We start from the raw sequence: 72,089 nt of genomic DNA, 5'->3' as shown, positions 1-72,089 counted from the left end.
AGAGCAAGACTAACAATATATTTGTATTCTCTTTGTGTACAAAATGTAACTGAAAAGACATAAAATCCATCCTGCCATTGTCTTTCTCTTCCTGTGGTTGTGATGGAAAGGAGATGAATGGATTTAAGAGTGGTTTCCTATACAGGGGTAGTCTTGTACAGTATCCCATTAACATTACAGAATAGGATTGGTACTGCAATGAATTATCTAGACAAGAAGCTCTATACGTACTTCTCTATCACTCATGCAGAGTATGTGACTAGACTTTTATACAAATTCACCAACTTTCCACAGAAATAAAGTGTAAAATATGGCTACTCCCGTAAATTCTTTCTCTAGGAAAGCTGGAATCCTGAAGGTTTTAAAAATACCCATTTCGAGGAAAGTCAAGTAATTTTTCATTAAGGCCTTTTATGCATTTATTTTGAAACATTTAGTTCGTAATGTTACATTGCACTAAATCTCTCACTTTATACTAGATTGTTGGGATGCATGCTGACAGCTGATTTTAGAGCAAATTGCTGCTGGAAAGGCAGGTTGCCTTCTCCCCGCAGCCCCAGCTGCGTGCTTCTTTCCTCTTTTCATACTGGCGCATCCTTTGGTGCGGTCAGCTGGGTTCAGTTAGCAACTTATTTATTTTTCTGGCATTCCGGTCGACCCTGGTCTGAGTGACAATTTGTGTCGCATCTGAGTAGATGGGTGCAAACCAAGTCAAGTTTGCTTTATTCATGTTCGGAGGTAGGTTATTAGCTCTGGCATATGTAGTTACCCTGTTTCCAAGCCTGAGTTGTATTCCAGCACAGATATATATCTGTTTGTACATACCTTGAATGGTTCGCTCCCAAGCAAGTTTTAAAGTTGTTTTAGAGCAACAAACATTAACTCTAGGGGGTTTGCCAAAATAAACACAAAATCAAACAGAAGCAGACCTTCCTGATAGCCGGTCTGTACAGTACTGTTCAAACAGCTGGAGCACCTGCTGCTGCGAGTCCCAGCGCTGAAAGTCCGGCTGGGAAAGCATAAATGGACTGCAATATGCATCACAAGGTAAAACATTTTGGGTACAGGTGGCAAAAGAGTTGCAACAGTCGCTCTATGCCTCGGTGTTTCAAGGACTTTAGTGTCTAATTCCCTCTTTACTGAAAAGACAGCTAAAAGAAGATAAAAACTATAGAGTGAAAAAATATTGGAATACATAAACAAAGCCATTCTGAGCTGCTCTGAGCAGCTTTATTGAATTTGGTCTGATGCATTGAACATTCCTTTGTCTATATTCCACGTTTATTATTTCAGAAATGTTGTCAAATGCCGTTTACATTCAAGGATGCACTTTTTTGGTCTGTGAAGAAACACAAAACTTTGGAAGAAAAAAACCCCTAAGCTCAGGGAGAAATCAGGTCCTTGAGCAAAAGAAATTGCCAAGAAAAAAGTGCTACAAGTGGCCCAGCCACAGATTATAAGAGGACCTGTTCAATAAACACCAAGTTTTCCCCATACAAATACTTGCTCAATCTTCCTTCAAGTTCTTTTCTGTGTTATTCCCACTTCCCATAAACTACATTTCACATGCTTTAAAGGTGATGACAAAGAAAAGAAAATCATATTTTAGAATCTCTCGGAGGCAGGATTAATGAGTGTCTTAACCTCAGTCCCTTTGAATGGGCATTTATTGATCCTCACAATAACATAAAGAAGTGAATGATGGAGAATTCACTTACTTTGTCTAGCTCACTTCTCTGGTGTGGTGGACTAAAAAGGATTGAAGCTAATGGTAGTGAGACTGTGAAAGTAATATATGGACCTAAGAAACTTGTGTCATTTAACATACCAGGCATTCTTAGTTTCCTCTTACATTCTTACTTTTACAGTTTGCAACTTTAGGTGTACATATGCTATTTTAAAATATAGAATTTGAATAAATTCGCTCAAGAAAATTATGTGCTCACTTTACAAGGTCAAAAGCAATTTTTTTTCACTGACAACTCAGCTTGACTGTGTTGGACATTAAAAATTCAATTTGTGTTCTTTCTGCCAAATCTAGTACATAAGCATCAGCAATAATGATTTGGAAGCCGCATATCTGTACAGTTTTAGCTGCTATTCCTAATGTGACCATAACTATAGCATCTAGGTGGAGTACTGATAGCCTTGTTAAAGATTCATGCAGTGCCTGGGACACAGCTCTGTTCTATAGCTACATCAGTGCTGTCGGGCTGACAAATATAGCATTGTTTTTCTCACTGCGGTGTGACTCACAAGCACATCTCACAGTAACAAGATAATACTTTTACAAAATTAGTTTCTGTGCACTGCAGGATGCAACAATAATTTGTGAAATAAAAATCACAATAAATGAAAATTTAACATTTAAACAAACCCTCTGTAAATTTCATTCTCATCTAGCTTGGCTTACTGTGGAGTTAGTAGCAATTACAATATCTAAGATCAAACTGCTTTGAAAGCAGTGATGCAAACTTCAATTTATGCTGTTATGTCTTAGTGTAAACTGTAATAATTCAAGAATTTTACAATCGCTATTCACTACATGATCTTATTTGTCCTAATTTTATACAAGTCAACATCCTAGCTGTTGGAAAGGATCTCGATTTACACAGGTGTGGGAACAGCAGTGGACCTTTCTGTGCAAACACTGCAGGTGCAAATTCTGTGCTATGTCACGACTCACAGTGCCCTGTTGTCTACGACGTGACTACATCGTGTGTGAGATCCAAAAGCAACTCCTGTGGCCATCAAAGACGCCTGGCCCATATTCTGTTTCAGCCGAGCACCCAAAATCACAAGGCACCTTCACAAATGTGCCAAATGTTATGCCTCTTTCCTGACATTTCACTTGCAAGCTCCCCTATCATTTTTTCCCACTGGTCAGCTTCAAGTCACATCTTGACCCGACAGCTTGCTGGAAAGGCTTGTGCTGCAGCGCATCTAAGCTGCCACAGGAGTTTAAGAAACTAAAGAAATACATCCGACCAAGTAGATTTTTGTTTCCCATTCTGCTGGTTGTTACTCTGCTACCTCTTGAGCAACTGCAAGGAAAGAGGTGAGCAGTACAAACTATATTTAGTCCAAACTGCATGTCCTATTGTCCTAGTTTCAGCTGGGATAGAGTTAACTGTCTTCCTAGTAGCTGGTACGGTGCCATGTTTTGAGTTCAGTATGTGAAGAATGTTGATAACACTGATGTTTTCAGTTGTTTCTAAGTAGTGTTTAGACTAATGTCAAGGATTTTTCAGCTTCTCATGCCCAGCCAGCAAGAAAGCTGGAGGGGCACAAGAAGTTGGCACAGGACACAGCCAGGGCACCTGACCCAAACTGGCCAGCAGGGTATTCCATACCATGTGATGTCCCATCCAGTATAGGAACTGGGAAGTGGCGGGGAGGAATCGCCTCTCGGGGACTAGCTGGGTGCTGGTCGGCGGGTGGTGAGCAATTGCACTGCGCATCATTTGTACATTCCAATCCTTTCATTATTGCTGTTGTCATTTTATTAGTGTTATCATTATCATTATTTGTTTCTTCTTTTCTGTTCTATTAAACTGTTCTTATCTCAACCCGTGGGTTTTGCTTCTTTTTCCCGATTTTATCCCCCATCCCACTGGGGGGGGGGGGAGTGAGTGAGCGGCTGCGTGGTGCTTAGTTGCTGGCTGGGGTTAAACCATGACACCTATATGTCCAGAACTGGTTTTAATCCAGAAAGGAAGATTCTGCTACATTCACAGAGTTCCGCTCTGCTCCGAGCTGCTGCAACTCTCATTGCTAATAATGCACGTGAAGAGCAAAGGAAATACACACAGACCTTTTATGTGAGCTACGCTTGAGGACGTAAGGCTGGGCTTTGGTGAGAGAAGCCATAATAATCAGGGCATCAAACAGCACACCGAACCTCAGCATCTCCCCAGCTGCAGCCTGCGGAAGGCAGCGGCCGATGCCGTAGCGCTGCCCTCCCGTGCCACGCCACTGCCGGCAGATGTGTTTCCCGTCACACGTTGCTCCAGCCGTGTCCAGGCTCTAGCCTGAACCACCACCCTCGCCGCCGCACGCGGCTGACCTTCACGCCTGCTTCTGACCCTCTAGCAGATAGTGTCCCCATCAGCCGCTGCCTGCCCCAGAGCTGGGTGCAGCCGCATGCGGTGCCGCAGCCCACGTGTGGTGCGCGCTGGCAGGCAGCAGCATCGCTGCCGAGGGCTGGCGGAGCACGCTCTCAGATGGCCCGAAATGCGCTGTACGATCACGGGTGTGGGGAAAGGGTATCGTGGGCCATAGAGAGGTGGGTCAGGCACATACCGTGACCCCGGACTCAGTGCAGCAACAGCACACGGGTCTTAACTTGTTATAGCTTCATTGTTTTCCCCATTTTATTCTTTGAGAAGTGAGACTCTGAGACTAGCTTTATTTTGGGGCTGGCTCAGAATGGTTTATCTCACACTTAGTGCAGTCCCATTTCGATGGGCAAAACCTGTGGCCTTATAACTGTTAAGCTGGTAATAAACAACTAACTTAAAGTGTTTTTCCCAATTAAAATAAAATCTACATTTGTTTTACAGAAGTAAAAATGTCTTACAACTTTGCTTCCTAATTATAGCTTTAAAGTGCCAAATTCTTTCAAAAATCATTACAAGCCAGGGAAAGGGAGAGGTGGAAACCAGTTTTTTCATAATTATATAATTGCAAAGTTTTATAATAAATAACTATTTCAGAATTTCCATTTGTCTAAAGTGCCTTGTAGATTTCTCCACAGTGTTTTAATTGCACAATGAAAACCAAACACCTGTTTGAAATTAGCATACATCCAAACAAAAAAAAAGACATGCATTTTTGACAGTGAGAATAATTAACCGCTGGAACAGACTATCAAAGGATACAATACGTTCTCATTCACCCTCTTTAAATCGAGAGTAGGTCCATTTTTAAAAGACACCGTGTCTTATCCTGGATTTGTTATTTGAAGTTCCACGATCTGTGCTATGCAGGAGATCATAATAATGATGGTCATTTTTTGCCAGAGCTGTCAAAGAATATTTTGGCTCCTGGGACACTCACATACCACATCCCTAAGCTCTGGCTCCTGTCAGCTGCCATCAGCCTGCAATCCCCCTTTTCTGCAGATGAAACAGCCAGCAAGTTTTAGAGATATTTGTCACCACTTGGTCTGCATCTCTCACATTGGCCTCATTACACCTCTCCACCTAGCCTTGAAATCTCTTTACTTGTTAGAATAAAAATTATATAGTAACTGCTCTGAAAATGTTTTACAAAAGAAAAAGTTATCCCGCGTCTTTTATTAAGATGTAAGAGCCCAATTAAGAGGTGTTTTAGCCATCTTTCATTGATTTCACTAACCTAATACCTTTAAAAACACAGCTGTTACGTCTTAGAGTTAAATATTTGGACCTTGTTGTGCCAAGAGGTGTTCAAACACTGAACTAACTGCTGTCCCAGGCATGAATAGCTTATATACCTGCTCCAAAGCAGTGAGCCAAATTCCACTCCAGCGCAAACTTTCTCATTTCTACCCTCAGTATTTCCCAGCCCGCTGCACTAACACTGCTTTCCACTAACACTTTGAGTGAATTAATTCTAAGTATCAATGTGAAATTTTCATCAGTTTCTCGAAACTGCAACTGTGTCATTGCAAAATGACACAATGAAACTTACAATTTATACTTTCTTCATATGAAGTCGATAAGATTTTATGAGCAAAACTAGGTGAAGAATTTGTCTAAAATTCATATATTTCAGACTGGGATCTGTGGAATAATTTGCTTGCGTTGACTTTAAGCTTCTCCAGCCACATTCAGTTCCTCAGCAACTTCAACATTACCCAGTCAATATATGAGCTATTTCTTCCTTTCCTCCAAGCAGATGTGGGCTCATTGTGCCATACTTTGCGCCAACCAAAGCCCACTTTCCCATCTCAGGAGTTCAGAGTGGTTCATCCCAGGGAGGGCTCAGTGGTCACACTTAGCAGTGTGTTTAACCCTTTTCTCCCAGCAGGAGAGCAGCCCTATGCTGACCCAGGGTATGAGCTGACCGAGGCTCCACCCGCCTGCAACGCACCATTTGGACATACCTACAGTCACAGCACAGCTTCTGCACGGGCCTTCATGCCAAGAGAGGGAATTATAGCGTGATTAATAAACGGGAAAAATATTGGAAAGGCATCAAGGTGGGTATTTGAAGGGGGATTGCAATTTTTAATGATGCAGTTAGAGACGGTCTCCTTGAAGTCTTCAGCATCCGTAGTACTGGAAGAGGTCCTGTCCTTTTAGAAAAGAAGCTGTTCAATAGTCATTGCAGGGTCAGGAGTTTGACTTCTCTGCTTTTGCAGTCACTGCCCTCTAGACTCGCCATAGCAGCGCTCTATCTGCTTGACTGCCAGCCTATCTGGCATCAGTCTGGTTTGGGCCATGATTTGCTTACCACTAGTGTAATGGTAATAAGTTAAATAATCCTGCAATTTTTATTTGCATATGAGTAAAATATCTGCTCTATCTTTGCATAAATATGCCTTTGTGCTGAAAGGAAGTATAAAAAGCCAAACGCAGTCTGCGTAATGTTGAATTGAATGGGAAAGCTTGTGGAATATGAACATTTGAAAGGACATAAGTGTTAAAGAACTGGGCACCTGAAAAGGAAGTTCTCTTAATTATAGCTATGATGCCAGACAGGAGGCAAAATACTGTCAAGAAAGAAACAAGGTAGGTATTGAAGGAGAACGGCAAGTTTTTATTACTAATTTAATTAAGAGTAACATTAAATTCTATTCCAAAATACTGTCTCTTCTCATGCACTGAAGAGGCTGGATAATGTTAGCCTATATTCAATAAAGGTCTCAGGTGCTTAAAACAAGAATTAGGCAGAGCTGAGTTATGTGAAGTGAAAATTTTAATCCAGTGACTCATGATGGTTTTTCATGGTAAGGCAGGGTCCACAGCATGCCCCGAGTTATGGTCTCCTGGTCATCCCCATCAGGAGACCTGGCATATACCTGATGCCCCTTCCTCTCAGTGACACCGGAGAAAGAAATGCAGATGTGCAGAGGAGTGGTGGGGCAGCCCAGTGTTCCCAAACCTGGAGTTCGGAGCGGGAAGCTCTCTGGGGATAAGACTCTCAAGGGTATTGACACCTCTTCCCCACTGTGTATACTTGGCTGCGGCTTCTACCTAATTCTGGATTTATTTAGACTCACCAGGTGCCTTTCTGTTCAAAAGAGAGATGAGACCGTATTCAGTGGGTTTCTGAGATGTCATTCTGAAATAGCTCATTCTCCATTGCATTGGATAGCGAGCGCAGAGGCCTTACTCAGGGCTCTGGGTTGCATTCCCAGCTGATGGGCACCTGAGCCCCACACTGGGTCAGGCCCTATGGGCTGTAAAGAAAACTTGCCCACAACAGTATGACTAGCTTAAATATCCCACAGAACAAATAAACATGAAAATCGTGATGCCTAGTGTATAGCAAAAAAACGTAGCTTTGTATCCACACATTGTTTAGTACTGGTTTATTAAAAATACAATTAATGAGATTACAGTTGTCAAGAATCTAATTTATAATCAATGTTTACTGAATGTGCAAGTTCTTGACTTTTGTAGAATTAAAAGGAAAGTGCATGGCAAGTCATGCTATTGGCTTATGCAGTATCAGACAACGCACTTTAGAAAAATCACAATGTTTGCTTCTCGCTTGATATGTCTACACTAAAAGATGATGTACAGCTACAGGTGTCAGTCTGCCCAGATCAGCTAGTCTAAAAGGTCGCAGCCGCAGTTACTAGTGTTGAGTTTCTTGCACTGTATGTCTTGCAATGTTTGATAATTTCAAGATAATAACAGCTTATTTAAACATTTCTTTATACCAAATCATATACCATGTAATGAATAAAAGAGTGCATTACTGTACGTGCAGTCTGCCATGCACGCTAGCATAAGACTGAGGGCAAGTGTCCGTGCTCCAGGACATAAGTGGCTGAAGTGATTGATAATGGTCACATGAGTGGGTGTACGTGAAACGTGGAAGCAGAGTCCCAGCAAAGCAGACTGTTAGCACGTCCCAGCCACACCATCCAAACACTCTGCATTTACAGCAGCCTGCCCACCTCACCTGCAAGGCTAACAGAGGCATTGCCTTTGCCCCCAGGAACAAAACCTTCATTAACTGGCTTTCTATTACTGATGATTTTGTCGTTACTAATATACAAGGCGGGGAAATGAAAAGGTTTGTCTGAGTTTGTGCCCTTTCCTGGAGTGAAGCGTGTCTTAGACAGCGGTGATGTGTTGATCACAAGCTCAAACTGAACTTAGAAGAAGATAATTCTCCTGTTGCTAAATCTCTTGCATACTATGGAACAATGCAGATACATGCTTGCTTGCTTGCTTTTTCTCTCTCTTTTCCAGCTCGCTCTCTCTGCCTTTCTTCCCTCTGTTTTGTAAGTTTTATTAGTAATTCTGCCATAATTCTACAAAAATACTGCATTATATAAAAGGATTATACACTAAAATTACATCACAAAATTGTTCTAGTTCTAGAAGGTCCTTTTATTAGGCAAATACTTTGCTATGGGTAAACCAGTAGTTTATCAACCAGTATTTCTCTTTCACACATAATCTCTTACAAAAGAGATTTGACTTATAAAAGAGATTGACTCTTATAAAAGAGATTAGGATTTCTGTCCCCCATAACATGAAATTATGATGGGTACAAGCCAAGTGGCCCTGTGATTGCTGACTCATTTCCCATAGGTTTGCCTAATTCTGAGGCTGGTCAAGGCATTGCTTAGCAAGTCTAATTGCCCCAAGCCATTCAACAGCCTACATCATTCAAAGAGGTAAGAAACCTGCACAAGAGGCCTCCTACCCTTGTCATCTATCAGTCATGGATCTTGGCTCATCCATAACACAGAGGGGCAGACAGGCATGTAGCGTGTATGAAGAAATAAGGAGTTTCTGAAGAGCTTAATCAGGACTTTCCCCCAAACAGGTCACTGTTGTTGTATTTAAAGAGTTCATTCAGGCTGCTCCTAATTGTCCCTGATTTCCCTGGGAGTAGAAAGTATTCCTCCCTAATAAAGGGGCCTTAATCAGTAAGCTAGCTTTTTCACTGTCTATCCCTTGGCAGTTCTCATTCCCCCTTCAGAGTCACCAGGGAAGTATGGAGCTGTCCTCCGTCCTCCCCGGGAGAAGGCAGTGCCAGGAGCACGCTCAGCCCCAGAAGGATCCAGTGGTGGAGAGGAGAAGAAATTTCCCCATAAATACAACCAGTATAGAGGCTCATATGTGTCTGTATGTCCTATGATCTCCCTGTCATCACACATATGTGAGGCACGCTCATGCCCTGTGGTCCCTGGGAATTTGAATGTCCTCCTGCAGCCATGTACACTAAAAAGAAATTAAAGAAGCTCCTAGGTGGCTCTGAACTAAACTAGACAACACAGGGATTGCAGGAGTTTTATACTACAGTTTTCTACTTCTACACTAATAACCACAGGTGGATATGTACTCTTGTCTTCTGATGCACATAGCTTCATGTCATTGGGGACTGACCTGCGTAAATGTCCGCAAGGCAGGTTTGTGGCTCCAGCTGGAGGCTGTCCCTCCCTGGAGGGCTACAGCATCCTGAGAAGGAGCCTGTGTTTCTAGTCCTCACAGCTATGCTTTAATCTTGAATCACTGAATATTAAGGTCAAGGGCAAGATATTCTCCACTATAATTTCATTAAGTGGTAATTGATAAGTTACAAAAAGAAGTTAGCATATACTTTAATTTTTACTACTTTATATAGCTAATATTGTATTTGTGTTATCTGTCCAACCTACTCAGAACTTACTTATTAAACTTTCACATCTCTAGAGAAGGCTGTTCAGAAAGTTTCCAATTTGCCATTCTGTTTATTATTTCTTCTCCATTCACCCATGAAATCTAGTTCTCACCTTTCCACCCACTTGTCTTAGTGCCACCCACACACATATGCACACACACAACTCGTATGTACCACCAAGTGATACATACCTCACTCGTTAAATGACTCAGTTCACCTAGTTCATGCCTGCTCAGAATGCAAAAACTAGCAGTTCCCTTCAACCAACCCACCCTGTTCCACAAACATTGTCCTCTCTCAGGCATATGTAGATTTGGACAAAAAATCTCCCCTGATACCCAAAGAAGACCAGAGGTCTGGATTACCACCTCAATTCTGAATCCTCAGCAGCAACAAGACCTCCTAGATCAGCAAAGCATCCTGAGTCCTGTCATTATCCATGTACCTCTATGGTCTCCTTTGCAGACAGTGCTCTCAGAAGAGCTGCAAGTCTTAGAAAGCTCAGCTGAGATTCACAAAAGGACATGGTTGCTTGAAGTGGGACTGTGCTGGGATTTAAGCCCCTTCACAGGTCTAAGAGAAATCCACAAATTCCTCCTGCCTTTAGACATTTACACATTTTACCAGTCCAGTTCCTTGGTCCAGTCTATGTAACTGAGCAGAGCAATCCTGACTGTGCTCGATCAGGAGGGGCCTGACCTTAAAGTACAGTTACAAGATCAACCTCTTCAAAAAAGCACAGTGGGCTCAGCCTTTGGAGATGTTACCCCTTTTCCTATGATACCTTCATGGCTACAACAATTCTTCAGTCCCGGTTCGTTAGGCACTGGTGTAGGCTTGGAAGAGTGACTTTATAGACTAAGGAAGAAGTTGACCTCACTGAGGAGACATGAAGGTCTTGGTGTCAGTTTTGTATTTTACCTAACTAGGATTTCACATAAAATGCACAAGTTGTTCTTGGAACAGGGATTATATCCCCTCTTAGATAAATGTCCCAATCTATGCTTTAAGGGGTTAAAATTTTCCTTTCTCCAGTCCCAAAACTCTGGGATTGTTTTCTGCAAAGTGTTCTGTTTCTGAAAGCAGCAGCTTAGGTACCTCAGTGCACAAGAGGGCTGCAGGATATGAAACCTGGTCTGATAAAAACATATGCCTGCGACCCAGCATTAGGTACCTAATCCCTCTGACAGAATAAGGGTATAAGACCCAACTCTGCCATCAGGGTTTCCTATTAGATAACTTTGGCAGCTTCCTATTTAACACATTGTCTATTTTGATTGATAGGTTCAATGACTAGAGAGCTTAGATGTTTTAGTCAGGGGTGTAGATAACCACCAGGCACCTAAAATTTGGTATACTGACTCCGAACATTACCATATTAACCTTCCTTTAGGGACCTAGTTCATACTCTGTCCTCCTTATTTTTCATTTCCAATATTAAACAGGCCTTCAAAGGCTGTAGCTTTTTTTTCTAGCCTGTCTACTGTTGAGCCAAAAGTCACTGATGGATAAAAAGCAACAAGCAATTAGCAACAACAAATATTTGGGGCATTAATGATGTAGCTTGTTCTCTCTATCACCTAGCAAGGTATCTGGGTACAGAACTTCCTCCCACTCCTCCCCGTCCTGCCCTGAATATAGATTTAAGTAAATTCAACAGATTATAGATGCTGCAATATGAAAATTAATTTATTTGTTACATGTACAGGTCAAATAATAGCCATGGGACATACCTCCCTTGGCATGGGATGTATATACCTCATATACCTGTAGTAATGCAAGCAAGCCTTTTTCTATTGTATTATTTTTAATCTCTCTGTTACATCAGAGTTGAGCCTTTCATGACCACAGGCCTGCCACAAAGGATCATACCTTCTTTCTGTTGTGTAGCCTGAAGAAATAACTAGAAACTACTAGAAATGAAAGTATTAACTAGAAATATGTTACTGAGGCCTAGCAGGCAAGCTAAATATGAATCATTGCAAAAATGCAACACATTGCTTATTCCCTGAAATAAGTTAAAGCCGAATATTTTGCCAGTGTTATAAAGGTGTTGCTTCCATACTACAAACAAAAGTAAGAGGATTTTTAAAAGATAGCTTATCAAATGATAAATAAAAAAGATAAAATTACTTGCTTTGTTGTTTTAAGTACATAAGTACTTGAAAGTTCGGGCACCTGTGTTCACAGATCAGGCTAGAGTCCTGTTTTGCAATCATAAGGTACGATATGCTGACTAAATATCTTAAATATAGAACATAAAATCCCATTCCAAATCTGAGAAATGCTAACAGTATTCCACTTGTATGTAGATGAAATATGCTTATTCTAACATTCAAATATTTACCCTAAATTCCAACTCGGAATGACTGTACGTGTTAAAATGGCAGACCCAGATGTTTAACCTGTTGGACACAGGAATACAGCTGTTTGAAGCCAGTTTTTTGTAGAGATTGAAGTAAATTAGCTAAATTTTAGCTGATACTTACCAACTGGTTTAAATACGACACACACTAAAAGTGCACTAATTCTTAATGAATGTCTATATTAATAGAGCCTCTCTATTTATCCCCTGCATTCTTTTTGCAGGTCATATTGACTCTCCTGGGCTCTCTGTAACATTTTTCTGCCATTCTCCAGAGACTGATTCAATCCAATGACTTTCTTCCACCCATAGTCCTGGGCCCATCAATTATCCCTGATCCCTTTTCTTGCTGTCCAAACAGCTGAGCTGAATCTTTGAAAACTGATCAAATATTTTTGGTTGAAATAAATGAGAGAAACCACTTTCAACTTGCACATTACATACAGAGGACCACCACACAAAGGTTCGCATGGTTCCAGGATGTCATGGCTCCCAGTTAAAAGAGCAAAAGAATCCTCAAAGTGCACACCCCTTGGAGTCCCCAAGATTCAATAGAAAATGCAACCAGGCTTTCCCACTTCCATGGTGGCTGACCTGCTCAGCTCTGTTTGCAATAAGGCCTGTGTCCAAGATGTTTAAAGTTACTTAGCTATATCTCTGACGCTTAAGCATTCGGACTACCTCTGATTTAGATTTCTCTAAGAAGTAGACATTACATGTCTCTTTTAGGACCAAAGCTCTGGGAGAAGAAAAATCCCCTGGGATGTGAGCTGTAAATGAAAGTCTCTACCCTCAAAGGGAAAGCAAAGTAGCTATTATTTTGAGCAGAGAACCACTTTCAGCTTAACTCAGTTGAGAAACTAGGAACCCACCTATGCACAGAGGTACTTCCAAACCAAGGGGACCAGAATCCTCCTGACAACAATAGTAGTCCAATGGTTAAAGTACATCCTGCTGGATGGAAGCCCCAGGTTTGGTAAAGCTGAAGATTTTCAAACATGGGTTTGAATCCTGTACTTAGTGAATAGAGCATTTACTTAACAGGACAGGAACCTGGGTTTTGGTCCTTGCTCTGAATTTTATGAATTTTGCTTTAAAGAATTATAGGGTAAATTAGATTGAAGAAGACTTTGAACTGGGAACTGAATCTAAATATTCTTCTTTCTGGCGTGGTGGTTTTAACTATTAGACTAAAATGTGTCTTATGGGCTTGTTCTCTCACCCCAGGAGTCTGGTACTGGACTGCATGGTGACAGTTTCAGCAGGACAGATGCAGGGTGCTTTCTTCATCTCTTTAGGCCTCTAACTGAGGCCATTGATCCTGTCGGAATATATTAGACACTACTTGAGAGCTTCCACTTTACTGGGAAGTGAGGCAATACCTGACATCTCTATCCCAGTGAGGCTGAAATTCTGAACCACTTAGACCAGGTCACACTGCAGAGGGCAAACCACCAAAAGTAAGGGAATGTCATGGTTTTTAAAAAAGTGCCTACAAACGTCATGAAAAGCCTAGGTTCCTTCAGCATTTGTGGTCTCCAGGTAAAGAAGGGTTTGTGATCATTATTTTGGACTTACACAGATTCAACCTCAATCCTGCTTTAAGTCTAAGCCTAAGCTTTTTATTGGATCTAGCTCCTAATGCCTATTGAATTAATTTCTTTATCTCAATGAACATTTTGTTCCTATATACCTTTGAACATCTGGACACAGCCTTCCATGTCGCTCCTTAATGCCTCTAGCCCATCACTATAACTTATTCATGGACTGCTGTCAAAAGTTGTCAAGGTATCCAGCCGTCAGTACACACATCAACAAGAGATCACCCACACGCTCGCTCACCCCACTGAATGCATCACTCCCACAGTGCTCCAAAGTTTTGCCCCCTGGAGAACAGGAATGCCAAGGTGCCTCCTGTAGCAGTCTCCTACCATCCTGAAACATGTGAATAAGTTTTAAATGGACTTTAAAAGATTTATTTCGGAGCTAAAGTAACAACTAAATAACTTCACTGTTACGTAGCTTCAGCCATATACTGCAACCAAGCCTTTCACAGTTGATGTGGTGTTTCACAGTGGCAGTAAGGAAAGAGAAGCAAACATAGCTGAAAACAACTCTTCCCTTCTTAAATTCTGGGGCTCCAGTAACATTATGTAGCCTTGGTGCTTGGTGCTTTTAACATACTACCTATGGTGGCATTTGTGACCATGGAAAATGGCTGAAGCGCAACATAATCTGTCCATCCTTTTCTTTCTGGACAAACTGTGGGCATGACCCTACGTAGGAGACCCGCGATGTTGGAGCAGTGGAGCCACCAGCGTGCCTGCCCTGTTGGACTCCTGCTGTGCAGGATCAATCTGGGCTCTCCTTAGGGCAGCTACCAGGTTTTCTGCCTCACCCAAAACATGGAAAGCAACCTCACTGAATGCCAGGGCTATGCCCTGTGTTTTCTCTTGGTGTTTGATTAGCTATAGGTAACAAGCCATAGAAAAAAGCAGTAAACCTAATTCAGACATGCTCAACACAGTCATAGCACTCCTTTGTAAAATTTATTTAATGCTTTGTAGATATGCTCAAGCAACACTGATGAAAAAAAGTCATTCAAAGGCTTTGTCTGGAATAACACTTAGTTCACTGAAATTCTCAGTCATGTTACACAGTCCTCATTTGCAAACCCCCAAAACATTTGTGCACGTGAGTGAATGGTAAAGAGGCCTGTGGCTGTGGCTTTCAATCTCTTCAGGGTGGAAACAGCACATCTATTCCACTATGCAGTTACATCCCAAAAGTTACATGATGTTACTGAAGTCAAAGCCTTACATTTTTCAAACAGGGGTACCACTGGAGCTCTAAGTCAAAACAATAAAATAAAAATTTGGAATAAAATATTAACGTATCAATGGATGTCATACTTCTTGGAGCATTGTCTAATTACACTAGCAGATTATCAACTGCGATGACAGTACCAAAATACTGAGTTAGTTTTTATATCGTTCCTTGTGTTGTTATGCACTACACAAAATCTTAGAAAAAAACTCCCAGAAAAATATGAAGCTTTACTGCAAAAGAAATTAATGCAAGAAAATGGTGTTTTTAAGTACTAAAGAGATATGAAGCATTGCTTCTTCATAACCTGCTAAGGAGCAACAGCTGTACTTCATTTTAACTTGATGTGCTTCAGAACTCATATTCATATAGGTATTTAATGATCCAAACATAATGGTCCTATATAGAATAATTACTTATATGAAGGCTCAACTTCATATGTAATCTTTTAAAAAAGATGCTTCAGTGGAAAACTTGCTTTGGTTCTAACAATGAATAAGCTCTTTAACAGTGAAAATGCTTTGGAGGGGTTGGAGACTATTGACCATGGATCTTGAGCACAGTTGACAATCAGACAATGTTATTCCTTCTTGACAGACTCCTTGTTTCTTCCTCCTTCGCAGTATAGCCAATACAAGGAGAACAGATAGAGTGCAAGACAAACCATCAAATCATAGTGGTAGAGTGTTGCAGCAAAGAGAAGAAAGAAGAAGAAATAAAAGATTTTGCAAGCAATATGTTTTAATCCTGGAGACTCACTAGGTAACTTAAGTGCTTCACTCTTCTGGTTAGAAATATCTGCAGAATCAGAAATGTGCTGGCTTTCCTTCTGTGAGTCATCAAGCGAGTTTAGCGTTTTCCCCTCAGTTATTAAATGGTCAGATTGAAAGCCTGTCCCTCCAACTTCTTTGGTAGGCTTACTAATTAAAACCTCTGGCCTTGGTGACTTCTCTTGTTTAAACTCTGTTTGATGGAAACATTGACCTATATTCCTTCCTCTTCCTTCTCTAGAAATTGCTATGTCTGAAGTGGAAGGTACTTCTTTTTTTTCAGCTTCAGGAGAGAGGTTTTTATTAATACGTGTCATTTCATTCGGTAGACTTAAATCGTATCCTGACTCAGCAGCAACCTTGTCAATGACTTTGAATTCAAAGTGTCTATACAGATGCTCCGTATCTCCTGCCACAGTGGACCCTTCAGAAGATGCCACCGAAGAGCTTTGGTAATGGTAACTGGGCACAGCATTTGTACCAGAAGGTGGCATTTTTGTTTCAGCTTTAGCATGTAAATAGGAAAGCGTACCAACACGGCTTTCCTCCCTACAGAGCTCTTCTGCCTCCTCACTGTATAGATGCTTCTGGGTGCTCGGGGGACATTTAGATACTTCTGAACACAAACCCTGCCCCAAACCTTCTTTCTTTCCTGCAGCAGAAGCCTTTACTGCTTCTCCTACAGGTAAAATATTGCCGATGTCTGGCTGTGCTTTGGCACGTTTTTCCCTGCTATTGCATATAGACATTGTTTCTCCTTGCAGTGTTTCATGTACACGTGCATTATAAATATCTAAAACTGATTCCTTTTCAAATTCAGTGTCATATAATACACCCACTGTGTTGAGTTGACAAAGAGCATAATGTGAACCATCATTTCTCCCTTCATGTGTATCAAACGCTGTTTCCTTTTCCTCTGTGGGCCTGTCACTTAGTGCAGTCTCTTGAGGTAGCTTAGCAATTACTGCTTTTTCACTGGCAGACATTTTTTCTGGAGCACTTTCTGATGTTGTTTTAATTATATAAGCTGTACCTGCCTCTGCTTCCTCTGTAATACCCTGCTCAGAGACAGAAGACTTTTCACAACTCTCTGCCTCCTGGCAGGTAAACCCCTCCTTTGCGGAGGCTGTACTCTGAGGCCCCGTGCTCCCCCGCGGTGCCCACCGGACCTCGCTACCCGTTTCTAGCCACCTCTGCTCCGCGGGCTTTGCTTCGCTTTCCTTTCCTATCAGTCTTCCTTTATTTGTGTTGTCTGACTTTCCTCTGTCTTTTAACCTCTTGAATCCTCTGTGTTCCCGAGTGTCTTCCGCTCTCCTTTCATCCCCTGGGGAGGATGCCGGGGGATCTGCCTGTGCAGGCCTGGGCGCCCGTTTGTTGTCTTCGGCGGACAGAGGCGTTGCCTTCAACGCTTTGGCGGCATGTTTTCTGTGTGACTTGAAAGGCTTGGGTGCTTCCTCCTCGCCGATTAGTGCTAAGTCTGCTACTTCGATGACTTTCTTCTCCTTCCCTGCATCAGTGTTATAGTTCTTTCCTGACATTTCGCCAACCCCTTTTTTCTGCATATATTGGCTTTTTGTGGAATCTATTGAGACATCAGCACGTGCGAAAGTGTCGGCATATAAATCTCCTCTTAAATGTACCCGAACTTTGCTTTCGATCACCTTGATTTTTCCTTCATTTTTGTCAGCGTCTGACAACAATGAATCCAGAGTTTGGTGAGACATTTGCAGCGCCTGGTGCTCCGGAGCTGGATTAGCATTGCCATCCAGCGTCCCTGCTATGCATGCATTTAATTGCATGGATTCATCATGCTCTGGAGAAATGGTTTCTGGTCTCGTTTCACAGGCCCCTTTCGAGGTATCGGCAGCATCCTCGCTGATGAATAACCTCTCCATCATCTTACTTCCCGAGGCACTACCTGTTTCGACTTTTGAAATATCTGTGTGGCTCTCTCCTTGCCGGCTTGAGACAGTAGCCGTAATATCGATAGCCTGATTCTGCTTTGTCCCAGGAAAATATTTTGCCGATAAAAGGCTTTCACTGGTACCAGTACATTCCAAAGACCGCTCACCGCTGTTTCCCGTGCCAGCAGCAACTTCCTTCCCTGATGGCTGACTATTATAATCTCTTAGGGAATACTTAACTTTATCTTTTAATTCTCCTCCTATCTCTTGTGAAGTGTTTTCAGGTGAGGAACTGATAGGCACAGGGTACGAGTCACTGCTTCTTTCTATAGAGGTTAGCTTTTTCTCCAATCTTTCAGTTTCACTTGGAAAATTAACTGGTTCTGTTGTGTATAAATTCCTTTCATCTCTGGAAGAGGTACCTCTAGCTCCTGTGAAGTGCTGATTTAGCTGAAACAATAGAATAGAAAAGAATGATCAAAAAGCGCTTTGCAAAAATGTGCCAAATGAAGGAGGCAGGATTTCGTTATGGAAAGTTTTGTTTTCAGTAACAAAGCTTTTACGAAAATGTGTTCCAAACCATTTGCAAAATTTGCATTATATGTATTTTTTAACATAGGTAATGAGCTTTATGGTGGTGCTGAAAGGAGCGGGAAATAAAATAGCATTCAGAACCCTCTCTCTTTATTCATGAGTTCAGTAAGCTGCTAGTGCATTTTATACAAATTAAATCTGAAGAGAATATTCCCTTAAAGGGAGGCTAATTCATTCTCTATACATTCGGTTCTAGGTTTGGAGAGAGGGAGGCGCGGGGCGAGGGGGGAGGATTGGTGCTTAAATGAGGGCATTGATACAGTACATCAAAGCCTGGTAATGTACAGTATTGTCCAGTAAAACAAAGACACATTTCACACTGACAAATACTGTAAGGATTATCTGTGCTTCGTTTCTCTCAGGGACCATTTTACAGGCTTCAAACCAGACTGTTTTTAGACAATCTGGTAAGACATGAGTTGGAAATGAGATTAGCGAAGTAAAAGGCCAGAAACTAATCACTCTCCCTCCTAGCTCCCAAATATCATATTGTATTATTCAGCTATGCCTGCTTGTCATTGCACTCTCTTCTCACTTTAGCATAGTCACACTGATAGCGCTAGCTGATCAATTAGAGGCTAGCTTCTTGGGCACCCCTTTATGCATTTGCACTTGCTGTAGATATCCCCATTACAGTTTCTCTTATTAATATGTTTTCTGCAAAGCCTCTGCAAACTATTAATAGTAAAACGTCACTCAAAGAAAAGTGAGGGAGCTAATGTCTCTGCAAATTCTGTTTTAATGACCCTCTGCCAACCAGTGCTCAAGTGTATTTGAGTTCTTCGGTGATGCCAACTGTCAGGATTTAACAGTGAGATGCCTGTGTTTTTTTCCCCTCCTCATAACTGACATTTGCATGATCTCAATAATTATATGCAAATCTTACGATTTCCCCTTCTTCTCACATAAGGCTCATGTTACTTGTCAACTGCACAGCTGTCTTATGAGCCAATGCCTGTGTGTTTCAAAGATTTGGTTGTATTTCCATCTATTAAAAGCCTTCATTGTTTAATTCATTAAAGAGCGCATAGTGTAAATTAACATCTAAATTATAGCTCCCCCTTCATTTATTGTACGGACAATCCTGGCAATTGATAAACAAACGGTTATATTTGATCCTGCTTTTTGTAACAGGGTGGACTGAGAACAACGAGGGATTTTAGAGGTCCTCCTTTTTATGTTTCACCATAAAAAAAAAAAAAAAGGAGACTGACTTTCAGGCAGTGAAAGGTCCCACAATAGGCAACAATTTTCAACTTTTTTTAAGTAAAAGACAAGAAAAATTTATATTCAAATAAGAGTAATTTATTCTCTCTCTCTCAATAAGAAAAAAAAAGAATGGTTCTAATCTTCCTCTCCTGTCTGATTCAGCATTCACATTTTCACAGGTGATAGCTATTATAATCTATGATTATGAATCTATGCACCCAAATGATATGAGCTGAGAACAGACACTGAGAATAATAGATTGCTGTACGTGTCTCATTTATTGCCATTTTTTCTTTCATACTGAAAAATGCAAGCCAAACCACACACATGCACACACACAAATCCAAATAGATTGAATGTTCACAGAGTGTGAAATTTATTATAACAAATTTAATGTCAAATACTGATATAGAAAAATCTGCTAATATAAATATATATATATTTATTTTGCTCATACAGCATGTTACGTAGTTATCCTTTGAAAAACTCCAAAAGCAAACAGTACCATAAATATAAGATTTTTACCAAATATACAGCATTTATTTAAGAATATTGCCATCCTAGAGACTAGGAGGAGAGATTTTTGAAATGCTACTCTTCTAATTCCTTCAAACTGTCATTTAGAGCCTCTGGTAAAGAAGTAAAAGGGAGAAGTCATTAATTTAAGACCAGAAAAAGTTGATGCACTATACTGAAATCAAAGCACCTTCTATTGTTGAATCAGTTAGAGATTCAATGAAAGTACAGACCAAGGCTTTACATTTGTAAATTAGTACATCAGTCAGCTCTGTTAAAAGGGGGCATTTCACCAGCTTTGAAGCGTAAATGGATTCAAATCATTTAATACTGTAGATATAATTGTATAACACTTACCAGCAACTCTAATTCTTTTTCATCATCTTCATGATCACCCTGGTTGTATTCTGCATTTTTATCTTTTATATTTTCATTAGCTGGTTTGGTGTCTTTGTCTTCTGCTTGTGAATAAACAATCTCTGGGATGTTTGTGTCTGAAGAGTTAACAAAAACATACTTGAATAATTTCCGTAAGGTTGTTTGTTACGCTATTTTTTAATTAACATGTGCACTAAGGAAGAACTAATTAAACCGGGTGTTGTACCTGAAGTCCTTGAATTATTCCATGTGTCATCGTCAGACGTTGCCAATATTTCTTCTTTGCTGTTAAACAAAAAGAAACTTCCTGTGTTATTCTGCAAAAATTATTGTTCTAATTCCTCTTAGACTCAGATATAAGGACCGCTAGTTAATTACACAAAATTTTGAACGTTCTTTGAAATTCTGAAAATAACAGCTTTATAAAATGTAGCTTTTTTTGAGTGACCTGATATTAAGTCTTGGTCAAAGAAAGAATTGGCCAAGAAAATGAAAATGTGTTGACCTTCAGATTACATTGCAAAGCTGATGGGTTTTCCCAGGCCTTTTCTGAGAAAGCAGCACAAAGGTGATTAGATGGGTCAGTGACAGGAGAGCGTAACTTTGGGGTCAGGCAAGGGTCTGGAAGGATATATGTGTTCAGGAGACTGGGCCTCTCTCTTGCTTATATTTTTCAAATATTGGTATGTATACAGAGATCGCTGGAAAAAGGCATCCTTGTTACCTGAAATAAATCAAAAGATTCTCCCTGCATGTATACAGTATAAATCCTGTTGCTAAGCTATGCCTGGCCGGCAGGAACGAATTCTGCTTCCCTACCACCAGTACAATTTTTGCTGTTGCTTTCCTGGCTGTGAAAACAAAGGCCAGGTCCAACACAACAAACACCTACAGAGAGATGCTAAGCGCCTGTAGTCCTCATCAATATCAATGCAAAGTGATAGCAGTTTGAACTGCATGCTTATAGGGGTGTAACCTTTAGTGGAAAAGGGAAAAAAAAAATTTAAAATAATGTCACTTATGTAAAATGTAAATTATTATATCACTCCTAATGACTTCTCTATGAGGAGCAATTTTTTTCTGTAGGTCTTAATTTATGCGTTTTTCAACCAGCCGTCCACCTCTGTTACTGAAAATTACTTTCTAATTTTCAAATATTAATCTTTTCCCCTTCTATTTTCTCCCAGTGTCTTTCATTTGAATTGATATAACATTAACTCTGCCACCTAAATGCTTAATTCAGAAGGAGGATGCTAAATTTATACTCTGTTAAAAGAACCTAGACATCGACTGTCACCAACTTTTTAAAATCCAGCCTTTATAGGGATTGCCAGACTGAAGCAGACACAAGATCTTGCCAGTCTAGTATCTGATCTCTGACACTGGCCACCATCAGATACTTCAAGGGAAGATGTAAAGTCCTTGTAGGAAAATACTTGGAGTAATTTGCACTACCGTATTGAATTTCCTCTTGGCATTTTGTTGTTAGAAGCTGTCCTTGAAGCACAAGATTTAACGCTCTCTCAGCAGTTCTTTTTCACCATTAATTGCAATAATGCTGAATATTCTTGCTATCCATATGAACGCCATGTCACTCTTGAATTCTGGTACATGCATAGCCTCCACACGTTTCTCACTCTCCTACTCACACCGAGTTGTACTTTCCCCTGCCAGCAGTTGCTATACTCTGCATTTCATCCTGAAAAGGCTGGCAGAGCCAGACCCTTATTTCCAGTTGATCTGTGGGGTTTTTAATGTAAATCATTACTGCTTATTATTTATACATCTTTTTTTTTCTTATTTTTTTTACTGTTCAAATGCTTCCTAGGGTTACATCTTGTTCCCAGTTTTCTTCTGCCCTTTTGCATCTTTTTCACCCACCTGCTTCCATAAGCCTAGGCACTGTGTAGGTTGGGGCTTAACCATGAGACAGATGCATTAAAGCATTTAGGTGTTAATAGGGTGTCTGCAAAAGCCCCGAATTAGAAGCCAAGACATGTATAACGCATGAGCTGAGTCAGTCACCCCAAAATAATGATCCCAAAACCACATGGGCACAGCAGGGAACCTTCTACTGCTATCCAGTGGGGGGAAAAAAAGAGTGTCTCAAAGCTTTTCTTTGAATGTAGCTGGCTACCTGCAGCGTTCAGCCATGTGGATGCAACTCTCGGGAAGCAGGGATAGCATCCTTTGCTGCTAGAAGAGGCCCTCATCTACTTCTTAAAGGAATGGAGTTTGACACATCTTTTTCTATCAAGAAGCATTCCCAGAAGAAGGGGAGATGTCGATGCCCAGATCTATCGTAATAGTCCGTTGGCAGCCAGAGCTCGCAGCCAAGATGCAGTGGCACTTTCAGCTTCTATCGCACCCTGATGAGATTTAAAACCACACTGCACACACATCCAAAAAGTACCCAAATTACCAGGATGAAGACCATTTTAGAAGAAAGTGGAGGGCAGATTTACATACTGCTCTTGAAGCTGTATGTACAGACAGGACCTTTACTTTTTAGCTTACTCTTCATTCCTTCGAGAAAACAGAAACTGGATTCTTCCCGCTGTTCCCTGTGTTCCTTATCTGGTGATTATTTTGGGGTTTGCTTACCAACTTTTCAGCATAAAATATAGACACAGTCTTTGAATATGGATGCTAAGGAGTAGTACCTATTTTCTGAACCTTTAAATGAAAAAGTATAAAGCTGCTTCAAGCTGGAAGTTACCTCAGTGCTACCTGAGCCCCGCAGTTTTACTTTGGTTGTGATTAGAGTTGAATTTGTCCTTAACTCTTGTTCTAGTAACATCTGGAGCCCTGGTCCTCAAGTTTCTTTTCACAACTGCAACATTGGTAATAAGTAGCAATGACAATACAGCCTCACAGCCTGGATCCACACTGTACGGCTTGCAACATAACTTCTTGCATATTGCACTGAATTTTATAAAGATTGCTGGTTTATAGCCCGTTATTTGTGCACACCTGTCCTGCAATTACCTAAGTACAGGGAAAGTCAGTGTAACAGCTTCTCCTTATTTTACTTCTACATCAGAAATATCTGTCCTCGTATAATTATTCTAGTGGGAAATCTTAAATTAACCTAAATTGAGGATATTGATACTGCAGTCTTTGAGGATCACAAGGAGCATAAAACAATAGTCATTTAACAGCACTACTTCAACCTAAGAAATGATAGGAAGATGCTGAGACTATGGTTGCATACAAATACAGAACAATCTCAAACATGTATGTACACCCTAAAGACTGAAATGTTTCCCAAAAGCCAATAAAAATTAGCTGTTTCATCAAACAGTGGCAATTAGAAGGTGTCTGTCTATTTAGTAAGTTTTTTGACTGACTGTTCTTTCTCCGTATTTCTCTGAAAAGTTCCTGGCTCACTATCAGAATTTCATGAGCAGATTTTTTAATTATAATATTAATTAAGATTTTGTTTTATAAATTAATTATCTCACTGTGTTCTGGAGGGTGGTCTAAATGTGCCTATATTGTGTAGTGAGAGACACAAAATTTGTGTTCTGTTTAAAAACGTTTACTTTTATTTTTAAGTGATCCAGGCATTCTGACAACAATGCAAGCTAGAAAAATCCATGGTATCAGCTGATGCAGTTCCCCTCCAGCAAAAGTACCTGTATACCTGCAGAAGCTCAGTTGCTTTTTCTCCTTCAGCTGAATGGGGCACATCTTCATAAAGTACATCAGGAACTTAAGAATTTCTACCAGCTTCAAAAAAAATACTTATGCTGATATGATTAATTCTGGATGGAATTACCATTCACTTGGACTGAGTAATAAAAAGAAAGCAAGAATGAAAACAGGTTATCACTATAATTTCGCATTTAGAAAGAACAAATGGGAAGTTCAGGGACTAGTTAGTGGGACTGAGAGGACTGAAAATTTGATGGACATTATGCAAAGGAGTTCAGAAGTCCCAAAGTTATGTGGAACTGGCATCCCAAACAGAGAAAAATAATTAAACTTGAACCCTAAAGATGTGAGGAGTAGATAGACAACGTATAAGTGATGAGAAAAAAAAAATTAATTAGCCAATAAACAATATTTCTTTGACTTCAGAAAGGGTTGGGATAAAGCAAGACATGTCAAAGCTTTGGAATTAGTCTTTTTAAGTTAAATAGGAAGGGTTTTTAGAAGTGAGGGTTGATCAAGATTTCAGATAATCTATGTATAACCCCACAATCAAAAGACCTCTAAACTTTTTTACCACAGTGCTTGCAGTGGGGCAGAATCTTATAAGAACAGAGATCTTACAGGGTATAACTGATAGGAACAGAGATTTAAAAAATGGTATTATTTCATCCAGTCTGGGAGCAGAAGTAGGTGTTTAAATATGCTCCAGTTAAGAGGAGCAGATAATCTCCAACCCAAAATACTGAGAGACCCAACAGAGGAAATCACACATTGGTTTAAAATCTTTGCTATTCAAATCTATCAAATTGGTCCTGATACTACTGTAACAGTATCAGAAGAGTAGGAAAAGTATTAGCTATATTTAGGAAAAAGAAAAGGAGTAATGTCAGGGCAACTACAGGCCCAGATGTCTTCAAAAAGTTTTCACAATAGATTTAGAACAAAACTTAAATGAGAGAATAAATACTGATAAATGGGAAACGGCATAAAAATGCCAGACTCACCTGATAATATCTGTCTTTGATAAGATTACTATATTTCCCTTGTCTAAAAATCAGTTATCTAATCTATCTGGACTTCATTAAAGCATTTGTTGTGCAGCCACATGGGAAATTTATTAATTAAACTGGAGAAGAGGGAGATGAGTACAAGAGCTGGGCGGTGGGAGAGGGGCTTGGTGCCAAGCGGAGCCCCGCGAGCTGGGCTGCGCCGAGCTGGCAGACGTCGCCGGGGAATTGGAGAGGACCGGTCGTGTAATCAGACTTACTCAGTCATGTTATTACAGACCAAGGCACAAAAAGTCAAAGTTAAATTAAATCTGTGGCAGATAGGAAGTTGGGAGTCATCACCAACACAGAGGAGGATTGAAAGAAATGGGTGGCCTGGAGGATCAGAATAATAGGTAAGGGATGAAATTCAAAATTATGAAGTGCCAGGTTATACATTTAGGGACTAGAAAGACTTTCTGCCACAAAATGCGGGCTCAGAAATTGGAAGAAAGAGGCAAACAAGAAAAATCTGAGTTTGTTTTTGGCAGAAAACATTTCCAAGCCACCGGTGTGAGATGACTGTGGCAACAAGGCAAACAGAGTTCTGCAGTAATGTGTCGGGGAAGGTATTCCCAGTAATGAAAGATTTCCAAGAAATATTCATGTTGCGGAACCAGGCACTACTAAGAACCTCTGGAACATTTGTATACGATGTTCAAGAAAGATTAATTCAAACTGAAACAGGTGCAGAAGAGGACTACAAGAAGACTGGCAGGATGAAAAATCTATATTAACCAAGGAGGCAAAATGAGTATTTCTATTTCCAGCATAGCAAAATAAAGTCTGAGAGGACAAATAGATGCCCTCTATTAACATAGCAAAGGGGTAAATACTGAGAAGACAGAAAAGATATTAATCAGCAAGACTCTGTTAATGTATTAATAGAAAGAGTTCACAAAAACATTTGTTGTGGAAACTTAAAAGAAGATCTATAAGCATAGAAGAAATGGAGAACGTCTCGGTATGGAAACATGGATATATTTTTGTGAAGAGTATTTCGCAACACATTTCCCTAGGGATAAGACTTTGTGGTCCCATAGTCCCAGTCCAGTCCTATTTCAAATGCTCCTATGCAGCTATATGCCCTGCGAGTTATGCCTTCAGGAGCACACATTTCACTGTGGAACAGCAGGTGCTCTGGTCTGGTCTGAAATAGGTTTGGGACTATAGCCAGGAGCTACTAATCTCTTCATAATGGGTGAGGTTATTATAGCTTGTTGTGGTTTAATTCACACACCAATATTTGGCAGAAGTTGTGTCTGTATGTTTGTATAACCCGCAGTACTGTTCACTTTGTTCTGTGTTATATCCAGTTATGCTAGATCTTAATACCTAAATCACAAGATATGTATTTTACAGAGTGCAGGAAAAGGCTAAAATTGTTGGAGTACCAAGTATGGAAAGATGAAAATGTACCTGTAAAACTCTTGAAATTAATGCAGCCTGAACAATTTTATACTATCTCATATTTAAAAGAAACTGTGAGAATATGTTATTTAGTCTGAAATTGAAATAGGTATGGGAACATTAAAGTATTTAAAGAACATATTTCTCAAATATTTAGTAAAAACATGTAAGAGGGAAAAAAGTTTTCAATACAATTTTATTTAAAAATCCAGGCAGGCTTAGGGTCTCACAGAATCTTTCATGCTTCTGATTTTAACTTCAAGGTGGATTCAAAATCAAAACGAACCTCTTTTACCCTGAAGTTGAGGTGAAGCTAAAATGAACTCATGAAAGGAGCTGGCAAGATTGAAGTTGCTAACCAAACGGTAACTCTATTTTAATTTCAGGTCAGATTTTTAAACCTAAGAGGAGCCTAATACAGCAGCAACCTTCAATACAACTACTGCTTTTGGATCTAGCGCTGAAAATAGCCAGCCTTGCTGAAGAATGATACCCCTTGGATGCAAACAACACACGAGATCCTTGAAAAGGAGTAGCTAAATGTGTCAACAATGTTTTACTGAGAAGCAGAAGAGCAAAAAGTAAATTAGTGCAGGTAAGCGCTCATGTTTGAGATGTCACTGGAGCCAAACAGGAATCCTGCGGAGAACTGTAACCCCATGGAGCTGGGGAGAGGAGGGGCACATAGGGAGAGAAGGGCTGGCGGTTTAGTTTGGTTATTTTTGTATCATTAGCAGAAGATGTCATGTCGAAAGGAAGTAGAGAAGGAAATAGCTATGTTTATTTAAGAAAACCCAAGCAATTACAAAAATTATTTTAAAAATTTTGCATGCACACTGGAAGCAGAAAGCCTGTAAAATGTTTGCAGGAGTTGTGTTAAAAGAACATTGATAAGAAACTAAATAAAGGATTTTCCACATGTAATTCTGAACTTCAGTAGTATCGTACGCAATGTCATTCAAAACCCACAAACATACAACAAAAATCAATTTCTAAGGAAGAAGGAATTTTGGAAAGCTGTAGGAAAGACTGTATATGTATAAAGTTCTAAACAGAGCTTTAAAGTTCTATTAAATTGTTTGTAAGACACAGTAGAGTAAGAATTCAACACTTTTTTTACTAACATAACCCTCCCCGAACAGTTGGCTTACTGGAAAATTACATTTAAAATATTGCTCTATTTATACTGGTGTTAAAATACCAGCGGGACGGGGAGAAAATATTAGCAAAACTAATTAATGGAGAGAAGAAAATATAAGAAGGGAAAAAAAGCTGGTACTATAAAAAAAAGTTTAAAATATAAGCTTGATTCTGGTCTCATTATGGTGAGACTACTACTGAAGATACATCCCACCCACCCTCCGGGATCTAGATCCAAATCACATCCTGGCCTCTCTGTCTTTGTATGACAACTCACAGAAGGGGTTCGGAAGCTGCCAAGGATCCCAGTGTGTGGATCTCCAAAGTGCAGACTTTGACTTCTCTTGCAATGGGGTCTCCGTAGTCAATTCCGTTCTATCTCCCTCACTGAATATATGAACTAAATATTTAATGAGTAAAGATAAACTCATTCCTTGCCTCTATAAGGCTCAGTCCAAAACTCATTATAGTGACAAGTCTCCTACTGATTTAGACTGATGCCCGTGTTATCAGCTGTTGAAGTTATAGTCCTATAATACAACCACTCCACGATTTCTTAGCACATGCGGTTCCAGCACCCTATAAATATTAGTCTCAAGCCCTGGCGCTGCCAGAGAATTCGCGGGCCAGCTCAAGAAGGGGAGGTACAACCTTGCCTTGAAGCCACCTTTGTGCTTCCTGGGGCCTCACCTGACTGTGCCGCAGCACAGGCCAGGGTCTGTAGGGTGCCGTGGAGATGACAAGGCGGTTGAGGATCACCTGCCTGTGCACCAGCATAGGAGGCCATATACCTTATTTCTCCTCTGGAGAACTTCTAAGGTGGGAGACTGGGCCTGCTGGAGGTGTGTCAACCAGCCTCCTCAAGCACCGCTTGACCTCTTATTTCTGGGCACTTGAAAAAGGAGAGGCTACAAAACGTCTGCGGCAGAGCCGCAGGCGGTGGAACATCTTTATGTGCAACCACCTACGTGCTGTGGAGAGAAGCCATTAAGTGCGTGCTCAGCTTCCCAAGAGCAGACGGGTAACCCGCACAGAGGCTCCAGGGCCAAATCCTGCTGGTGGGCAGCAGGATCTGGCCTCGTCCAGAGGTCTACCCGCAAGTTGTACCTACCCAGGCTTTGAGCAACCTGCAGCTAGAGAAGAGCAAGAGCCTTGATAAAGTGAAAGGAGTGAAGTCGTTGTTATTGCAGGAATTGGTGCTTATTTCTGATTTGTTTACCTGCACATTTTGTCTAAACGAAGGCAGAATATTATTTTTATGAACGGTATGCTCTCATTTGGAATTGACACTAATGAATGCAAGGCCCTTTCCCCCTCTTGTTTGTACCATCAAATTAATTAGCTCTATTGTGACATCAGTATTTTTCCCAAGCAGTTCAAGGCTTGAGCATTTTCCTTTCTTTTTCTAAAGGGCATCTTCAGTGCCCTTTATCTACCATAAGAATCATGCATCACTTGTATTTTTCACAACTAATGCTGTTTATTATAAAAACTGATTGTGATGTGAAGATTGTTATACCGTGTGGCAAATTGCCCAAACAATTACTGTAAATGCATGAGCCATAAACTGTACTGCCAAGGACACTGGTAGGTTAGCTCCTATAAAAGAAACAATTAGAGTCTGAGGTGAAAATAATAGAGATGAGATGACAGTTATTGAAAAGGCAGAACATCCAGTTTAATGTTGTAAATATAGGTTTGTGGATTACACTGATGGTTTTAAAGTGTTCATGGCTTATTGAATGGAATAGAATATTACATACTTTAGAATGGGGCCATAATTATTATTCCTTTTTAATTGCGATGTCTGATGCATTTGTGAGCAGTTGTTGAGAACATCCTCACATTATACTGATTCTAGTTCTAAATTATCATCCTGCTCCAAGGGGTGGGTTTTTTTATTATTTTACTTTTTTAGCATTTTGTTGTTCAGGGTCTGTTCTGAACAAAGTATTTTCTCTTGAGGAACTTAGAGTGCTTAGAGGGTTACAGCAATAATTATTTCAGTTTCAGCCTACACACTTCACTGCTTTAAATCATCATTAGAAGTTTCATCCCTCAGCAACTCCTGCTGAGACAGTCTTAAACTCCTAGAAACCATTAGATAAGAATAGCTTATCTTTATAACAATTTGTATATAAAGGTATTGATAAGAATTTGCTAGAAATTAAAGGAATACATTTTTTTCTTAGGAATCATCTAAATACAGAATAAGGTTTTTTATGATTGCTAAAGAATTTCAATCATTCAAACAAGATTTGCAGCATATGAAGATTAGGGTGCATAAAAAAAGACGTGCACCCTACAAGAAGACATGTCGTGATAGACTATGGTAGATATGAAGAAAATACAAGAAAAGTGACATTACTGTGTGAGAAAATTAAACGGTCCTCTGCTCTTTTAAGATTAGGACATAGGGATAAAACCCAATGAAATAAAAGTCAAATATTAGACCCTAGGGAGAACACTGAACAACTGGGCACAGAATTATGACTGGCCAAGAAGGCAGAGGTGCCAGGCGTGTAAAATCAGAACTGAGGAGAGTCTGCCCAGGATTTGGAGGAGAGGACAAAGTGAGCAGCAGATCAAAGACGGCAACCACCAAAGGCAGTTGGTGTCAACCCTGCAGCATGTGTGAGCTCCGAAGTACCAAATCCATTAGTGGGAGGTGGGGGGAAGCAGTAAAGTGGCTCTGAAAGAAAGTTGCAAAGAAACTAAGTACTCAGCTGTACCACCTTTCAGGGAAATGCTCTAAGTAGTTTCCAGGCTTTTACATACCGTTAAGAGAAGCTGATCTTAGTGCTAGGTAGGGGCATCACAGCTGTGTTGGAAACTGATGGCGCCGGGCTGAAGTTCGGGGAGGTGTTGGGGAGCAGAGCATGGGGGGTGGCTGGACTGTGGGCCTGGGCAGCCGGCTGTGTCCTCAGGCTGAAATAACTGCCTCCTACCAAAACTCGAGGTAGAGCCCTGGGAACTGAACCTTAGGTACAGCAGAAACCAGAGCACAGCATGGAGCACTGCTGTCGGTGCGGACAGCAAAGCAGAGGGGACTGAAGCTTAGCAAGCACCGCTCCTCAGTTCTGGGCTCCTGACGCACACACCTGAATTTCTACTTGCCAGATGGCTTTGCCTGAAAATATGGCCAATTCCTACCTAAGAGCATTTCGGCTTCAAATGATCCCTCCTTGTGGAGATATCGTGTTTTGTGTGCCTGAACCACGATGTTGCTATTACATGTCGTGTGTGTCAGTATCATTGCCTTTGGTTTATATGTTTAATTTTTTTAGGAGGTGTTTAAAAAGATAGAAGCACAACAGAAAAATAATTTAATTTAAACACTGCAGAAAACAATAATTTCAATTACATTGCTAGATTCCAAACTGATTGAGACCACACAGGAAAACATTCAGAAATTAAAGCAAAAACTGCAAAGAAAATCAACAGCCATAAATTAATAGCTGTGTGAACATGAAGTGGAAATTACTGAATAATATTTTAAAATATTATGCCATTACAAGTGATCCTATTAGACCAAAGCTGTACGTAAAATCAGAGCCCTTTTTACAAATCTAGGCAAGATTGATTTTCTTATATGACCTTCAACTACCAGTGGTGTTAGAGAAGGCTCAATCTAGTTCTTACTAAATAGGTGTCACCAAACAAACAGGACTGACACTAATTAGCTCCCTTGTTGATAGTCAGGACACAGAGGATAGAGGCAGGGAGACGGAGTGACCCGCTCATCATTAGAGTGGTAGGTGAGGATATTTGCACGCTGGCATGGCAATGGAGGCTTACGCTGCAGCTACCATTTTGAAACTGCGCTGTAAATAGAAGGCTGCGTTATCAGGAGAGTCAATCTAGCAAACTTCACAAGCATTTTGCATAAAAATAGAGCCAAAATGAACCTCTACTTAAATGTTTGAAATCTGAGGAAGAGAATATTAATCTGTGGTATTTCCCCACCTTGAGGAAATATCCCTTAGTTTTGGTCATCTCATCTAAGAAAAGGGACTGACACCAGAAGAGGAGAATAGGTGGGCCTGCAAAAGGAGAATAAAGGACTGTCAGTAGCTTCTAAACAAGGAGAAATTGAAATGGAAGTTTGGAAAGCAAAGTAGAAAAAGATGCTCAGAATAAGCAGCATATAGTATGATGATTAATAGTATCGAGGGGGACAATTGATCAAGAGAGCAGCTGTAAGGGAATTTGAGTGTTTTTTCTGAAAAGATAATTCCCAGTAGGGTTCAGGCAATGTTTGTAATAAACCTATTTTTATTAAGATTATTGGATTGGTGCTATCCAGGGGATTATATTTTCCAATTACTAATATTTTCATTTTTCAGTCTTAGTTTATGATTGAAGCAGGGACATAGGTGGCACAGAACAAAATGCATTGGCCTGGTTTGGGATGAGAATAATCATAGCCTCAAAGCAAACAGAGTCCCAAGAAATTAGTCTTTATTTTCTAGCTCATTAAAAAAGACCTTGAGTTTTAATGGCAAAGCATTTGTACATTTTTTTTTTTTTTAAATATAGATGTATATCTGTCCATTTGAAGATTTTAGTCCCACACAGTGTAAACCAGGAGCCCGACACCAATTTGGTGCCAGGCTCAAACCTTTAATATTGCCCTGTCTATCCCCAAATCTCATGACTATAGGTATGAAGACTGCAGAAAACCCCATGCATAATAAGTCAGCTAGACCTCAAATTAAGATACAGCAATTATGAACAGGAAGACTGCAACTTTTTTCAGATCCTTTTATAGCTCTGTCATGATTGTTGTACCTTATTATGACATCTACCTAACAATGTTGAAGAGAAACCAGTTCAGAAGTCTTGTTACACAGCTGTTTTATATGCATATTGGTCAGGAAATTGCGTAAGTCCTTCAACAGAATGGGCTAACTACTTCAGAAACAGAGAATTTCTTAGGAAGGATTCCCTTGAACAAGGTTAGAAGTTCTATTGACAGCCCCATTGTGAATCAGTAATGCAGGACCTTACTACTGGGGTGCCTATCTCCAGGGCGAAGCTGTTGAAAAAGAAGAAAAGGTGAGTCAGGAGTCAAGTTCCCTGAGGGCTAGGCTTGGCCTAAGGTCAGAGGATATGCTTCTTAGGTTGCTGTTTGGTCTGGAAGGGGCATGATCAAATACCAAAATGGTGTTGTAGAAAGGAGTTGGGGGTAGAGCCCCGCAATTCTTCTCTTGCTTCTTTCTCTCACTGTTTTAAAAGATGAAAGGAAAGAAAAGCAAGTACCATCAACAGGTCTTGCACTTCTCTCAAGTTGTCTCCGTTTTGGATACATCTGAGAGGAAAAAAACCTTAGCCTATGTGGCATCTGGTCTTTCCCTGGATCTCACATCAAAAAAATAGAGAAGGAGCAGTCCCCTACTGGCATGTCAGAGGAGAGTCATTTCCTAGAGGCTGACTGCAGTATGCTGAGGCACGTATGCAAGAAGGTGACAGATGCCTTAGAGAGACTGTAGATAGATAGATGGCAGTCAGGTGAGACTAAGACACAGATACCACCCCTGGGGAGGAGAACGGAATGGGTGACCACAAAAAGCCTTAGCCAGTCGTTCTTGAGAGAGGACAACTATGATCTAAACCTTGGAAAGCAATTGTAAATTCAATAGGTATCTCAAGAGGATAAAATTCCCAGGTGTTATCATGACAAGAAGAGACTTTTATAACCATTTTTTTTTTCACATGCTGTCTTACTACCACACAGCAAGAAGGCAGCTGTGTGATAGGTATCAATATTTCTATAAAGAAGACCTGGAATATAACCTCGGAGACACTGGTGCAGATTTACTAGGGTAGCTGGGGAAAGAGAAAGACTGACAAACTCCCCAACCTTCTACCATAACATGAAGTGATCCAGGCTTGAACATCTTATGCTTATCATCCAGCAGCCATAAACGTTATTGCAGGGACAATAATTATGCATCAAAGCAAAATGTAAATGCAAATCTACTTGGTGCACCTAAGTGCAAGGTAAGAAGAATCTGCCAGCTTTACCTAGTTCACATTCAATTGTGTAGCTCAGTGCTCTTCAGTGCTCTTTAGGACTGCTATTAGTAACCAGCAGTAATAAATCTTTGGGTTTAGTGTCAGAGTATCAGCTGGTTCCACAGATCAGGAGGAGAGCAGAGAGACAGTCAGAAAACCAAGCCCCCCATTATGCTTTGGCATATGAACCAATATTTTCTTGTGTGTCACTGAAGGCCTAGGGATCAAATAGCCACTTCTAAAATGCTCCCATGGTGCTTAAAAGGTCTTATCTCTTCCTTTGCCCTAAGGCAGGGACTGCATTTAGCTTGCAAAGTATTTGTGCGGACCATTTTTCCTATGTTTCATAACTGAGAAGAGAATCCACATTTTATCTTAAAAATATGATGGGTGATTGGTCCTCTGGACTTCCACTGTAGCTGAACCAATTGCTTCAAGTTCAGAGCTGCAGTGCTGTGGCTGGATCATGGCTTAAAGTTCATAATCAGAATAAACAGCTCAAATGACACTGGTAGTGAATGCATTGATTAAATATGACTCCAGTGCTCTCAGTTAACGTTTCACTGACTTTAAACATCTTTTCAAGACTAACATTTAGCCAAGTCAAGGTGAATGTAATGGAAAAAATTTTTTTCAACTGAGCATTTATGAACTGCAATACCTGAACAGTGGACAGGAGACAGACTATTGAAATGGTCGTTTCTAGCCTGGTTTAATTTGCAAAACAGATATGTCCCTAAACAAAAGAGTCATTGAACAATGGAATACAGGAGTTCATTTAGCAATATATTTTTATTTGTCCAAAGGTCCTTAATCAGTGATCTGAAAAAGCATAGAAATAAGCTCTGGTCCTGTAAATATTAACATTCAAGGATAGTTTTACACATGCAGAGTTCTACAAAGTTCAGTGAGACTCCTGATGTTCATTAAATTATTTATTGTGCCTATTGCAGGATCAAGCCAGTTGCTGCATTAAAATGCTCTAAGAGTCAGTTGTAATAGTGTTACAGCACTGGCATATTTAAATAAGCTGATGAAATTGTAGCAACTGCAAAAAAATCTCACAACTGTAAAGCCAAGCAATGCATGTATAATTACCTGTACTTACTTATCACATGGTTGAGAAATGATAGTCAGATTACACAGCATCAGTTTTATATAGTTTTTTGCAAACAAGTGAAAAAGCTTTATAGCAACCAGTATTTCCCATACATTAGAGCACAAATTTCTGTTCTGCAACATTGGTGAGAGCAGTTTCTAAGGTAGATCATGGAAGTGAACGAGAAACCACTGATACTAGTAAGATCCAGAGTAAATACTATGCTAAGATTGCCAGTAAAGCAATGTGCTATTTTCATAAGTTGTCACTTAAAAGTTTAGAAGCTTCTTTTAATATTTCCAGTGCCATAAATGGATGGCACATGAGCAGCACAGTTCACAATCACCAAAAGCAAAAATGACACAGTTTTTCAGTCTTCAGGTACTCTCCAATTAGGAGACCACAAGTATGGTTAGCAGGTGACTATTTGCTCTGTGCATGCCATTCTCATCCATAACTTCCACCTGTTTCTTCAGCATTTCTATGATAGCATTCAAAGCCTTATGCCATTAACTTAGATATCTATCTTTAGGGTCTTTAATATATTTCATAGTTCAAATAGTAAGTATGTCTGGATTTTGAAATACTATGATTAGACAGAAAGAAAAAAGACCATTGAGCATAGTTCCTGGCCAAGTAGGATTGTTCCCTGTAGAATATTTTTCAAGTGGTTTATCTTAGCTTATTTTAAATGACTTTGGAGAGTAAGGCTGCAGCAATTTCCTTAAAAGAGAACTCTAGAGTCACAATTAAGAAGCATTCCTAATACTCAGCCTCAGTTCCACAGCTTGCTTTTACCCCACTTGTCTGAATAATATATTTTAGATCACCTTAAATAATTATCCTGTGTCCCCGATAATCACGGTCTTCAAGTACCTGGAGAAGTCTTATTTTGGTGCCAGTGCTGCCTACTTCTACAACTGGCAAAGACTTGGCAATGACCAGGAGGCAAGAGAAGGGCTGGGAATACTAGGTCAGATTGAACAGCAGAGGAGTGCTGCTTTTAGCTGGCTCCCTGTGAATGGATAGCTTCTCTAACAGCTGCTCTCCTGGTAAAAACAGTGACTGCAGTCACTTCCTAATAATAGTAATAAACTTTAGTCAAATCCCATATCTGTATGCTGATCAAGGTGTAACTTGTGACTTGAGATGCCAGAAACAACCTTGAGATTAAATAGCAGTACACAAAGACGACGTGTGTTTTCACACCTTTTCTGCTCTCCTTTTCCCTTTCCGATGATGATGTACGATAGTCAAAAGAACAAGGATTAAAAGGGAACGTAATTTAAATGCCATATTTTAAATGGACCAGCTGGGAATAATACAGTTGTTCCTCATAGCACAGTACATGCGAAGCTATTTCCAAACGTCTTCCGCAAAAGCCTTTGATTTTTTTTAATCACATCATGGGTTTGTGGGAAAGGCCGAGAGGAGCTGATGCAGAACTGCATTTCTTGGGGCAATCTGGGCACTGGGCTGCCGTCTGCCTGGGGAGGATGGAGTGAGCACACTGCAGTCCTGCCAGGCTGGATCTTCAGCAACTTACTTCCTTTGCCTTCCATCAGAAAGGGGATGAGGCAGCCGCTGAAGACAGGAGATTACTTACGCACAGAAGAAATTTTCTCACTAGCAATTGCTTTAAGACCATTCAGTATTTATGCTGCTGAAGTTGGCATTGGTGGCCCACAGACCTGGGGTTTTTAATCTCTTCCTTCTCATCGCACACTGTACCTAGATCAGCTATTTTACGAGGCATCACCCTATTTTGTGTTTTTTTTTAAAGTCGCATCACAGAGAGAAGTGAATCGATGCACTACCATTCAAAGAAAGGTAGAGTCTGGCAATTACAAAAAAAGCACAGGACCAACATCAGTTCAGTGATACACTTGCGGGCTCAGAGAGCTAAGAGGGGGATAACTCTAAGTTATGATAAAAATACTAGCCTCCCCCTTTCTTATCAGAAGACAGGAGTCCAAATACACATTTTACCCTTTTGTAAAACAATTCTCATGCTTATCGGCCATTTTCCTTGTGCTCTTGCTCCTGCTGCTCTCTTGACAGATGGCAAACCAGGACCAAGCACAGAAATGGGGTGCAGCCTCACCAGTGACAGGGGAAATGGTTTGCAGCTCGTTATCACTGCGCCGTGCAACATGACCTACAGGAGTTTGCCTCATGCAACACACAACCAGTCCCTGTCTCATCAGACCGATGCAGGAGCCTGGGGTCCACAACAAAATAATGTGGTCCAAACCTGGGGACCAGGAGAAATTTGTGTTCAGAATCATTATCCATGTCCCAAAAGCACGAGAGTCAAACAAAAAAAGAGTGGAACTGATACAATTAATTTACATTTTTCTGAATGTTTAGATATATGTATATCTATGATAGAAATCAGGGCTGTTTACTCACAGAAGCTCTCTTTTTTCTAATGACAGCCTTAAAATTTTAGGAGTCATTTTTTTTCCCCGAAGTATACTCATGAGTATGTACAAGTTAAATGCACACTTTCAGATAGACTAAAACATAAATTAATTCAAATTTTTTTTCAAACTATATTTTGTGCTTATGAATCCTTTCGAGATTTTTAAAAAACACAGAAATAGTTAAAATTTATGTGGGAAAGAATTTTAGCTTGGAAAAATATAGTTAGAAGCAAGTACTTTATGAAACTTTAAGAGAAGACTATTTGTGCATCCCTAGACATAGAAGCAGAAGCAAATGAAACATGGAATGAACAGGCAGGATTTTAAGTCAATATGCTTCTGAATATTCAAATCTAGACACTTTTCAGCATTAATGATTCCATGCAGTTTTGCTTTTCACTATCATTTTTTTCATGTGCAACTTTTGAGTGTTAAGTCCATTTTTATTTTATTTCTTAATAATGGTGTCAGAAGCTACCCCATTGCCCTCATTCACACAACTTTGTCTTGGCTCATATTCTTAAGGGTAACATAATACAGTCGTATTGTGTTTCCTCAGTAACTTCCTCTGAAAGTGCATATTATTCCTTTCACTTAACTAACGCAACTAATCCTCACTAATGACATTTAATGAGCCACACAAGTATGCCCTAGAGTGGATCAGACTCTCTGCTTAAAAAACATAATTCTTTAACAGTCCTGGTTTTTAACTGAAGAGGTAAATTGCACATTTTAGGAGAAAGTATAAATATCTCCGAGTCAAGATTTTTTTAAAAAAAGTTATAACAGGTTTCTAAATTTGAAATTGGGACCTAAATAAGTGTCCTGTTAAAATACCCTTCTATTCAGATTGCTATAAAGAATTCTTTAAGATATCCAGCTCATGGGCATAGATAGCAATATTCCTTACCTGCATATTTATTGTGTGAACCATAGGTAAAATTGTTATTACTTCTGTGTGTATCTGTTTGCATTGCTGCAGCTCCTAAGACAAGCTAGTTATGGTCCAGGACCCCCACTTCGCTAAATGTTTTATAAACATCCAGCACAGCATATATAAATGCTGCAAAGTTTATCATCTGAAAATAAAACAAGAGGTGAGAGAGACGGGCTGGTGGAGGAGAGCCGGGAAACAGGCAGCACTGTTCAACATGATATGAAGTAGTCATAGCACATCAGCAGCCTCACTTTGCCAATTTTGGGGGGTTTGTTTTTCTTGCGCTTTTTTCTAGACTTCAAAGCAAAGGAGTTTTAATGAGGGTCTGAAGGAGAATAATGAGGTACTTTTGCAGATGTCTGCAGGGTGTTCCTCCTCACTCAAAGGGGCAACATGTACAAAGACACTTTGAAAAACAAGTGAGCAATGGAGGTTGGCATCTTAGTTCTTTTGAAACAAAAGGCCCTGATGCTGACCTCATTTACACTGGTGAAAGCTGTAACTCCTGTGAAGTCAATGAAGTCCCTGTAGCATAAAATTGGTCCTGGATTACAATCTGCCAGAACTGTCTTTCAGAAGCCTTGGTGACCACTGAAACCGTATTCCAAAAGTACTTTCAGCTCATTTTTGCATTTACTGTAAGGTCTCTTTACATCCTTCTGCCACTAAAGAGGGTCTTGAAAGTGCATGTTAGTTAACTATTTGCCAAAAATGTGTAACAGATCTTATTGTAAACAAGAATCTGACCACTTTGGTTTTAATATCACAAATATACATGTGTATATGTGTATATATGAAGAAATATGCACATGTATATATATATACATATATATGTATACACACAAACACACACATATATACATTCTTCTGCAGCCTGATATGGAGGGCAACAAGTTTACACTCTAATTAGAGACGAGATAATTTTATGTTAAGGAGTAGACTTGTTATCTCCTTTCCCATTTTCTAAAATACCTCTCTGTCTGACTTACACATAATACATTTAGCGTATATGTATAAAAGAGGATCCCCCAGAAGAAATGCTTCTACAGCTTATGCTAGCACTAGGCATGTCACAGGAGACTTCAGGGAATTAAACTCTTAGGAGTCATTCACCCTCAGCTGCCCAATCGTATCTAAATTTGCAGGTCAGTCCTGAAAGCGTCTGGAAGCCCAGGGCTCACTAAATTAAGACTCAGCTCTTCGTGTCCATCATCTGCTCCATGTGGGCTACCTGAACTCAAGCTGAAGTCACACTGCCTGCATATGCCTGTGGTATTTGATATCACGGCCCTTCTCTCAGGCTATCTTATTCACCCAGAATGGGTCATCTGGCACTTCTTGAAGGACAGAAACAACGTACAGAACCAGGGACAAATGTCAGGATCTGAGCACACAGCAGGTAAAGTCATCGTTCCCTCTGCTGTGACGTACCGGGATGTTCCTCCATGGAAACATCATCGTGGTGGCCCCAGAGCTGGCCCAAGGGACACTGATCAGTGGACTGGTGTGGACTGGCTGTGACTGGGGCCTCGGCTTAGCCCCGCGGCTGCTCTTACACCATGGTGTTGATGCAGGCACTAAGCCGTATTGCGCATCTCTCCTCACGGGGCTGACGTGCAGCTAGGGCTGGCAAAGGCTCTCAGCTCTGCGAGTCTGGGTTTTGGGAAGGGAGGTCCTGCACAGGGGAAGCCCTGGCTGTCTCCCTTCTCCTTAAGCTCCCACCACTGCTGCAGTTTTGTTCCCCCTTCCCCACCAGTTCAGCCCAGTGGAAGAGCCCCAGGGAAATCAAACAGCACTGCCTTACTTGGAAAGAGTATAGGAACTAAAAACTCAACATGAATTCAGTTCTGTGATCTAAGTATTGCAAAGGATGCTGCAGGTAAAATATGGGTTCAGTTCTGCAGAACTCCAACTGATTTATAGCAGATTTGGTGAGCAAAAAATTGAGAATTAGATTTTCATGGGCAACATTGTTTTGCTTACAGAAAGGAGTTAAAAACAGAGTAGGAAGCCAAAAATTACTATTCCTGAGTGTTTCTCTTTATGTGGGGTTAAATCATAAGTGAACCACTGCCACCCTACTCTATAATTAACATAGTACTTGCCTACATTTAATTAGAATAATATATATGAGATAAATTCTATATATGTTTTTTCTTTAATATATTACCAATTCTGCCTTATAAATCATTATTCATTTCACCATTTGTGAAACAGAAACATCAACCAGTGGCAGGAAAAAGAAATTATTATCCTAATATACAGCTTGCAGAATAGCCCAACCACTTGCGGAAAAGTTTGTACTGGCTATTCTAATTGCAATAGGATCCTTCCTCAAATTATCAGCTTCCTGAACCACCAGTGCCATTTCTGTTTTAATAATTGCATGTAGAGAATGAACCACGAAATAAATCATGTGAAAACGCAGGATTTGTTTTGCCTTTAAATTTTTGTTGACTTACCAAGGAAGTGGATGTAAAGTATTTTAGCTGTACACTACCTCAGTCTGGAGCAAAGCTCTCACTGATATCAGCTCGATTTATATCCTACGGAGATCAAAATCGGTACACAGCCCATAACTTATAGACCCTCACACTACTTTTCAAATGAGTGGCACGCATGCCATATATTAAAACTATGATCCCAACCAATCTGTCTGCAGAAAACTACTGGCTGATATATACAAGACTTTTACTGAAAACAAGTCTTGGTCTAATTTACCATTAAAAAAAACCAACATGAAGAAAACAGCATGGGCGGTCTTAGCTCCAGCAGGCACACTCAGAAAGTTAGATTTAGCCAGCTATATTGTAAATTACCAAAAGTTAAGATATAACCTCACCTGCTTTGTGTCGTCTTTAAGCAGCCTTTAAGATGTCTGTCAGTAACCTCTTTGTGTGGTTTATTATCCACCTTGGGCGCAGTTTCTTTCTTGTGACAAATCAGCGTGTAATTTTTGTCGTCGTTGTTTGCCCAGAAGGTACCAACCGACGTCTCGTAGCGTATACAGAACTCCACCTTAGCTCCATCTTTCTGGTAAGGAGGCACCAAAGAAATCTTAAAGCAGAACTGATCAGTTTCACTACCACAAGAATTAGGCATGAACTCTGCGAGGATATCGTAATAACTGAGCCAGTTATTCAGTGTCATTCGAACATAGACCAGTTTTTCAAAGGATACATTGAGGACTCGTATAATGCCGTTCATACAGGTAATCCCAGGCAGGAACACAACTGACTCCAACTGTACTTTCTGCTCTCGCACTTTTTGCAAAAGTTCTTCTTGCGAAGCAGGTAACGTAAACAGTTGAGAGAAAAAATATTCCTCCTGAGGGAAAACTTCATCTTCTATGTCATTGTTTTGTCCTGTATTTGGAACTTCCCAGGTATCGAACTCTTTAACAGACACGAGTTCAAACCCAAATGCATCAGCAAATGAAACTTTTCTTGAGATGGTGGTGGGGGTATCTGCCTCCTCTTCCTCTGAAGAAACAGAATTTCGCCTTCGGGGAAGTGGAGAGAAACGATGTTTAATGTCAGGTTTAACATCTTCATCCTCTGAAGAGAAATCATTTACAGTGGGGACTTCTAATAAGTTAGCCCTGCTAACCTGACTAGGTCCTTCAAAAGACTCCATTGGGCTCTCTGATATAAACTGAAAGAGAACTGTACAACTAGTAGCAGCTGATATTTGAGACACTGTGATTTAAAACAAGGATTAATGTTACAGTTGACATTGCAAAAGGGAGTCAGGCCTATTAATAGATGCTATGGTGTGTGAACTATGTTGGCTTGTTCTCCATCTGAGAGTATTAGGTGTTATAATTTCAACGATACATTTCAAATATTGCATTCCCTATTTTTATGTGGCTCTACGTGCTAAGAAGAAAAATAGTATTTAAAAACTAATGTCTTTGCATTGTTAAACTGCACAAATGGAGCTATATTTAGATGATGAACTCATGTTGGACAACAAATTCATCACATTGCACAAATGAAGAGCTATTCATCTCTGATTAGGACGTATACTTCATCAGGTGAATAGTTTCTATGCTGTAAACTATTCCTGCATATATTTTTAAGGCCATTTTTTTACAATGTTTTCAGATATAAAAGTGCAATGTCACATTCTGCCCTGGCTTTATACCATGCTAACTCAGTGGGCCAGATCCTAGAACTATGCCAGCTTTTTCTAGGTAAGGATTAGCCATTGCAACTTAAATGAACCAGGAATGCTATAAAACATTGAAGTGAGTACACTAGAGATGAACTTGTAATGCACTGTTGTAAATATGACTGAATTTACCACTAATTAGATTATGAAATCATCTAGTGCTAGACTGCATTTAGCATCATCCAGCCAAACGGAGAGAAAAGCAACTCGCAGAATTAACTTGTGCAGCCAATCCTGAAACACAAACCCTGTGCCACACAGCTATAAACAGGAGGAAGAAACACACTGCACTGTTTAAAGGGTTTTCAACCTTTGTGCAGGACATCTTCCCATGATATGGAATGAAACCATGGCTTCTCAATCAACTCTATCAGTGAGCATTTAGCTTTTACTGTTATGCCATTACACGTATGGAAAGATGCAGTCTTCATGGGACAAAGATCATGAACTCAAAATGTCACCTTTTTCCTTCATAATATGTAACCTTTCCTATTTCCCCTCTGTCTCAAAGGGTAAGCCTACACTATAATCTAGTGGTGTAGTACGAGCTAAGAAATACAACAGGACTTCTTGGAATTAAACACGTCAGAGACTGACAGCATCAGTGGCATCATCACAGATCTCAGTGCAGGCTAGAAACCTAATTCTTCATTCACATTTTCAAATGGCTCAGGTCTTGCAGGCCACTTCGAATCCTTCCCCCTGTTGTTACAGTGTCACTGGTAACTTTAAAGCTGACCTGGGTCTCCTCATTTTGGCTGGGATAGAGTAAATTTCTTTCTAGTAGCTGGTATAGTGTTATGTTTTGGATTTAGTATGCAAAGAATGTTGATAACACATTAATGTTTCCAGTTGTTGCCGAGTAGTGTTTATACTAAGTCAAGGATTTTTCAGCTTCTCATGCCCAGCCAGCAAGTAGGCTGGAGGGGCACAAGAAGTTGGGAGGGGACACGGCTGGGACAGCTGACCCAAACTGGCCAGAGGGGTGTTCCATACCATGTGATGTCATGCCCAGTATATAAACTGGGGGGAGTTGGCTAAGGGGGGGTGGATAGCTGCTTGGGAACTAACTGGGCATCAGTCAGCAAGTGGTGAGCAATTGCACTGTGCATCACTTGTTTTGTATATTCCAATTCTATTATTGTTATTATCATTATTATTTTCTTCTTTTCTGTCGTATTAAGCTGTTCGTATCTCAACCCATGAGTTTTACTTATTTCTTCCCAATTCTCTCCCCCATCCCACTGGGTGGGGGGAAGCAAGTGAGCTGCTGCGTGGTGTTTATTTAGTTGCTGACTGGGGTTAAACCACGACACTGGGTGTGTCTATTACCAGACAACAAGGTAAACCACATCTTACCATGAGTCCTCTTTTCTGATGAGGCATCCTCCCACACCATGAGAGCACCTCCAGGTCTTACCAATGCTTCTCCATATTCACCTCTCAATAGCCATCCAACCTGCTATTGTACAAACATTCTTACCTCCCTAGTACCATCATAGTTTGAGACAATGGCATATAAGGAGAGATTTATAAAATAGCTTTCTACCATAAACTACATAACCCCTGCCACGGCCCATAGACCTAGGGGATATTACCTATTTTGAACCTGTACTGTACAATGCTATATTTTTCAACAAGGGCCAACAGTAAAAGCATTCAAGATTTCTTGTTTAAAGATAGATGGTAGCGCTATCCAGCCATATATTCATGAGTGTTTGAGAAAGGAGTAAGATATCCAGAGCTCCCCCCACAGAGGAGCCCAGAGTTCCTGTCACCCAGTGGGATCCCAGAAGCACCAGTTCTGCCTGCTCCCTCTTACTGCTCTGCACATAGCTGCAGAGCTCATTTGCTGCATGCATGTTTGGGCTTTGTATAAAGTGAACTAGGTCGAGTTTGGGGGCTTCTTGCTCTAATGGCAACTCAATTTCTTCTGTCAACATAATTAAGAAAATATTACTGTAGAAATTATGCAAAGAAGGAGAACTTATTTATGACACTGTTACCCTAATGGTTACACCTACTTTTGTGAAAAGCCATTTCCCCTTTTTCATTCTGTACGTTTCTTTACAAAAACAAATGTAAACAGGAAGGTAACTTCCCCGGTGGACTCTGGTGGGTGACGGAGGTAAGAGGTGCAGGAAGGAGGAGGGCTGCCCACCGACGGCGCTCGGGGGAAGGAAGGATGTATATCAGACCAAGGAGAGCTTTGAGAATGGGTTCATTTCTCGTTGAAAATGGAAGGAGAAAAGCAGAAAAAGAAAAACCATGGAAACTAGTATTGCTGCTAGACTGTATGCAAACAGATTAAAGTTCAGTTAAAGAGGGGTTTGATCTGTTGATTATTTTTTTGTTGTAATTTTTGTTTTCTTAATGATTGCTGAAACCAAACAGTGCTTTGTCTTGGCCCAGTCCAGCACCAGTTCAGTCAAGGAGACCCTTTCCATTGGCTTCAGCAGGTACTAGGTTAGATATTCTGCCCAAGCCATCAAACAAATCACTAGATGCCATGACGAGGGCTGCAGGATGTTCTGAAAACAAAGATTTATTCAAATATTTATTTTTTGAACCAAGTAGTATCAGTGACTTTAATTGACTCAGATTATTCCGTGCACCTGTAACTGTCTTGCCCTTCACTGAGTTCAATTCCCTTTCTTCTGTCCTGGATGTAAAGAAACATGGGAGCTGGGAACCAAAGGGTTATTCAGCAGTTTAGCCTAAGTGCTACCACTGAGTGACAAAACGTCTTTAGTCTCATGCCATTATCTAGAGAGAAGCAGTATGTATTTAGTGAGGTCAGTTAAAATAAGAAACAGAAAAATGCTGTAAAAGAAACAAATAATATAAAAGAGGGAGAAGATTCTGCCTTTGCACAAGAAAGAAATACCAGTGGTTATAAGGGTGGAGACCAACAAGCACAGCTGAGAACAGAGGAAGGTCACACTTGTGGAAAGCAATTTCCTATCCATAAGCTTCATCTTCCTCAGCGCAGAGGGGTAGAGGTATATGTCTGTTCTCCACCTGATTTAGGACTTGCCTGGACAGTTTGTACTGGGTTAAACTTTTCATGATAGTGCAAGTAGTTTATCAAAAGTGTATATAGAATTACACCAAAGCAAGCATAGTTATACATATAAGAATTGCATTAACACTGTGAAAATATTGCAATGAAAAGTAATATAATTTGTTCTCTGCATCTTGCGAAACAGGACCCCAAAATACTTAAATGAGACATCAGAGTCACTATTTCCTTTCAGACTGTAACAGTAACAGGTAATTTTAGAACATTTTAATGGGACAACTTCTCTAATTGCTTCTTTTCTGAAGCCTCATCTTCCTTACTGGTTTTGGACACACCAAATTCAAATGCTGAATCAAGACAAACGGTTTCCAGGTGTTCTTACACACTGTTTTAAGTGACAGTGGAAACAACAGGTAGAAGTGAGGAAGACTGTGTAGAAAATAAGACAGCTCTATATGGGATAGCTTCTCTATTGAATAGCATAGTAAACATTACAAGGAAGAACATCACAGAGTTAGCAGGCTTGGGACTTAATTAAACACACAGCAGAGCAACAAAAGCAATAGCCAAATCGACCTTTAATTAAAAAATACTTGCACCTGCCTATTTTTTTGGCACATCTATTATTAACACTGGCCAGCTGATCTTTCTTGGCCTTAACTGGAAGGAGAGAGAATGTAGCTTTCTATGTCAACTGAAAAACAATTATGTCTTAAGCATGGACTAAAGATGAGCAGTATAAAATCTGGTTCCACTTGCCTTCCTAACAGTGTATTCCCTAGTGCCCTAGAAAACTGCACTTCTTCAGCTGAGAATATGAGATGTATTACTAACTTTACTGATATGAAATAAATCTGTTAGGTTAAGGCAAAAAAACATTTTCTCCTTGCAGAGAACGCTATTCTAGCTGACTGTTGAATGGTCAAAATTGCTGAACAAGAGGTAGAAGAAAGATTTTAAAGGTTACATCCTCTAGAAAAAAACATTGCTGGCATATTGCGAGAGGTATTTTGAAACAGCAATTCATTCTTAAAGTATGTAGAGCTAAGGAAGAAAGCACAGCATTTCACTTAAGGAAGATATTCTCTCTAAATTCCATGACTGAAGTTAAATATCAGTAATAAAGACTGAGGACAAAAGCTGCCCTCAATTGTTTTCTGCTTTTAGTTACAGATTGTATGCATTGTCAGAATTTTTTTACGAAACTTTTTCCTCTGACTGCAATTCGTCTACTCTGCAACCCAGAGTAGAAACCAGCACTCTTTAAAGTTTGTGCTGTTTTCACAGCGCCAAGTGGAAAAATTGCAGTCTGTAAATATAAAAAAAAAGGAAACATTAGCATTATTGTAAGGGAATAGCCCGCATTCATACAACTACAGCTAAGTTACTGACAAAACTCTCTTTAACCTAAATTGATGACAGAGTGCCAAATACTGACAGAGGAAAAGAAAATCTTTGCACAGTGAAAATTCACAACAGATTAAATTACTGTAACAGAATTTCCAAATACTCTGGTTTCCCCATTCATCTTTTCAAGAACATTTCATTTATTGACAAATCAAAATGAAAAACAATTTAACTTGTCTGGCTGATAAAGCTAGCCCTTTCTTTGTTGTGGTGTTTTGTGGGAACTCTCAGATTTCTTACCATCCAGTGTTTTAGCAGCACAGTAGAAAATGCAGAAATAAAATGCTGCTTTAATAAGGTATGTGTGGGTATTTGAAGAAGAATCTGCTTCCCCAGGTTGGAAAAAGTCTGTATAGTAAGGGTACACAATATGCTTTCCCTACCTCTGATTCTTCTTTTCAGATAAAACTGGACATTGAGCCAGTAAAGGTGGTTCTCCCTCTAATGTGAAAGACTTGCAGACATTTCGGGTGGTGACAAGAAAATTCCTACAAAGAATAAGGATAAAACAGAGAATTTGCCTTACATTTTTTTTAGAAGGAACCTTGATTTGGGGAGGGAGATCTTTACCCTTTCACCTTTAAAGATAGGACTGAGAGGAAAACAAAAGTTAATTCCAGAAATAATGTGGAGAAAGCAGGAACAAGCAAGATGCCCAGAAGTATGGGATGAATATTTTCCTTGAGGGCATATCTGGGGAAAAAAAAAAAAAAAAAAAAAATCTGTATCTTACAGATCAGGGCTTTCAGCCCTTCCAAATGTAGCTTTTTCTCACCCTTTTATCTTTCATTCCCTGTAGAATCTTCCTTTACTTACTGAAAGGACTGTTCATCTGTTCAAGTATGAAGCCCTTTCCTACACATTTTTCCTTCTTGCTTAGGATTTGAGTTCAAGTTTTATACTTTCAACTTTTGGGCCTTTACTACATTTAAATTTCTGAACTCTTCAGTCTGTCTCCCTTTAATAACCTCAGTTTCTAAAACTCTGCCCTTAAAATTGAAAACCTTAATAAGATGGTTTTGCTTGTTCTTGATTTAATTTGGGTATTTGTAGGCACTTGAGGTCTAGTCTCTGTGCCTAGTCCTTCTTTAAAATTCTCTCAATTTACAAAGTCAGTACTAAAATAACAGAACATGTGGTTGGTTCTGTATTTCTTTGTTGGAGACATGGGGGAAGGAATATATAGTCCTTGTCACAGTGAGCAGCATTTGTTCTCCAGTCTGCAACTGCAGTGTTCCATAAAAACACAAATCTCAGTAGAAATAACCTAATAATCTATAGTGAATCTGGTATTTTGAATTTAAATCAAACTTTTGATGTTATTATTGTAGGAACCCCTTTAGGCATGACCTGCTTACAGTTGCAGCAACAGAAATGGGATGATTTGTAATAAATAGTCTAAAGTGCCAGATCACACACTTCAGAGCTAATCTCAATTTCTGCTATGATCTGGCAACTGTTCAGCTGCAAATAAGAGAGGAGGAGAACAAACTAGGTTAATTAGTCATCAGAAGATTATGAAAAGCCACCAGTACCAGAAAGATTATGGCAACTTTAGGATGTTCCAGGCAGAGACTTTCTGGTAGGGATAGAGCAGGTCAAATGAATGCCTTCAAAAGAAGTCATTGCTGAGACTTCAGACCCAGGAAAAACAATTAGTAGCTCATCATGTCATCACTAAAATTTTTGAACAGCCAAGGCTGTTACAATACCAAGTACATCCCATTCAAAATGGTTAGTGCAAAAGTCCTCTATTAAATCTTGCAAGCAAGTAGGTGGCAATTCTGCTCTGACACAGAAATGCTGGATAACTAAAAACCTACCCATGTGAACTATAGCATTATATTATGAGTCTTGTTTCTTGACCTAAAAACATTGTGGCTACCAACTGAAATGTGGGCTGGTGGATTTGAAAGCCTGAGAAAAGGCTTGCAAGAGTCCAATCAAGATGATCACCTGGAATGTGAACTTCAGGCTCAGAGGGAAAGGGATCACTTTAATGGGTGCCCTAGTCCCTCTCTCCCTCTTTCCCTTTTTGCCAGAATTAGCATCTGAAGGAAGCAACTAAAGGTTATTTTCAGAATCCACCAGGCCTGAATGACAACATCAACTTCAGCCTCATAAGATTGAATCCTCGAGGCTGTTGCTGATGCCTTGAAACATGGATCTCATTTGTGAATACATATTTTGAACTTCAAAAGTGAGCCAAAAGAAGACAATATGTCTTATTTCAAAGCTTCTACCATTTTGTTCTGTTTTGCTTTAGAACGTATTTAAACTTTTAATTACCTTCCTTGACTAATCACATGGGATCAGTACCTTGTCCTTAACAGTGTCAGACCTCAGGAGGCTGAGGGCAATGTCAAAGTTCAGGTGACGGTTCATACTTGGAGGGTCCCAGAGCACAGCGCTCACTTGCTCTGAGTGGTACTTGCTCCCTCAAGTGGTTTCCTGGGTCAGCAGGACCAGTCCCATTCATACTCAGCATGAAAACTAGTTGCACAATTGGGATCAGAGAGTTAAAAATAAAAAAGGGGAGCAATTTGTGTGGGGTTTTTTGTGCTTTAGTTCAATTTCACCAAAAATAGATACCCTGCAGCTACAAAATTTGATAGCAAGTTTCATTTCACACAGTACTTTTAGTGCATAAAACAAATGTTTATTGTACTAAATACAACATGTTTGACAAAGTGTAGGACACAGGAACCAACATGTTGGTTTCAATTTGTTCTGCATATCACTGGAGGGTCTAATCCTTTCACAACTCTATCTAGCCACCATCAATTTTTCATTAATCATTATGTTTCAATGGGGAACACTGAAGGGTGTTTTCTCAGATTGTAATGAAGTGAGAGGCTAACGTCATGGTCTGTTTATCTTCATACTTAACATAGTATAATTATTTTGTATTTTTTTTCATTCAGCTAGGACTTGTACCTTGACTTTTGTAAACATAGGCAGTTCTGTTTTCATTGTTAAGGATGTTGACTTAACAGAGTATAAAATAGGAGTCTAGGTACGTGAAAGCAGCACATTTAGAGTCCAACTTTCATTTCTCCTGCTGGTTATAGTCAGCAAAACAATTATTCAACTGACTACTTGCAGTAAAATAGCAGGAGGCTTAAATGCTAGACTTCACGCTGCTATAATGAGTGAAGACTTTTCCGAAAACAATGAAGGAAGTCCACACATCCATACAGCAGGAGGAGAAGAAGGAAATCTGCTTCACAGGATTCCACCCCGAATTCCCAGCTGTCACGTACACAGCAAAAAGGGTCTTCCTATGAGTGTGGATGAAGCAAGATTTCTGGAAAAGCCACCCCTGTCTTACATAGCCTTAATTGCAAAGGCAATTCTTTCTTCCCCTACAAATAAACTGAAATTAGCCGCTATCTACAAATATATTGAAGATCATTTTCCTTTCTACAGGAACAAAGGTCGAGGCTGGAGGAACAGCGTAAGGCACAACCTTTCGCTAAATGATTGTTTCATCAAGGTGGGAAGATGTGAGGATGGCAAAGGAAACTACTGGAGTATCCACCCATCAAACTTAAATGACTTTGTTCACGGGGACTTCAGGCAACATCGAAGGTCACGAAAGCGAGGGCATCAAAAGGAGCTAGAGCATTGCCTTGCTGTGAATTATTTCATGCCATGGGGACACTATCCTTCCTACCCAGCACCAAACTGGCTTTACCATACACATTATTTTATGGATCCTCTGTGGAAAATGCTCCATGCTGACAGGCTGCAGTTTGTGCATGAATACCAAAAATGGAATGTAAACAGTGATTTAACCACGGGGAAGTTTTCACCTCCACTACAGACTGATAAACCACAGAGCATTTCTGTGGACTGGTTTTATGGATCTCCTGCTACTTCAGTTATGCAGCAGAATATTTTCCTAAATATTCAACAGGCGTTCCCTAATCCCCTTTTCTTCTCTTCTCAAAAGCAGCAGCAAAGTGAAGCATTCAGACACATCTGTAAGTACTAGAAAGTACTTGAAGTGCAGAAACTTCACAGGCAGCTGTGTTTGAGACTGTTGAGATACAATGTATTAATATATATACTGCACAGTTTTGAATATTTGTATATGTTTATAGACAGCAAAAGAGCTTGCTTACTTATGTAAGCCAGTGATTACCAATGATTATGACCTAAGTGTATCAGCTTTGAAATGATAACAATGAGTATTGATTTTATATAATTCTAGTAGCCAATGGCCATGCACAGATTACGAAGTATAAGAGTAAATTCATTAGCGCTGTCTGCCCAATAAAATTATTTTTAAATTGTCCTCTATTAATCATATTACTGTATACTACTGCTCTATTAGATTCAAATTAATACACATGTATGTGTATTTATAACTATACATTTAAACATGTACACCCATATATTTACTTTTATATTACATCAAGTAGGAAGCATTAATACATTTTTCCTTTGTCAGTCGTGAATGTCTTTGAAATACTACTTGTCACCTCCTATATTGTTTGAAATACTAAGTGAGTTATTCTTCTACTCATTTAATTGTATATGTTGATTAGGACTTGGCACTATTAATTCTGATGCATTGTATTGATCCAAAAATCACTGTACATTTATGTATCTTTAGCAGTTAAGTGGATACTTGCTGCTGTTTGAATAAATGTTCAAATGAATAAATATTCCAAGTGAAATAAGATTGCAATATTATCTTTAATACGTTTTTGAGTTCAAATCTGGTCCTTAAATGCACAGCCACATATTAATTAACCTACTTAAATGATTAGTTAATGACAGCATGACTAATTATGAGTTTACCCATTAGTTGGGTATAATTTCTTTAAGAAATTTTCATTTTTCAGATAATGTCACCTCTGCAAAATTGCTTAAGCTTATATCTATACTTCTAGTTTACATAGTGATATGTATGTACATGGTTGCTTATATAGCTATAGAGTATATGATGATATAAAGTACTCAGATACACTTGTTAAATGTATGTATCTATCTAGCAACCTCATTGCAACAGGAACTTTTAGTCAGAAAAGTGTAGCAAGCTTTATGGTGAAAACACCTAGGTTTTGCTAGGTTATAAACTTTCAGAAAAACTTGCTTTGAAATACTTGCTCACTGAAAATGTAGATTTGAGCAGCGAAGCCCTAAAGACTCTGCTGTGCCTTAGTCATGAAAAGCCCTAGCAAGTGGACAAAACTTGAGACCTGGACAAAGATGGGGGAAGGTGCGGTTGAGGGGCTGGATGGATGGGGAGACCGGGCTGAGGAAACGATGGAGATAACTGGGGTTGTGACAAGGAGTCCTGACGTGCTGAGCAAGGAGCTATGAGAAGCCTGAGGAATACAAACTGCAAATGCCAGGCAATTATAATCAGATGAGAACGAAAGCCAGGGATAAGAAGACGCAGGGCAGGTTTAAGGAGCAGCAGGTGGGAAAAGTCTCTGCCTGCTATAGTTTATGTACAAGAATGCCTGGGGTGGAATTTAACACTCACAGTTCTTTAGCTGTTAGCAAATTACTTTACAATTACACAAGACAACATGTTATTTCTGTTCTCACTGGCTCCATCAGTTTACCTGACAACAGCTTGTGAAGTGCATCTGAAGACATTTCTGGAAGGACACAATGCCATTTGACTTCATCTTCCCTGCTAAATAAGAGTTGGAGGAGGGGAGTAAGTGTATAACATGGCACTTTGCTTGAGGTAATGTGACCTATCACTTAACAGGACATCCTTTAAGCCTGGAGTAACCATTTTAGTTTGCTCTGGAAAAAGAATTGCATTTCACCAGATTAGTGACAGTAGAAATGTGGCATGTACCAAACCATATGCATACTTCCAGATCTTCATCCCAGTTTCCTGTGGGAATGCGATAAGAGGAAGTCAGGAAGTCACATGCAGGAGGAGACATTCTTCTGCTCAGATGCTCAGATTTTATTTGAAGACCACTCTGAAATAGTTTTCATACCACTAGAAGTACACATACCGTAGCCTGAGAACTCCTTTCCTAGGTATTTCCAGTCTGATTATTTAGCTGTCAGTATGCTTTCTTATGTTTTTTCAATGTGTTTTAACTTTTTGTTTGTTTGTATAGCACCTGCATGCTGCAGTGGAGGAGGATTCTTTCCATGTAATGAGCAACTATTTATTTTGTCCTTATCATTCAGTATCTGTGGCTTTCTTACTGTGCACAGTTTAAACACTGCTCTGAAGATGAAATTATCCAATCACGATTTTATTATTATCCTTCAAAGCCATAATATAATTTACTTTCAAAATAACCTGAGAGATAAGGAACACGTTGAAACATAGGCATAACAAGACTGAGGTCAAATGTACACGCTCACTTTGGACATCGCGTTTGTGAAATCATTGTGTAGCATTTTACGTGCTCAAAGCCCACCTCCCATTGCCCTGGCTTACAGTTCTGAGTGTTCAGAACATTTCCAATGATCCCAAGCAACAAGGAAACCAGTGACCATCTGTGAAAAGTTTGATTTCAATAACTTCTCCAGAAATACTGCAGCAGACAAGAGGAATCCATCTCTTCAAGGCAAACTGCAACTGCCTTAATATAGACAACCCTTTTTCTTCCTGTAATCCCCAACCGACTTTGCTAAATACCTTCCAACTTCTGTAACAAAACACAGTATTTCCTCATTACATGATTCTAATTAATCCATGAAACAGGTTTATTTTGGATATTAAATACGGAAAGAGAAAAATAGACTTTTTCATATAATTACAGGCAATATTATAATGCCTTCAACTGAGGTAAGGGCCAAGTCAGGAATGCACTATTTAGATAAGATGCCATTTTTTTCCCCTAGCTTCAGAAAGCTTGACATTGCAATCTTAATCATGTTTTTCATCACAGCTGAAGGGGTAGGGTTAGTATGTCATTTTGTGATGAAAATGTCAAAGTACCAATTTGCAAACAACTTGAAGTAAAAATTTAAAAGCAATAAGAAACAAATTAAGTTGTGTATTTTACCTGAATTCCAAACCCTGAAATCCACTTATCTTATAAAAATACATAATTTTCTGACCTTGAAATATCATCCTACAATTAGAGAGAGGACATTAGATTTCTGATATAGGGAATTGCCACTTAATGAGAAGACAGAAAGTTCTTGAAAATTAAATGGATGAATTACATGCTTGTACAGGAATGTCTGAGGCAGTACATGTGGCGTAAGAGACTCCCTTAGACGTAAAAACAACAGTTAAAAATGCTGAATTACAGAAAATCTGACTGGAACAAAATATCCAAAACCTGCCTGTTGACAACTTCAGCATTTTCCAGCTAAAATGCATTACTGGGATTGATAAAAATGTCAGGAGGTCAGAATCTCAGCATTTTGACCATTGTCACCTCTGTTCTGTCCATAAATAAGACAGAGGTCATCTTTTTACGGCAGATCTACTTTGGGAGTACACAGATGAAATGCCAGTGTATGACATAAATAGCTGGAACGGAGGTCACGTATGCTCTCATAAATAAATACTGCCAATTGCTTTCCTCTTCTTTTTGCACTAAAGAAAATGACTTCTGCATAATGAAATTATGTTTGAACCGTACATTTGCTAACACTTTCAATAAACTGTATCTTAATGATGAGCAGCAAGAGAACTAGGCCTGAACGTGAGAACCTTTTATTAACAACACTTTACAGGTAATAATTTTAAGCCAGATAATAACATTACCTTTGCAGTTGACCTTCACCAGTTTATACAAATATTTATTCTGAAAGTTCAGTAAAATGTCTCAGCCTATAAAGCCCAGAAATTTAGTATACAGTTTAATTTCTGATACATTTGCTGCCCAGCACAACTGCTGACTCTGAGACTTGTCTTCTTTCATATTGAAAATAACCCCTATCCAGGGGCACAGATAAAATCTTTGTAGAAAAAGAAGCCTCCAAGCCGTATAGCCACTCAAACTTATGCACGCTAATTTATGCTCACCCAACAGTTACCCATTTCTTGTACTCCCCACAACAGGTCATGGAAGACAGCTCTCCCCTTTGGAGGCAGCGGAGCACAAATACCTCTGCCAGTGTGGTGAGGCTTGCGTACATGGATGCATGAGGATACGTCAGGTTTGGCCTGTAGTGGCACTGTGAGGGAAAAAAAAGGAAAAAAAAGAAACACTCAAAGCCTTTTTGAGAGTTTGTGTAATTGGAAATTCGATTATGAAAATGCAAATGCCCCAATCACACAGGAGCAATATAGTGTCGTGTTTCGGGTTTGTGTGGCGGGGTTTTGGCAGCAGGGAGGAGGCCGCAGGGCCGGCTCCTGTGAGGAGCTGCCAGAAGCTTCCCCGGCCCCGAGTGGGACCCGCCGCTGGCCCCGGCCGAGCCCGTCAGTGACAGTGGTAACACCTGTGGAGAACAGATTTAAGAGGGGAAACCTGCAGCAGGGGAGGAGGTTGGAATGTGAAACCCTTGTGCAGGCACTGAGGTCAGTGAGGAAGGAGGGCATGCCCCCGCAGCCTGTGGTGAGGCGAAAGGCTGTCCCCCCCGGCCCATGGAGGGGAGCGGAGGCCCCCCAAGATGGCCGGCGCTCCACGGGAAAGCCCGCGCTGGAGCAGTGTGTGACTGAAGGACTGCTGCCTGCAGAAAGGACCCATCCCAGGGAAGTTTGTGAAGAACTGCAGCCCGTGGGAAGGACCCACGCTGGAGCAGTTCATGGAGGACTGTCTCCTGCGGGAGGGACCCCACGGTGGAGCAGGGGAGGAGCGAGGAGTCCTCCCCCTAAGGAGGAGCAGAGACATCAGGTGATGAGCTGACCCCAACCGCCATTCCCTGTCCCCCTGCGCTGCTGGGGGGAGGAGGGAGAGAAACCGGGAGTGGAGTTGAGCACGGGAAGGAGGGAGGGGTGGGGGGAAGGTGTTTTAAGGTTTGGGTTTATTTCTCATTACCCTACTCTGATTTGATAGGTAACAAATTGATTTTGTTTTTTCCCCAGGTTGAGTCTGTTTTTTTGCCTGTGACCTTAACTGGTGAGTGAACCCTCCCTGTCCTTGTCTTGACCCATGAGTTTTTCATTATGTTTTCTCCTCCTCATGCCACCGGGGCTGGGGGGGGAAGAAGTGAGCAAGTGGCCTCATGGTGCTTTGTTGCCAGCTGGGCCTAAACCACAACACATCACTACAGGACACAGCTATGGCTCATTGATTTAAACGTGCCCTTCTGCACCTAAACCTTTGAATTTTTTTGAAGTGTAATTTTAACCAGGACCTCCCTAGGTTTGTATTATCTGGCCTGTGTATGTTCAAACTATGCAACAGTTGTAACATTCCTTATCTCTATTATACACCAAGTAGTGATAATTGCTTACAAATTTAATTCCATCTGTGTTAGTAAGATGTAGTGTCTTGCCAAATAGATCATGCGGACATGGGCCAAACTACACAATTTTTGTCCCATAAACCAAGTTTTGAACTTTTTTGCCAACACAAACCAGGTGCATCCAAGCACCTGAGAAATGCCCTGGAGTGCCCACCTCAAATGGCTGGAAGCCACTGTAGCACCCACATACCACCTTGCCTCAATGGTACTTTGGCATAGATGATGTGGCTGAAAGAAGCTGGAGGCCAGACTCTCCTGTGGTCTTTATGGCTGTTTTAGTCTGTGTTTATACTATGTTTAGGTAGGAAATTGGATATAATGTCCATGAATGGCTCCTCTGTCTTACCTGTTCCCAGGACAACTGAGGACCTGGCCAGCTGTGTTAATTGTTTCATCCTCTCTTCCTCCTCCAGCATTTACTCTCCCCTCCTGTGTCTGCTTTCACTTTGCTGCTTTCCAGTTCTAATCTGAATTTCCCCCTTCAAGTTTTCCTGTGGCCCTACTCTGTTACCTTCTTATGTATGGCTCAGCCAATACTGTCAAAGCAGAACCCTGGATCCCAATATTCCCAGTTTGTCAGAGATAGAACAAAGCTTATGTCAACATACTGGAATAAGACTTCAACAGCTCCTGTAAGAACAATGTAGAAAGATGATATAGGGCCTGATTCTGATCCTACCAACAACCATGGAAACAAGAACTAATCTCATTGGAAGCAACAGAGCATAAAGTTAGTAAAACTTGGGCTTATTTCTATCATAATACTGTATTAATTTTCCTGTGCACCCGACAGATTTCTCAGCACAATCTGTAGTAGACTTGACTCAACCTGATAGCTTAGCAAGCAAAGTCTCAATTAAAGGACTTGTTCCTGGGAAGTTCTTATCCCCAGATAGAGCTGTCTGCTATTCAAAAACCCTTTGGACCTTTCAACACTTAGGTTTTTTTATTTAACTTTTTTTAACATTCATTTTAGTACTGTGTTTTCAGCACATAGAGCTTACCTACCTGTGTCCTTTGTTACCTGTTAGTGCATCTAAGGTCTGGTATGTCTAGAGCTGAGAATGAACATCTGAGCAGGCAGAAATAAGACAAAGTGCCAGGCCTGCTGGATTTTTAAATGGCTGCCTCTCTCCAAGTGAAGGAGTAGAAAAATAATGGGGGAATCCTCAGCACCAGGAAAAAACATCAGATAAATTTGAACTTGTAGTGAAAAATAGCTTGAGAGTAGGCTTCTTTTAGAGAGTATCGGTTTTGTTCTGGAGAAGGACACATTTGCTTTTTTAAGCAGTGAGTTGCAACAGAACAGCTTTCCCACTTTCCTTAGTAAGAAAAAAGACATTAATCTGCCTTCTGGGAAAGTGTTTTCATGCTTCCATGCTGTCCAAATGAGTGTAAAATAAAGCTTTAGTAAAGATATGACACAATAAAGCCAGAATAAAAAATAAAATAAAAAAAGGAAACCCCTATGTATCAGTTAGTATACACTTAATTTTGCAAGTAGAAAGGGAAGGGAATAGAGGGCCACTTAACTTGTAACAGAAGCTGTAGCTCGTCAATGTTGTGCAGGACCGAGACATCGAAGACTCCTGACCCTCAGTGCTCTTCCCCGTGCTGGCCTTCTGTAGGAAAGCCCAGCTCTCCATGCCCAGGAGAGCATAGTTCTGCTTCCAAATAGCTACTCTAGGGACACACCAGAATTTTGGGCGTGAGAAATAGCAATTTCACCCTAAATAAACTGATTTAACATGTAATTCAAGCAGTTTGCTGTTGTAGCAGCCAATTCCATGGCAAGTCTAAAAGGCAATAATTAGTGTTACTGCATTCTGCTCTAAGCAATCCAAATACTCCAGTCTTCTAGTGTTGATGTTGACAGATACATATGTATTTCTGTACTGTAAATAGATTTGACTTAGCCATAAGTGCTCAGACCAGAATTATTAATAACAAAATATGAAATTCAATTTTTAAAATAAGCATTTAAAATCAAACTATATAATTAGAATACTGTACTGTTTCAAAACCCAACAAATTTTAAAAAGTCTAGGTAACAATTCAAAAAAAGTGATATCTCTATAGCCTGGGATATACAGCTCCACTATAGGAGAAAAATTTATTATCCTTCTTTGCTACTCTTCCATAAAAATTCTGAAGTTGTGGATCACAATCCAGTCTGTTCAAGACTTATGGAATTATTTAGTAATTCCATTATATGCTGGAATTCCTCATATGATAGTAATACGTGTAAATACTAAGGACAATAAAAATATCTAAATAATCAAGTAAAGCAGCCATTAAATGCAATTGAAACGGCATATATTCCACTCTTCCCAATCTACATATGGATTCCACAAATTAATTTTCTTTCTAACTTTTGACTTTCTAAGAATCTTTTCATGGCTATCCTTATATGTAAAACCAGTAAGTAAAATTACTGAAATAAGTTGTAAAGCAAAACCATTGTAATCAGAAATTGTTCTAAATCTGGAGACAGTAAAAGGAGTTTGAGAAAAACCTGCAGACACTTTGAAATGGATTTTGTCTGATAATAGCTTCTAAAAAAGGTCGTGAAAGTATTTTTACAGAGAACATACATAAGCTGAACTTCATAATCCAGAAGAGTTTACAATGTTAAGAAAGCAATGGTTAATGTGAACTGAACTATTAGTATATTTTCAGCACAAGACACATTTTAAACAGCTCAGTAGCAAGTTGTTGAAATTGTTTATCTGATATAGAAATGTTCTCGGACATTTGCAGTATGTGTGTGTCTGTGTCTGGGTGTGCATGTAAGCACCTGTGCGTATTTGTGAATGCTCAAAATCCCATCCTTAAACGGTTTATAACTTTGCAACAAGTTGAACAACTTTTATATAAGAAGTACAGCTGGTGTAAAAAGCAAATCAATGATGCTCCAGTATGAATAGCTGGCATGTTTTCTGCCTTCGCTGCTCCTCATATTCATGACAGAGAAGCTAGACATGTAGAGATAATTATCCCATTATGTTAGTGGTACTGTCTCGAAGATGAGATTAAAAACTGTAGTTCTGTTTAATCCCTGTAGCCTGTGACACAATCAAAGAAAAAAGGTAATGAGAATACAACTCGCAAAGCAGAAGTAAAAATAATGTCATAAAGGATGCCCCATCAGTTAAAACCTCTTAGATGTACATCTGATTGCTGCAGACGAAGAAATTATTGTATAAAACATCAAGCACTGGGTTCACAGAACAATTCTGAAATGCAAAGCAACAAATTAAGCAGCACACAGTAGGAGTCAGAATCAATCAGGACAAAATTTATGTCATGCTTGAAAGCCTTACTAGAATTTATACAGCAATGCTTCAGTTAGTAGATCTTTTGTTAATTGAGATACAACAATACATACCAAAATTTAGTAAGAAATGGCAGATGTGCTACTAGCTGATAATTACTTTGCAAATCTGAATCAAATAATAGCTTTCTAACAATTAGAGTAATCATAGTAATTTTAAGGGTGGAGAGAACAAGGATGATATCAAGTTTGTGATATAAAAAACTGGAATTAATACTTGAATAATCTCCATCATTAATCAAGAAATAAATCCATCTTGCAAGTGGATTTCTTGAGAGCAGTTAATAACTGCCATCACACTTTCCTGAGCCTGCAATCCAAATATAGATAGAAGAATGACTGATATTAGTTGTCTGAAAGTGACAATTCCCTTCTGAATATCACCAGAACATGTGACCTGTATAATATGAAGTTTTGAAGTTAAATGATCTTATAAGGAAATAATCCAGCAGCCAGCTTGATGACTACTGTGCATCACAAGGATAGAGACTTAGGTAAACCTGCTGTACCTTAAAGCTGAAAAAAATAGTGTTATTTTTTAGTGTGTATTTATTTAAATTAAAAATAAAAATTTGGTTTATACTAATTTCAAAGCATTTAACTGCATTCCTAGTATCTCCAGAAGATTTGAACCTCAGTTTAGAGGAAGATGCACCACCCAACAGGTCAGGAGTTATTTCCCAGGCACGTTGACCTTCCTGCTGAAGCTGTTCCCTTTTGCATTGCAAAGCTGTGCAACACGCAGCCAGTAAGATCTTAACTAGATATTGTATGTTCCTACAGCCCAGTGGCAAGGGGCAGCTTCCTGCAAGGAGGGAAGTCGAAATGCAGTCCCTGCTGCAGCACAGCATTCACTATTTACTCCAAATACACAGTAGGTTAGGGGCCAGAGAAGAGATCTTCCTTTGGCTCTCACAGGAGTTTCATAAACATACTCACAAAGCCAGATTCTCACTCGCTCTTGTCCTTGCTCCAATTCTTTCCTCTTTGATTGTTTCAGACTATAGTCAAAATGGACCATATTCAAGACAACCCTCTGGTCTTCTGGGGACCTGACTTGTGAATGTCTGAAACTGCCAGTAGCACTGTAGCTTGTTAAGAAAACAACCGAAGCAACAGAAAATTAAACAAAAAAACAACCCTAACACTTTGGTCTTGATAACTCTGAGAATACAAACTAGAATTCCATTTGTCAAATATATATCTTGATTTATTTTTTTCCTTAATAGCCTGATCCTTAACTCATGGAAGTCAGCTCTGATTTTTGTGCCAATGTGAATGACTGTGAAGGGCAGTAAAGAAAAGGCCCAATGTACTACAGTGAATACATTGTTTTACAGATTCAAACCCTGCCCAAATGCATTTTTTAAATCCATTGCCAATGTGCAGCCTGACAAACTCCACAGAGGCCAATGACTGTTTGTACATCTGGGGTATCAAACATTTCAAACAGTCAGGGGAAAATGTATGAATATGAAAGCAAAGTCCTATCTCTCAGTGACCAGAAGACATCTAGTCATATACAACAAGAACAGATGAATGAAACTCCACTGAAAAAAAACAAGGTGCTTGCTAAACCTTTGGAATTAACAAAGTAATCTGTTAGCAAACAAAAGCAAAGACAAGTTTCCAGGATCCAATGTGCCAGGCCAATGAATTGTTTCCTAGAATGGCAGTTTGATGTATACATGCGAAAAGCAACTGGAAAGGCTAATTTTTCTAACTATACTTCAATAGAATACTCTTACTTGAAAGACTGAAGAAGAAATATGGCCTAACATGGCCAGTGGATGTTGCTGTGAATTTATGCTGTGCTCTAAATAGTACCTTAAAAGGGGCAAATACTAAAAGAAGAAACAAAATTTTAATTCTACTGGAAAACAGAACTTTAGTTTTTAAAAGCACGTTAATTTTTTTTCTGAAAACTATCACAGCAGCTACTCTGAAAAGCAAAATTACCCCTTTGTCTGCAGGATGGCAAACTTCTCTATAGCATCTTAACAAAATACCTGATCTGTCTACATTAGGGATTGAGTCTTCCAGGCAAAGTACATATGCAAACCCATTGCAAAATAATGGTGTCCAGGATTTTACTGAAGGGTACATGCTGGTGATGACACAAAGTCTGGCCCTCCATGGTTATGTGAGTGAACACATTAGTTCCAAATATACATTTATGATTTTTTATGTTCTGTGACTCACAAGAGGACACAGACTAAATGAAGTGTTTCCTGTACCTGCTATATAGAACTGTATATTTTCGTAACTGTGTGGCAGAGACATATTCAATATACCCGCCTTTTTGGCAAATACAAGATCTGACACTTGAAACAAACCGTCTCCGTTTTCCTTAAAGTGCCAGAGCCATCACTGTGAATAAAAGAAGGATTCAAAATGCTTTAGCCCTAGTTCAGTGCAGATCATCTCACAGATGTTTACTGTGCCAGCCTCTTGGAGATATTTCAGATCTGGCAGAATCTTTAAATGGCACTGAATGACGCTGATTGATTGGAGTAGTCAAAAGAAGGCATGTCATGAGGGAAAGAGAAGTAAGGACAGCATGTGCACTGAAGGCTGATAACAAAAGAAATGCTCCCAAGTTTGTAGAATGGGAGCCAGTGAGGGTCGAGGTTGATGTGACTTGCCAGGGATGCTGAAGTGAAGAGATGCAGAGGACAATGGCAGCACGCAGGTGTGTGTTCTTCAGTAAAGTTTCCCTGTATTTTATCTCATCAGCTGCATTAGCATCTTTCTGGCCATTTGTGGTATTTTCCTGTGCCATGGCAGGACTCCAGTCCTGGTTGCAGTGCATCCTTTCACTGGCAGCTACCTGCCCACAAAGAGGCCCTGGGAGGGGGAAACGCCTTTCCTCCTTCCTCTTTCTTCTATGTCCTTTGAATTGCTGTCTTTGAGAATTTATCTTCACTTTGGACTTGGATTCAGAAGGCTCCATGAGCTTCTATTGTTTTTTCTTTTTTAATATTTTGCAGTTATCACATGGGTGTACGGCATGGTCAGTGTAAGATGAATTGAGAGAAACAAGAACAAATTGAGAGAAACAAGAACAGGGCTTCTGACAAACAAGCTTTTATATAGATGGAGCCACTGCACTGAGCCCGCAGCATGGGATGGGAACACTTAGCGGGGAGAAGACAGAAAATGGGGCAAAGGGGGATAGGCTCTGGCAGAAAGTCTGTCCATTCCCAAATCAGCGAGCTTGCTCACTCCGGCTTATCACAGAGTCCAGCTGCTTCTCAAAAACGTTGTTCGGTCAGAAGGACAGGAGAAAAGAGAAGAGTGGCAGTGACCTGGCACAAGCAGGAGCTGAGCATACTCACAAAGTTTCATCATTACTTTGGGTCCATCATGTCAACGGTGTGAGTCAGGGAACTGGGGACAGTGCTTAGAAAAAGTACTGGCTCACAAAACGGTCATCTGCAGCTCTAAAGGAAAAGCTATATATTAGATAACGTCACAGCCTGTCAGACCTGTGACCTTTAATTAAAGCATGTGCAATCATGCTCTTCAGTCCTCTCAGCAGTGATATTCATCTCAAAATGAGATATTTTCAGAGGCAGAAGGCCGGCTGGCAGTGGGTCTAAAGGGAGGGTGGTAGGTCAATCTTTCTGAGGTCCCGGTTGGGTCTGGGTGAATTAATAGCATCCTGGTATCCAAAGTTGTGCCTGATATCAGTCTTCTTCATGGAGGCAAGTGACACAAGACTGACACAAGAGACTGAGATAGGAGACACAATCCTTTTGTGCATTGACCGTGTCTGAAACAAGATACTGGCTGACGCTGGCAGTCTGTGTCAACAGCAGTCTAACTAACTGCCCAAACATGATGAGTCCTTAGCTTTCTCCGAGAACATCTTCATACCCTTTGTTTCAGTAGAGCTCTGTATGACATTGCAGTGAAGACTTTGCACTGCCATTTTCTTATCAACTTCCTCCAAAATGTTTGAGCGACTACCTCTGAACTCCATGAATTCCTTGTCTCTACTTTTACAAAGAAATTGAGGAGCTTCAAGGCGCTCACAGAGCTCTCGCTGGAAGCACCAATATTGATACAAGCCAGCACTTAACGAGATGTAACTTCTAGCCACCATAATGATGGAGTAGTAAAGATCGTTCAGGTAAACAGACCAGCTGGTCAAGACAGGACAAGAGTTTACAGTGAATACCAGCCTCAGAAATCATCAGTACTAGCTAACTTATTGTAAGATGAAATCTCTGATGACTCCAGTGGAGTAAAACCACCAGAATAATCTGCTAGCCACATCACTGCAGTTATACAGCATGGATTCAAGTCTGTTTAAACAGATGCAATTCATGCTGCATGGGTGAACTAGACACTTAGATAACCTCCTCCTTTCCCCCAGACTTTGATAGCATCAGTGTTCCCATTCCTTCAAATGCTGGCCACTTGGTTAGATCTGTCAGCAAGGATTATCGTCATTGCAAATTGCAGTGGTGGGTTTCTTTGGTGGCATGGTTATTATCTTTGGAAATAACTGAAACTCCCATGTCACTGGAAGTTCACTAACGGGGTACCAAGGTGTGATTCTAACCTACAGATGAGAGGCACTGTGTCCCATTATCACCATGAAACCATGCAGCCCCTGGATTTGGCTTTTTTCATATATTTACTGTAAGAATTAGCTTGCCAAAAAAAGTACTTATCGGTCTTACATTAAAGGCTAATGCTGTTGTGAAAGAATTTGAGAACAGCATTACCAACACCTTTACCAAAAGCTACGCATCTTCCTGCAAAATGTAGTATGTCCTAAAATGCTTTCCTGATGCTCCTGTTTGTTGATGAGTTAAGTACCTGCTGAATTAGAGATACATTTTCTACATACTTACCTCCTATTTTTGTCATTTGCATGTGTAATCTATGTGCAATGTACTGTTAATTTACCCCGTAGTGTTCCCATGGAATATAATTTGTATGCACATAAAATATCAATGTAATATCTAGAGATGAAACCCAATGGAAACAGTTTACTGTGAAATCCAGTCTTTGTTCCCTCATTTTTCCACTTCACTGACTATTGCTTTTTCAAAGTACTCCTAGAGCTCTCTTGCACAACCCTTCATTATGCTGCATTATTTCTTTATTTGGGAAATAAAACTAAAAAGTATTTTTATACAACCTAATTTCCCATAATTGTTGGGATGGTGCTAAGACAGTTTTTCAGGAGAGAAAATGCTAATCAATTTTATTTCAAAACCACATTGAAATTCCACATAAATTGGTGCCAGAGTGCAAATGCTACTCAACTGGGAATGGAGAGGGAGGGAAGAGAAATATATGCCAACTCTTACTTTAATACAAAGGATGTGAGATACATTTTATTTGAATCAAATGCTATTTAGCAACTTAAGCATCTGGAGCACATCTGATAACTTGGGTAAAATGTATCGATTTCTCTATTGATTTTTCTAATATACCTTCTCTATGAGGGAGCTATAACTGAAAGTAGCAACTGACTCTGAGTAGTGTGGAGGTGTTCAGATAGGCAAGATGGGTCATCGCCAAATTCCAGAATACGACGGGTCCTTGCCTTCCACTTGGAGGCAATACACAGCATTGGTACCTTTCTCTCTTGGCTTGCAGTGTTTAAGTTTTTTTTTCAGTATGAATCTTTTTATGCATTTTTCCATTGCTATGAACAAGTGGCTTTGTTCATAAACTAGATGTACACATGGATTGAGATAGTACTTTACACTCCTCTACATTAACTTTAACCTTAGGATCAGGCATATAGAGCCTTTTTCTTCAGTCCCAGGACTGATTCATATGTTGAAATAATACACAGGAGCGTATGTAACACCTGTGGATTTCTGGTCAATTTATTTCCAGGAATAACTCTGAAACTCTACAATGTTTGTCACTCTCTCGGCAATTTTATATAAACAAAGGATAGCAGGAAATCCTCGCACTCTTGAAAACACTAGAACTTCTGCCATTGCCTTCAATGGGACCAGAATTTCCTGGGCACAAACAAAATCCGCCACTGAACTCACAGCAAATTTTACTTTGCACTCTTGGATTTAGCCTTACAGTCTGTTTTCTTAAATTTAGATCATAGTCATAAAATATGGCTCAGAAGCAAAGGATTTTTTTTTCAAAAAAAACAAAACAAAACAAAAACAAAACAAAAAAAACCCCCAACTTAAAAAATCCAGGAAAGGCAGCCTTGAGTTACACTTAACATTCTAAATATTTGCATACAGCAAGTAACACTTGAAATATACTTTCAGCAGTAGGAACCCAGGCTTTAAGTTTCAGCTCTAAAGGTCTAAGAATGGAGTCTGTAATAAAGAGTATTCAGGGCCCCCGTAGTCCTTTAACCAGTCACGCAGAGGATTTTCTGCATGCCCTAACTGTGAAGAGAAGGTTGATACTGCTCCTCAGACACTAATTGCCACCAAGGAAGGGGAAGAGCCGGGCCAAGTAGGTAAAGGGCTGCACTGTAAGAAGCTTTTGCTACTCTTTGTACAGATGCATCATAAAATTAGTGGTCACTCTTCTTCCCTCAGCAAGCATCGTGCTTACTCCTAGTTTCTCTGTTGGACTTTATTCAGACATCGTTTATTGTAATAAATGGAGTGGAGAGAAACAGCCCAAATTACACCACCTTTAACACACTCTCTGGATTAGGCTCAGGGCTTCCAGATGAAACACTTATGAGGTGGTGCACACCTGATTCACCTCAAGACTCCTCCAATTCCAGAAGTCAAAATTTACCCTGAGATTTCTTCCAGGTTCTCTAGTTTTGTAACATTTTAGAAGCAATTCCTGACCTCTGCCACAATGTTAAGAGAAACATTGCACCCAATGATTCTAAAAGATGCACCCTGGGAATACATAGCTTGCAAAAAATGAGAATATGTATTTTGCAAAAAGAAAAGCAGACACAGAAGATGACTTCAGTCCAAGCATCGTGGACTGCCCCAAACCTCCACTCGGAACCGTGACTGCTGGTAGCGGGTCATCTGTGCGCAGACAGCGGCGCGTTATCGTCGGGCCACACAATGACCCAACCTGCGCTTCAAGTACAGCTGAAGCAAAGCTGCAACCCCATTACCGGCAGCTAGCACATCTCCTCCTCTGGCATTAGCAAGCCTCGCTCTTCGAAGTTTTATGTAATGCTACACACGCACACAAAAAAAAAAAAAAAAAAAAAACTAAACCAGAGAATTTTCTTGCTAAGCGCTGTTGAATCCTGGAATCTGTCCCTGTGCGTCTCGCACAGCCTCATCCTGGAAACAACACGTCCTTGCTCCGCTGCGTTAAATACGGCAAGGAGTAATTGAACACGGGGAAGGGTCCGCCCGCGCTCCGCCGCGAGCCACGCGGTGGCACCAAAGCGCCGCTCTTCCCCGCGCCGCGCCGCGCCCCGCGCTCCGCTCCGCGCCCCGCGCAGCCGGGGCGGGCTCGCTGCAGGCGCTGCCAGGGCGCGGATCGCTTCCCTTCTGTGCGCGGGGAAGCGGCGTGGGTCCGTCCCGCGGGCTGGCAGCGAAGGGAAGAGCCGTCTGAAGGGTGCGGAGGCTGAGGTGGATCTACCGCCCCTTCGGTCAAGCGGGAACGGGGCGTTCGGCGAGGCCGAGGTTCGGGCGTCGGGTGTTTGCGGGTTTCTCTCGCACCTTTTCAGCTCTCCTCTGCCCTCGTGGTGCTTGTTGCTCTTGGCACGCGGAGATAGGACAGCAAGTCATCCGCGTCCACCGAAGGAGTCACCGGACTCCTCCTCCGAGCACTGCTCCTTCCCCTGTGGCGGTGGTGCCGGCAGAGCTCGTGCCACCGCAGCTAGTGTGAAAACAAGTACGCGCGCTTTTAAGGACCACTTTTAAACTGCCTTTTCATCTGTCCTGGTTTTCCACACTGCGTTCACCAATCACAATGGTGTCTAAGACCCAAAAACTCCGTCTTGCTCTATGTGGGTGCAACTTGATGGCTGGGCAGAGTCCCAATATAAGAAAATACCTTCAAGCACGGCCACCTCTCAGTGACTATATGTGGTATTTTGCCGGTATTACATCTATAACTCACAAGTCTCAGTCAGGCCCTGACTCCTCCGAGGCAAACGCTGGACAAACAAAGCCTTACCCAGCGCCCACTGAAGGCAGTGGAGGTTGGATGGGCCCCATGGGGAGTGTTCCTAGCCTGAAGAGCTTACAAGTCCAAAAAGACAAAACAAACAATGACCGACATAACAGGCATGCAGGCAGCTGCCTTGGCCCTGACCCTGCCATTTTTTCTGGTCTGGTTTAACCCTGTCTGAGAGGGTGCACGATCTGGACTTTTATTTTAAATGCAAATCTTGCCTGCTTACTAATCCAAGGAAGCTGAATATGCTTTCTTCAATGTATTCTAAGTTGAGCCTTTAAAAGCAATGTCAGTATTCAATATGTTTTCATATATTCTAACCATCAACAGAAAATAATCAATAAAGTATCATTTTTTCTGTATCTAATTTGCTTCTTTTAAAATTTATATTTGCCCTTCTCTTTTCTCTCTCCCCTTCTTTTTTCCTCAGCCCTTCCTATTCTGTATTAATTATTCCCAGTTTTATGCACCATTTCCTATTCCAGGTTTCTATCTTGTGTGTTTATCTTTACTCATGTGTATTCCCGCTAGGTATCAATGAACCTATTCACATGCTTAATTGAACACAGACAAAATTTTGTAAGACTATTATTTTGCTTTTTATGCAGCTATTAATCCCTAGGTATTCTTCTCCTTAGCTCTTTCCATTTTGCCTATCTTTTGACTTAGGCTCTAAGGCAGTGGTTCCCAAGCCACTTCAGTTTAGCCCTTTACCTTTCCTGTGGGATTTTAGGTCCCCAACCTCCCACCACACTGACCGTTCCTGGAGTACAAGAGTCTGTTTCTCCTCCCTGAAATTTTGTTTCGAGGTCCAGCTAGCCTGCCCCAATCCAGCTTTCCACCTTGCCCTAACCCAGGTCCTGCCACTGACCTTCCAGCAGAAGCCCCCTGGACTCCCTCATCGCTTTGCCCACCAAGCCAGCCTTAGCCAGATCGCCTTGTCCCTGCCAGGTCCCTGCCTTCCACCTGCCTCCAGAACTTCACAGCATCCCCAAAGACTGATCTTCCTCCTGCACGACCAACCACCTTCCCTGCCGAGGAGGTATCTGCTGGCTGGACGGCCGTTTGCTACACAAGCTCCACGCAAACGCTGCTTGCCTCTCTGTCCTCACTGGTTCACACTAATTGTTATAGACTTCCAGGAAAGAGAGGGCTTCTAGGATGAGAGGAGAGCAAGGCAGGAAAGGGAAGTAGGGACGGAAAAGAAATGGAGGTGACAGGAGAGGAACTGGATGGAAAATTCGTGAGGGTTTTGACCCTCCCTCAGCTCCCCTTCATGTGGTAGCATCCCCTCCCAGCTTCAGATCTAAACTGAACCGAATTTGTTTGATTGTGAAGATATAAACCATAAAAGTGCCATACCTTTTCCCCTTTTTATTTAGTCAAATTCTGAATGTCAATACATTTGCCAAGCCTGATTTAAGAAAATTGTTCAGGTTACCCTCCATCCATGTTCAATATTTCCATCTGCAGTTCTTCTCTGTCCTCAGAGCAATGAGACTGTCACAGGGAAGAAACCTTCAGGTTAGTCTTGACTTTTTGAGCACCTGAGGTCTTTTTTTTTCCTTCTTGATCAGACTGTCTCCAGGAGGAGCTCTAGTTGCTGTTCTTTTCTTGGGAGTAGCATTTTGTGGATCATCAGTAGACATCACATACATCTCAGCTGAGCAAAGTAACTCCTTCTTCATGTGTCTTACTTCAAGAAAATGTAAGGCAGCCAGCGAGACTCCTTTTGTGCTTATGTACTTGCCTAATTTTTGAGTATGTTGCTAAACTGAAAGTATCAACATGGTTTGGAAGGGATATTTGGTATACCTGTGTGCTACTTATTAAAGATCTGTCAGCGAATTAGGAAGGCTTCATATGAACATGTTGCTGCTTACAATGAAGCTGCCTTTCTCTGGACCTTGATCATTTCTCTGCACATGACATGACAGTGCGACTTAAAACTCTCCCTACCCCCTCTCCTCAAGCACATTCTTTACTTTACAGAGCACCAGGTTGTTTTTCTCAAATGTTCCTTGGGAGGTATTCAGGATCCCTACCTTCAAACTTGAACTTCAAAGTCGAGCAGTATGTCTAGTGCCCATCTTCTCAGCATATTTTTCAAGGACAAATTATAAACATTTCAAACAAAGTGCTCTTATTACAAGTTTGTTTGCCAAGTACTTCTGCCTCCCTTCCAAGTTCCAGCTATGTCAAAGCATCTGGTTTACAAACACGTTCCTCCCCTTGGCTGGTACACGAATGCCAGGGCAGAGAGGCTTATCACTAATGAAGGAGTTTCCTGGATGAAAGGGGAAAATGCTGTGGGAGTCACTTGACAGACTCCCTTGTCACAGAATGTATAGGTATGTTGTAGTCGCTGAGCAGATGAATGAAGTGATGTGCAGGAGGAGTGATTTTCCCCAAGTTCTTCCACAGCCCAATCTAAAATCCCCTGAAGTCAATAGATCCCTGTTGATTTCTATGGACCTTTCATTGGGGTTTCAGGTAATTATTTATTCTAATCGTAAGACACTGCCTACCCCAGTTTATCTTCTTTAGAGGAGTCTGAGGTCATCTGAAATTCCTGAATATTTGCAACTTAGCTTACAAAAAAGTGTTTATTGAGGAGATATATATCAGTCTAAAATGTTTTGTTCAGAAAGCAATGCTGCCCTTAGTCTCATTTTTACTTACAGCTAGACTGAAAGCAACTTATATAAAGGATAAGTTATTTTAACTTGATGCTCGGGTCAACCCCAATTTCAAGAGAACATAAATCTGGCATAAAGCCATGTGCTTCTTGTGCATCACACTCCACATCGAGATCCACCATTACACAGACTCAAATACAGACCTCCTACACATTTCTTTTTTCTTTTTTTTTTTTTTTCCCTATCATAGATTGCATAGCAGAATTAAGAACTTTCAAACACCCCTCTGTAGATTTGTGGGAACTCAGGAAGAAGTTGCACCAATAAATGTTAGCCTGATCAGAACTTTTAATATGTATGACAAAACTGCTATTGCTACATTCTCCTGTGGCTTTACTCCTAAATCATATTTTCCTGTCATTTACAGCAGATTTTAAGAATATCTCTCCTGTTTTCAGGGGATTTCACCCTAATTTATAGTGATAGGTCAAATGTGGACTTAGCTCAAAAAAGAGATAAGTCTGGTCTAGGCAATAGTGCTGGTAGGATTTTTCAGAATTCTCCTCTTTTTTTCCATTCCTGCTAAAGAATTTCACTCTTTCTCTGAGTCTGCTTAAGTGCTGGTTATAATAACCTATATAATATAGCATAATTTGCATAGCTTGTCTTTATATAATTTAATTATATAATGAAATATATATATATTCAATTATATAATTTCATTCATAATTTCATAGCTCTGTATGAGATTGATGCCTGATCCTATGCCATACTGTACATTGTCTTTCCCTTCCTTTGTTACAAGAAAGGAACACTGAGTCATGAAATAGCAATGACAACCCCAACGTCAGAATTATCTGTCTAAGTCAGGGGAACTAAGTTTTCAATATCATGGAAAGCCTCCCAACTTTTTGCTGTCTCATTTACCAAAATGGTGAACTGTGCTTGCTCACTTGCATAAGTCTTTATTTGCATATACACTAGGCAAGTTATCAGGTGTATTATTCCCACTCAGTGCCTTGTAGCCTGGATGTTTTGTGAATTGGATGGGTCTGTCCCTATCTTTTGCATGTGTATGCAGGACAAAAGGCAAAAGGAGCCTTCCTCAGATCTTATAAATCCCTGGCAAAGGCCAAGTCAATGACAAATACAGTATTTGCAGAAAAGAGAAGGGTCCTTTCAGTGTGGCCCTGACTGCACAGCACCTCAGCTTCTGGTTACACCAGCGCTGCTGTGTTAGCTCAAGGCTCTGGTTTATGTGGGAGCTCACCCTGCACAGCTTACATGCTAGCTTGAGCTCTGGGTCTAGTTTGTAGCATCCAGCTGGACACAAGCCCATGGAGCCGATTGTTTTCATGATGGGAGTATCTAATACAGTATCTGTATATAATTCTGGCCAAGTATGCAGAAATTTGAACAGTCATCTTTATTATTGTAAGTCCAAAATTTAAAAAAGCAGAGAAATAATAATGCTCCACCATTAAGGCATAGTGAAAAGTGGAGCAAAAAGTGGAGTGGAGCAAAGAAGTGGTTGGCCACATTTGGTAGTAACAGTGGTTAAATCTTTCATAAAGACACTAATCAGAGTGAAAGTGGCATGCTACTAGAAAAACTCCCTGATTCTCGAATTTGTGTTTATTGTGAGCTTTTCATTTCAGCGGTGGGGAAACCAGTGCAAGAGCTGCCTGAAAACAGGACCTGCCATCTGGGGGGGCAGAAGCAGTACATAACTGTTTTTCAAGCACAGATCGTTCTATGGGCTACCTAATCTGGTGCCCTTCCTGTGACGATGTGCACGAAATTCGGCTCATTTCCCTTTCGGCTGCCTTTCAGCTCCAAGTGTTGCCAGTAAAAGAATCTTCTCTGTTTATTCTGTTATGTTTTTCATTATGAAGCTTATGTATTGTCTTCTTTTC

The 72,089-nt window shown here is 40.3% G+C and overlaps 2 protein-coding genes across 2 annotated transcripts; one reads left to right on the top strand and one right to left on the bottom strand.

Moving 5' to 3' along the window:
* Positions 1-14,726: 14,726 nt before the first annotated feature.
* Positions 14,727-41,786, bottom strand: PPP1R3A (protein phosphatase 1 regulatory subunit 3A). The gene is made up of 4 exons (XM_030016170.1): positions 40,969-41,786; positions 20,620-20,678; positions 20,373-20,509; positions 14,727-18,146 (listed from the first exon to the last, which is right to left on the bottom strand). Exons 1-4 carry the CDS (start codon positions 41,760-41,762, stop codon positions 15,603-15,605), a joined length of 3,534 nt encoding a protein of 1,177 aa, XP_029872030.1. The 5' UTR covers positions 41,763-41,786; the 3' UTR covers positions 14,727-15,602.
* Positions 41,787-49,801: 8,015 nt separating this feature from the next.
* On the top strand, positions 49,802-50,784 carry LOC115341964 (fork head domain-containing protein FD5-like). Its single transcript, XM_030015648.1, has one exon. It carries the CDS (start codon positions 49,877-49,879, stop codon positions 50,723-50,725), a length of 849 nt encoding a protein of 282 aa, XP_029871508.1. The 5' UTR covers positions 49,802-49,876; the 3' UTR covers positions 50,726-50,784.
* The last annotated feature ends 21,305 nt before the right edge of the window (positions 50,785-72,089 follow it).

Source organism: Aquila chrysaetos, chromosome 5 (assembly GCF_900496995.4).
Source record: "Aquila chrysaetos chrysaetos chromosome 5, bAquChr1.4, whole genome shotgun sequence".
NCBI lineage: Eukaryota > Metazoa > Chordata > Aves > Accipitriformes > Accipitridae > Aquila > Aquila chrysaetos.
The sequence above is the reverse complement of the archived record's forward strand: the minus strand, read 5'-3'. Positions and strand labels throughout refer to the sequence as shown.

What these genes read in the sequence shown, in the direction of transcription:
- PPP1R3A (XM_030016170.1), bottom strand. Translation starts at nt 41,762, where the DNA reads ATGGAGTCTTTTGAAGGACCTAGTCAGGTTAGCAGGGCTAACTTATTA. An exon ending in TTAAAGACGACACAAAGCAG is followed by an intron (nt 20,679 to 40,968) that starts GTGAGGTTATAT and finishes TTTGTTTAACAG; the next exon opens with CAAAGAAGAAATATTGGCAA. An exon ending in AAAAAGAATTAGAGTTGCTG is followed by an intron (nt 18,147 to 20,372) that starts GTAAGTGTTATA and finishes CTATTGTTTCAG; the next exon opens with CTAAATCAGCACTTCACAGG.
- LOC115341964 (XM_030015648.1), top strand. Translation starts at nt 49,877, where the DNA reads ATGAGTGAAGACTTTTCCGAAAACAATGAAGGAAGTCCACACATCCAT.